General features: G+C 45.7%; 2 protein-coding genes across 3 annotated transcripts; both read left to right on the forward strand.

The window, feature by feature from the left end:
- Positions 1-18,208: 18,208 nt before the first annotated feature.
- cdc25b (cell division cycle 25B) lies at positions 18,209-28,537 on the forward strand. 2 transcript variants are annotated; one of them, XM_084309885.1, is made up of 15 exons: positions 18,209-18,713; positions 18,910-18,998; positions 19,233-19,284; positions 20,689-20,718; positions 20,908-20,944; positions 21,213-21,341; positions 21,608-21,727; positions 22,182-22,313; positions 22,979-23,056; positions 23,229-23,411; positions 25,306-25,398; positions 25,563-25,625; positions 25,746-25,844; positions 26,309-26,554; positions 26,898-28,537. In XM_084309885.1, the coding sequence occupies exons 1-15, from the start codon at positions 18,502-18,504 to the stop codon at positions 27,036-27,038; spliced, it is 1,704 nt and encodes a 567-aa protein (XP_084166011.1). In that variant the 5' UTR covers positions 18,209-18,501; the 3' UTR covers positions 27,039-28,537. The 2 variants fall into 2 exon arrangements, with proteins under 2 accessions (XP_084166011.1, XP_084166012.1); XM_084309886.1 differs by lacking the exon at positions 21,608-21,727.
- Positions 28,538-41,464: 12,927 nt separating this feature from the next.
- On the forward strand, positions 41,465-52,699 carry ap5s1 (adaptor related protein complex 5 subunit sigma 1). Its single transcript, XM_084310496.1, has 3 exons — positions 41,465-41,736; positions 43,008-43,299; positions 51,792-52,699. The coding sequence occupies exons 1-3, from the start codon at positions 41,549-41,551 to the stop codon at positions 51,918-51,920; spliced, it is 609 nt and encodes a 202-aa protein (XP_084166622.1). The 5' UTR covers positions 41,465-41,548; the 3' UTR covers positions 51,921-52,699.
- The last annotated feature ends 11,799 nt before the right edge of the window (positions 52,700-64,498 follow it).

The following is a 64,498-nucleotide window of genomic DNA, read 5'->3' on the forward strand; positions in this document are numbered from 1 at the left end:
CACACACACACACGCACACACACGCACACACACACACACACACACACACACACACCACACGTCCTTACTTGCACTGTCTCACACACCCCACATGCAAATACACTACAAAAAAGGTCACTTTAAAAACTATATAAACTGTATATTTGTATATTATTGTATATAGTACTCATTACCTTTATTTCTTAAGCTTAGCATTGTATTTTATTCTTATTACTTTTATGTTTTATCATGTCTATTTTATTTTATTATCTATTCTATTTTGTTATTTGTATTTTTGCACAATCAAGGCGGCGGGTCATCATGGCCACCTTGTCTCGTGTAAGTTATGTATGTGACAAATAAAACTCTTGAATCTTGAATCTGCCGTCTTTCCTCCTCCACTCCCCTGTCTTCTCTCTCTCTCTCTCTCCCCCACAGACCCCTTGGTCTACTGGGACCTTGTCTAATGAGAGGACTTTGTCAGGACTTGTCACCCTATCTTTAACCCCAGCCCCCCCACCCCTCACCCCACACACACACACACGCGCACACGTCCCGCTCTGGTCCCCTCGTTGTCTTTTGTCCGTCTTTCCCTCCAGAATTCTTGACCAGAGGCACGGGCCCTTCTCCCTGCTGTTGTTGTCCATCTGCTGGCTGGCCTCTCAGGAGCAGATGTTTCCTCGTTCCCTTTGAGTGGGGGGGACCCTCGTCTTGAGGGGGTGGGTTACACCCGGCTATATACACCCGGGCTATATAGAAGCCCTTTTTAAAGGGCTTGACCTGGTGGGGGTTGAGCGGTATGGGGTTGAGCTGCACTGTACCAACCAGTTCTCCTGGGGGGCTGGTACGGTGGCACAAGTAGAGTGAGTAGAATAAAGGCATAAAGACAGCGGAACAATAGGGGTCGGACTTTTGTGAGGTTGTTGTGCCGCTGTGTGGGGTGTATATCTGTGTGTGCGTGTGTGTGTGTGTGTGTGTGTGTGTGTGTGTGTGTGTGTGTGTGTGTGTGTGTGTGTGTGTGTGTGTGTGTGTGTGTGTGTGTATGTGTGTGTGTGTAATGATAAGCTCAAAGTGTCATGTCTTTGGATTATTATAACAATCTCCTTTGTTAATATTTTCTTAAGAAATTACATGTAATTAGGTGATTATATTTTCTTGATGGCCAAAAACAACAACAGAAGTCTGTATTATAGATCTAAATACTTAATACTGAAATAAAACACAGTATAAAACAGGATAGCCAGAGATCAACATTAGTAGAGTCAGTAGTAATTAGTAGATCACAATCATAATCTTTTACCCGGTTTAGTATCCATGACGATGACACAATGCAACACATCGGATCCACATGAAACACTTCAAGGTCCTTTTGAGAGAGATTTGCACAGCCTAAGCCTAATTCTTTGAATTAGAGTCTATCTCACTTTATCATAATTCCCCCAAATATTTTTGAAGCACTGTAATTTAAATCAAACAAAAGCCTAGCAAATGCTTCTTTGAATAGTACATATTTTAAGTGAAACTTAATTGAAAATACAAATCATGATGAGTTTTTTTTCTCCCCCTTTTTAATAAACATGAAACACAGCAGCAGCACATAATTAAACCAGTTAAACTCATACTGTATCTATTATGCAAGATACAACGTTAGATTGTGAAGGTCCCAGAATGCATGCCTTTCAGGGCTGAAAGCCTCAAACTCGGAGCTACAAATTATAGCTTGACAACACTACACTACACAAATGATGACACACGTTGAAAGCTATGTCCAATCCAATCCACTTTTTTTTTTATAAAGCACATTTAAAAGTTGACCAAAGTGTACTGTACAAGTTACACAACAAATATTTACACAGAGATGAAAAGCACACAATAAATCATATACAATATGTCACATAAAAAGGCAGGTCTCTCAAGCTGTGTCGAAACCAAAAGTGTGTTTTGAGGAGTAAACACCTGCAGAGTGGGGGCCTGCCTATCATGCAGAGGCAGCTCGTTCCAGAGCTTTGGGGCTGCCACTGAGAAAGCACGGTCCCCCCTAAGCTTCAGCCTGGACTTTAGGAACAGCCAAGAGGAGCTAATCAGAGGACCTGAGGGACCTTGAAGGAACGTAAGGTTCCAGCAGGTCTGAGAGGTAGACCAGTGCCAAGCCATTCAAACACTTAAAAGGAAAGAGCAAAATCTTAAAATCGATCCTAAAACGCACGGGAAGCCAGTGGAGGGAAGCCAGTACAAGGGAAATGTGCTCTCGCTTACGTGTACCAGTTAGCAGATGAGTAGCAGCAGTCTGGACTAACTGCAAGTGAGAGAGGGAGGCCTGACTGATGCCAACATACAAGGCATTACAATAATCAAGACGAGAGGTCATAAAAGCATGTATAACATTTTCAAAAACACTACGAGATAAACAAAAAATTATAATAATAACATTTAGCATTTTTGTCCATCACAGTCAATCATCACCCCTAGATTGGTGACAGTCGACTTCACAAAAAGTCCAAGGGGGCCCAAATCACCAGGAAGAGACACATGGTCCAAACACCATAACTTCGGCTTTACTGTCATTCAAATGTAAAAGGTTTAAGGCCAACCATGCTTTCACATCTTCAATAACAAAGGTTTTAAAGAGTTAGGATTATTTCTCTTCAACAGCAGGTAGATCTGACTGTCATCCGGGTAAAAGCTAAGAAATAAGTGTCATTTGTCATCAGGAATCAACCTTACATTTAAAAAAAATATTTAAACAAAGATAATCCTCTATTCTTAATTAGAAGTTTACCCTATATCGAGGTATTGACTTCAAACAGCAAATGAGTTGTTAATGTTCCTATTTAGCAAGCGCTGGAGCACGGCAGAATCGCATTGAGTTCCAGAGGGACTGTGAGACGTTTAGCTGAGCCCCTAATCCAAACTGAATAGCCGCATACATTTTCAGAGTGTTCCAGGACATTAGGTTGCAGAACAGATCGTTATACCCGCCACTGGGGGATGAGGTTCTGAAGAACTCTCTTTAGATACGATTTGTGATGCTAAGTGCCGAGTCACACGTTTGCTGGGGTGGGTTTGTAGACTGCCTCCTCTCTCCTCTCCAGTCGGTCGGCACAAAAAACAGTCGTTGGCGTTGAATAACGCCTGTGCTAATGAGCCCTTTTTGACAGTAGTGTCAATGTTAATAGCACAAGCTGCATTTACAGATAAGGCAAATGCAAATAATAATTAAGTGTCCCGTCGGTTTTCTCCTGCCCTGTACCACGAGGACTCCCCCCTCCTCCCCCCTTGGGAGAATTCATTAAAGAGAAGTCTGGGTCATAGGACTAACTAGGTCGACCTCTAGAGAGGATTGCGAGCGTTGACGCACAGCTTTCGGTCGGCATGTCTTGTCAGTGCAGGGAAGGATGTTGTGGAACAGTTTACCTATACCACCATTCGAGAACGTCTAACCTTTACTACTTTTAAACTCAAAGTAAAAAAAAAAAGGTTTCTAGAACACCAAACATGTGACCATATATAGGACCTTTATGGTCTTGGTCCTTTTAGCTTTGTAGCCATGTTTTTGTAAATTATTGCTCTTTTGTTTTAACATGTTTTTGTATTGCTCTGTTTTTGTATTTTATTTGTTTTATGTTTGGGGACTGAGGATGAAAATGTGCATCTCTTGCTAAATCCTGTGTATTTACAGCGCATTATATGTATTGTCCATTAATACAGTCCCTTCCAAAAAACAAATAAATGAAAAATGAAATGAGATGAGGTGAAAAGTGGTCCTCTGAGCAAGGCACCGGCACAGCCAGGGTTAGGTGGTTTGATTCCCACTGAGGCCACCCATACTGAAAAATGCATGTATATGCTTCTGTGGTTCTCCCACCTTTAGTACTACCGTAAGATGTCTCTAGAGATGCTGCCATTATTATAGAAGCAGGAGCCTGTAAGCGTGATCATGAAATAACAACGTTCACATGGTTCATAGTGAAATATGCTGATTTATTTGCTGATTTATATGCCGATTAATTTTGCACATAATCTCACACACGACCATAAACTCTAAACAGTTTTCATTTAGTTAATTTGGTTTGACAGTTATTGAGAGTAAATGATGTAAGGACCTCACATTTTGAGAACTGAACATTCTAAATTGGTTATGGCCGTTAAAAGTTGTAGAGTTCTAGATAGAAATCTGAGAACCCCCCCCCCCCCCCCCCTCCACAAATAAAAACATACAAGGGGTTAAAGGGGCACTTCACCAAAATGCTGACAAATCATACTGCATCTCACACACGTCCAAAAACTCAAAAACAGTTTGCACACATTCATTTAGTTTGACAGTTATTGAGAGTAAATGCGTTTGAATGTGGCCACCAGTGATGTCACCCGGGACATTGAATCCTTGTGTTGTGTTAATTACAGGTGCGACAGTGGCTCGGTAGGTAGAGCAGTCGTCTGTTTATCTGGAGGTTCCCGGTTCTATTCCCCCTCCTCCCGGGCAGCATGTCGAAGTGTCCTTGAGCAAGACACTTAACCCCTAACCTAACCCCTAACTGCTCCAGATGAGAAGGTTGGCACCTTGCATTGGTTGTCTCCGCTGTCTGTGTGTGAATGAATGGGTCAAATGTGAGGAACAAATTGTAAAGCGCTTTGGATAAAAGCACTATATAAATGCAGCCAATTATTGACCATTTACCATGAAAATATTTAGATGAGAAAATAGCAATACCTTAGGCTAGATCCACAAAGAATGGATTGCATGATGCTAATTGCACCCTTACTTACAATTCATTATGAATTGAAAATGGGGGACCTGCGCCTGCGCGGTGATTGATTGGATGAAAATGTTATTAACAGATTGCAGAATGGGTACAATACAGTACAGACAAATACACACAATTGTTAAGGGGATGCAGACCAGAGAAAGACTTTCGTCTTGTTTACATCAGGGTCCCCCATTTTCAATTCATAATGAATTGTAAGTAAGGGTGCAATTAGCACCGTGCAATCCATTCTTTGTGGATCTAGCCCCTTGTCTTATAGGGGCTGCTACCTTATCATTGAGCTGTAATTAACACATTACACATTTACATTAAGTCAATTAGCTGACACTTTTAGCCAAAGCGACTTACAAATTGTGAACATGTCGGCAGGGGGGGTACACCTCAGTGGCATTGTTCGTCAAATAGTGTCGAACTTGAGTGTTACTCTAGTAGTAGTATAGACATAATTAGCTGCATGATAGTATAAGTATAGTAGCATAGTAGTAAGCTACATAATAGTAAAATACATTCTTTATTTCTGATATTGTTTGAAGAGGTGTGTTTTTAGGCAACTGCAGAAAATTGTCCGGGTTTCAGCTGTCCTGCGGTGGGAGGTCCGTTCCACTATTGTGGAGCGAGGCCCGGAGAATAGCCTGCTGCTCTTTGATGACCCCCAGGAGCTCGGATAGGAGTGGGTCTGAGGCGGCCAGAAGATTCAATGTCCCCTCTGACATTACTGGTGGCCATATTCAAACTAATTTACTCTCGGTAACGGTCAAACCTCAAACGAATGTGTGCAAAACTGTTTCGAGAGAAAGACGTTTGTCTTGTTTCCATCAGGGTCCCCCATTTTCAATTCATATAGACATTTATGACATACATAACATACATGACATTTATGGCATAGGGACATATAGGTATTTAGTACTGATACATTTGTGACATAGGCGGTATTCAAATATACAGTACTGTTACCCCTAGATCCTGACAGAGTATATACATATGATGGGGAGGGGACTGTACATTAGGAGGGGGTGGGTGGGTGGTCTGAGGCGGCCAGAAGATTCAATGTCCCCTCTGACATTACTGGTGGCCATATTCAAACTAATTTACTCTCGGTAACGGTCAAACCTCAAACGAATGTGTGCAAAACTGTTTAGAGGTTTTGGATGTGTGTGACATTATGTGCAAAATAAATCAGCATTGTTTTTTTAGGTGAAGTTCCCCTTTTGTTTGTATGGCTACAAGAAGATGTAAGAACCAATATCCATGTTTCTCATGATTTGAGAAATGATTCAGTTATTCAAGTCTCTAACCTGATGTCTCAGTGTTTCATCCAGTCCGCCCAGTTCACCCAGAATGACTTCCCAGTGATCCAGGAATAAACTACCACTTTATATCTCAAATCCCCATTAGCTGACCTCTAATTTTAGTTAGTTAGCCAGTTAATAATATTTGTTCACATGTGTTGTTGTTATGGTTTGTAACCGACCCCAATCGCACAACACAAGACAGGTATGATGGTTTGCCAAGAAACAGATATTTATTGAGAACAGGGAAAAAGGGGCACTGTCCCTTTAAGGGAGAACACAAATACAGGAATATAACAAGAGGGGAAAAACTAGGTGCCTTTAAGAGGCGGGCAGGAAAAGGGAACACTAAGGGAAGGTTAATGAACGCTAGGGGAAACATTAAAGGAACGCTAGGGGAAGGTTAAAGGAACAGAGGAACTAGAGACTAGGAGATGTCGGGACAAGGAGAGCTAGGGAACAGGAGAACTGGGGACTAGGAGAACTAGGGACAAGGAACTAGGTGGAACTAGAAGGGGAGAACTTGGGACAGAGGGGACTGAGGCCCGCGGAGGCGGGCTGGGGACAGGGAAAAAAGAAAAAAGAAAAAAATACACAAAGAGCAAAGTACCAAAACAAATACAAAGAGAATACTATCTTTGGTGTGAACAAACACACAGTGGGAGATGTAACGTCCAAAATAATATCCAAGTGAAACAAACAGAGGCACAACGCTGGGTGAGTGACTGTCAGATTAAAAAGGTGGTAATTCTTCAGTGTTAGAAACACACGAAAACGGAGATGATCTAGACAGTCAAAACTCACCCAGAACGTATGCGTAATGGTGCAGGAACAGCAGCGGCGGCGAGGGTGCCGCCACCGGGTAGCCGACTGTCCGAGCCGAGGACAGAGTGGTGCTGGAACAGGCGGCGGTGGCGAGGGTGTCGCCACCGGGTAGCCGACTGTCCGAGCCGAGGACAGAGTGGTGCGCCACAACTTGGAGTGATAATATCCACGAGAGAACAAACAGAGGCATTACGCTGGGTGAGTGACTTAACAATCAAACTCACCCAGGAGGCACAACACTGGGTGAGTGACTTAACAATCAAAACTCACCCAGGAGGCAACACGCTGGATGAGTGACCTAACAATCAAAACTCACCCAGGCGTATGCGTAATGGTGCAGGAACAGCAGCGGCGGCGAGGGTGTCGCCACCGGGTAGCTGGCTGTCCGAGCCGAGGAAACAGAGTGGTGCGCCACTGCTTGAGTGCGCACCGGAACCGAGAGACGCATCGGGGTGCGTCTACGTGGAGGAGTGTGCCAAGCACGAAGGTCTGGAAGATGCGCTCCTGCGCGCTGGTCTGGAGAGCGTGCCAAGCTCGAAGGTCTAGGAGATGCGCGTCTGCGCGCTGGTCGGGAGAGCGTGCCAAGCTCGAAGGTCTAGGAGATGCGCGTCTGCGCGCTGGTCGGGAGAGCGTGCCAAGCTCGAGGGTCTGGAAGATGCGCGTCTGCGCTGGTCTGGAGAGCGTGCCAAGCTCGAAGGTCTGGTAGATGCGCGTCTGCGCGCTGAGGTCTGGAGAGCGTGCCAAGCTCGAAGGTCTGGTAGATGCGCGTCTGCGCGCTGAGGTCTGGAGAGCGTGCCAAGCTCGAGGGTCTGGAAGATGCGCGTTGCGCGCTGGTCTGGAGAGCGTGCCAAGCTCGAGGGTCTGGAAGATGCGCGTCTGCGCTGGTCTGGAGAGCGTGCCAAGCTCGAAGGTCTGGTAGATGCGCGTCTGCGCGCTGAGGTCTGGAGAGCGTCTGCGTTGGTCTGGATGTGCGTCAGGACGAACAGCTGCGCGGGGGTCTGCAGTGGAACGCTGGGGTGCCTCCCGTGGAAGTACAGGGAGCGCAGACCAGTCTCCCCCACAGGCAACGGCGACAGCTGGCGAAGGCTGGAGCAAACATCTCGACGCCGGAGAATGGAACAGCATAGGCAGCCAGAGGATCTCCCGAAAGAGTCTAGATGTTTAGAGAATATGACTCGGCAAGTATACAACACGACCCCACGCCGAAACGAGGGGAAGAGCCCTGGTATTTAAAGCCCACATGGGAACTAATTAGCCTGCCACCACAGGTGCGAGAGGTAATTGATAATAGTCCAGGTGTGGCCACTGAGAGTAAACGAGAGTAAAGAACGAGAGGGTGGGGGCTAGAGAGAGTGAGTGAGAAGGGAAAATAAACAGTATAGGCTTAAAGAAACAGAAAAGGTGGTGAGCAGCGGGCAAAACCTCACAGTTGTTTACAGTAGTTCCTCATTAGTTCCTAAGTTATCATTATTTATGCTCCTACATTTACATTTAGTCATTTAACTGACACTTTTATCCAAAGCGACTTATAAGTTCTGTACAACAACTTAGTTGGAAGGGAAGGGTACAACTCTAAGGGTAAGTAACATTGTTTGTTCGTCAAACAGTGTTGAACTTGAGTGCTACAGACTTGAGTGCATATTAGCATAGTAGGTAATATAGGCACGGTAGATTCCTTAGTAACAGAGTGCATAATAGTACAACACAGTACAAAGGTTAGTATTTTTTAAATGTTTCTTTTTTATTTCAGATATTGTTTGAAGAAGTGTGTTTTTAGTCGTTGACAGAAAATTGGGCTGGTTTCAGCTGTTCTCACTGTGGTGGTAAAATAAGTGTGTTCATTGTGGAGTGAAGACAGAGAATAGCCTGCTTCTCTTTTCTCAAAGTAAAGTGTTGCCAATTATTCAAACGTCAAGAATTACAATATTCTTTCTCACAGTTGTGTGGTTAAACTGAGTAATTCATCTCCTGGGCAGTCTCCCGAGCTTCTGGTCACTTTGCATTCATTCATCGTACAGGAGCCGCTGATGTAAGTTGCTATAGCAATGAGGAAAGATGAAAAAAGTAAAATGGCTGTTATAATCAACTGTGTCTGTGAACACAACACTGTGGTATGTATTGCAACGTGTTACATGGGATTTGATCAAACATTCAGCCTAAAGCCACCTTCTTCCCTGCTGAGCATCTGCCCTCCTCAGTTAATAGATAGTTAAAGGCAGAATCTGTAATGCCGTCAAACAGCGACCTCTAGGAAAAATAAATCTGCTTGGTACTGCACTTTGTTTCAAGTTTTTGTATTGGTCTGATGTGTGGGTTGGGGTTGAGTGGAGTTAGGGGAAGGGGTTCTATTGCTGGCCTGGAGGGCTGGAGGAATTCACACTGTTGTTACTGTATAGATAAGATAAGATGATCCTTTATTGATCCCCTTGGGGAAATTCTGGGTTTCAAAGCAGCATGGGGGGGGGGGGGGGGGGGGATACAGGGTGGGGGATGCATAGCTTCACAGTCCTATATACACTATATAGCTACACAGTATAGATACAAATACAATATAATATTAAAAAAAAAACACAACACAAGATAGTCCAGTAATGAGAGATTCCAGTGATATTAGTCTCTAGTGCAAAATACAAGATAGTCAGTACGGTGACGTGAGTCTCTAGTTCTCAAGTCCTGAGTTGTGACAGTGATAGTTCTGGCAGCAGATCCGGCCGCCCAAGCTCCTTGTTGTAGAGCCTGATGGCTACCGGTATAATGATATGATCATATGTGTTCTGAAGGATCAGATTAAACCGAATATATATATTTATTTATATATATATATTTAATTGTATTTGTATATCCCCTGATATCCCTTGTATATTCCTTGTACAATATGCATTGAATATCCCTTCTAGTCTACTGAACATCCCATAATAGTCTCCATTCTACCATTGGACGAGACCTTGGTGCCAGGTCGCCATACCCCTCAGACCAGGTTCAATCGTACCGCTCAACATGTATGGACAAGTCCTAGTTCCGCGTAGGAATATGTCTACCGCACCACTAATGGTACTATTTGTTCATAGTGCGTATATATACTGCGCTATTAAAGTAGAGCTTTCTTTTAGTCCAGTTCATTACCCTCCAACAGAGTGACAGACGCAAAAGCCTCCCCGCGAACCACGTGTGGGCAGTAAGGCCAATTCGGCCCAGTATCGGCATTGAGACATCGTGTATATTAATATTTGAATAGTCATATTTGGCACTATATCGTCGAGTTGGACGTATTCTATTAAGCTAATAATAGTCTATTCATATGTAGTGCCTCGTGCGGTAAGAGTTCTATAGTAATCAGCACCCCCATCGTTTCGGGCATCAGCTGGACGCTTATCCAGGGTGGTTGACCCCACGTGAAGCTGCACCCGAGGAGCTCCAGGCCAAAGAGCGAGTGGACCTGTATATTGGATTATTCTACCGACGACGGCTAGCCTTCCCCGGCTTGGATTATGCTTTGAGTACTTTGATTATTCTATGGATAAAGGCCAACACTGCGGTGTGTTGGAAATACCCCCCCCGGAGAGGACGACAGGTGAGAAGACGCTCTACACGACGAGGTCGCCTCACGTCTCTCCATCGTGGACCGGAGGACGCCGGCCACAGAGAGTCCAACTGCTTTCATCTGTGGATCGAGGATCGCTGGGCACCGGGTCGCACGACTGTGGGCTCTCCCAGGATACCCTCGGCCAGACGGGATACAGCCAGACTCTACCCCCCCCCTCCAGCTGTCCTACAAGCAGTCGGAACCTTCCCCTAGTGTATCCAGCTATATAATCATTCAAGTATCATTGCTATTGTTCCCTAAATATTCCAGGTTGTATATTTGCTTCCTGCGCAATCAGAGATTGGACATTCGATATTGATCTACCTACGAATACTCATTTGCCATAAAAGTGCATACTATTTCAAATCATAAATGTAATTAAGTGATCGTTGTACATACCTTTTGCTATGTATTATTAATAAACGCAGACTTTCGACTTGGTACATTTGTGTTGGATCCGTTTCATCAGGTGGGAGTGTTTATCATAATTATTTATACCTAGTACTGGGTGGCCAGAGTCTAAAGTACAAGAGGTAGTGGTAGTAAGTATCATATCTAACAATACAGTCAGGGAATTGTACCCCTCAGTTACAATATGAATATAACTTCTTCTAGTGTGAATCTCTCCTCTAGGCCAGCAATAACAACCCCTCCCCTAACCCCACTCAACTCCAACCTGCACATCAGACCAATACAAAAAAAACTGTAAACAACGTGCAATACCAATTGGGGCTCTTTTTGACGCTGCATTATAGATTCTACCATCCGTAAGGAGAATAATTGATAAACATTTGAATTAAAGGTTGTATGATAAAGACCATGCGGGAATCCCGTTGGTTGTCTCTGCTGCTACAGTAATGTGCCTCCTTCGTTTGAACTTCATTTATAGTATTTAGATAGTAGCCCATCCTGATACATATTTCCTTCCTTACAGGTTGAGCTATTGCTTTAACTACATGTGTCTGTAGTATGGGTGTAAAGGTACACGTATCCGTATCCGTACCGAACCGAACAAGTTTCAGTGTGTACCGTATACCGTACCGAACGGCTGTGTAGTGTACCGAACGAATACAATGGTATGTTAACCACTAACGACCGCCCACCGGGGGGTTGTTTTTTTCACAATCTAATAAATTATTATTATTATTATTATTATTTATTTTTTTACAAGTCGATTATTAATTTCACTATAGAATATTCGTTGACAGCCCTACAAGTACAATTAGTTACTGCACACTACATCACCCCTGAGTGGAACATGGAAAGCCAAACTTTCCCCCACTGTACCGAAAACCGTACCGAACCTTGACTTCCAAACCGAGGTACGTACCGTACCGTGGTTTTTGTGTACCGTTACACCCCTAGTCTGTAGGCAATAGGTAGGGTCAGGGTATTGAAAATGCGGGAATAGAGACACCAATCACTATCGTATCTTCTGGGATTGCCCGTCCGTTCTCCCTCTATGGACACAAGTACACAAGTACAAAACACTAGAAGTAGAAATACCTTTAAAAATTCAAAGTGAGGGGCGCCCCAGTGGCGAACCACATAACGCGCGGCACGGCCGACCCGGGTTCGATTCCCGGACCTGTCGTTATTCGCCGAATGTCTCACCCCACTCTGTCTCCCGTTCCTCCTCTCTCTCTCTCTCTCTACTGGACTGCCCAGTATAGCAAAAAGCAATAAACGCTAAAAAATAAATAATAATAAAAAAATTCAAAGTGATGTATTTGGGGGAAATATATTTTGATATAAAGGATAATGATGACAAGTATATATATATTTTTTAACATATTATGGGTGACAACCAAGAAGGCTCTCACGAGGTGGTGGATGAGCCAGGTTGTGTCCACGGAGGGAGAATGGATGGATGTGATGATCCATGATCCACAGAGGGAAAGGTTTGAGGAGAGGTGATCCATGAGATCTACGTGATGGAAAGGTTTGAGGAGAGGTGATGCATGAGATCTACGTGATGGAAAGGTTTGAGGAGAGGTGATCCATGAGATCTATCCATGAGATATCCAGCCGGTCACTGCGGTCATCCGATCAGGAGCTCCTGGTGGTGCCCAGGACCAGACTCAAAACAAAAGGGGGCCGAGCTTTTACGGTGACTGCCCCAAGGCTCTGGAACGCCCTCCCCCTAAACCTGAAAACCTCTCCCAGAGCTCGTTTTTAAAAGGCAGCTAAAAACTTACTTCTACAGGGAGGCTTTTTAAACACCTTTAGCCGTTTATTTCTGTTTATGTATTTTTTTTGTGTGTGCAAATTTGTATGTTTTATTCTTCTCTTCACATGTTTCTTCTTATTGTATTCTTACTGATGTTTTATAAAAATGCTGTAAATGCTGCCTGAGAAGGGCGCTATATAAATAAAGTTTTACTTACTTACTTACTTACTTACTTACTTACTTACTTACTTACTTACTTACTTACTTACTTACTTACTTACTTACTTACTTACTTACTTACTTACTTACTTACTTACTTACTTACTTACTTACTTACTTACTACTTACTTACTTACTTACTTACTTACTTACTTACTTACTTACTTACTTACTTACTTACTTACTTACTTACTTACTTACTTACTTACTTACTTACTTACTTACTTACTTACTTACTTACTTACTTACTTACTTACTTACTTACTTAGGTGATCCATGAGATCTACGTGATGGAAAGGTTTGAGGAGAGGTGATCCATGAGATCTACGTGATGGAAAGGTTTGAGGAGAGGTGATCCATGAGATCTACGCGATGGAAAGGTTTGAGGAGAGGTGATCCATGAGATCTACGTGATGGAAAAGTTTGAGGAGAGGTGATCCATGAGATCTACGTGATGGTGGAAAGGTTTGAGGAGAGGTGATCCATGAGATCTACTGATGGAAAGGTTTGAGGAGAGGTGACAACAGAAGGGAAAGGTGGAGGAGATGGCAGGAATTGGTGAGGCCAGAATTTGTGTGACTGTGTAAAAAATACGCAGATAAAAGAATAATGAAATGCTATGTTATTTTCATTTATTTTGTTTGTTCATTCTTCTTTTTTTTTCATGAGTTTTGTTTCTGTTCGTCTGCAAAATGTCAAAATAAAAATAGAATTACAAAAGATTTATAAATAATCCACGCAAAGCTCTTTGGTTTCACGTTGCCTTTTAGCTATACCTTGGTGGAAAAGTATTTTTTACTCAAGTACTGTAAAATGTTGAGCTAATTGTACTTTACTACTCATTTAAGGGAACTGTGTACTTTTACTCCACTACATTTCAAAGGAAATGTTTTTTTTAATCTGAAGCCATCAGTTACTATAGTTACTTTGAAGAAAAAGATTTTGTATAGAAAACATGGCAGAAATATATGAAGATGATATACTTTCACATTTGAAGCCTGTCAACTTCAAGATGACCTAATTAAAGCAGCATAACTGGACCACATACCAATTTAACCTAACCTATAGAGGTCAATGGATCGAGGATTGTATGCTCCCAAGCACTGGAATACACAAACGTCATGTAGAATGCATACGTTTACTTTAGATATTTAAGTACATTCAATAGCAAATAAAGTACTTCTCTACTTTTACTTAAGTAGAATTTTAATGGAGGTCTTTTACTTTTACCAGAGTACTCATTTATCTGGGTGTTTCTACTTTTACTCAAGTAAAGGAATTCTTCCACCACTGCCTGTACCATGAATACCGTTGGTATCGGTATTGAACATACATGGTCATATACCGGCCCCAGCAGTAGGCAATTTTGATACATGCAGTATGTCCTATCTGAGGAGGTGTGCTATACCCTTCTTTTCAATGTCTCTTTGGGTATTTGCAATTTGTGGGATGTATATTATGTCTCTGATGTCTTGGTACAGGTCACTCACTGACCTGGCTTTTCAACGTCTAGTAGGTGAGATGAATGTCAATGGTCTCAGAGAACTCACGATGCTCCGTCCCCTTTGTGTGTGTCTGTATGTGTGTGTTTTAGCTCATTTGTGTCTGTGTGTGAGAGCGATAGGGGCTGTTGCAACCTACAGTGGGGGCATGCCAGTTTGGTGGGACAGGGGGGGGGGGGGGGGGGTGTCGGGAAGGGTATTCGGGGCGAGTCTGTTTTGGTCCCCTTTTGTCTCGCTCCTTTTCAGATGTGGGGTGGGGATAGCCGTCAACAGGGAAGTTCATTAAGCCTCATCAGCATTTTGTGATGCAGCTGTTTTTACTGGCCAGTGATCATATCACAGCGGCCTTTCACCATCCAAGCATCACTTCCCCCTGTCGATAAAGACAATCCATTTGGCCATTACTCTTAAAATATTAAATATATATATATATATTAAAAAAAATTAAAGGTTTGCCTATTGTTGGATGTCTGGCTGAAGTACTCTATTTCGACATTCTAGGAATTATTAACATGACGTGAAGGCTTCAGAATTCTGCCTTTCTAGCACATTAGTTGAACATGGTGTGTTGAAGTTGACAGCGCTGGAAATGTTGCTGCCGTATATATATGTTGTAAAATAAAAACATATCTATCTATCACACCTGAAACAGTCTGCCAACACGGCTCAGGGAGTATCAAAGATAAATTTAATTTAAATCGAACTTAAAATCATGGTTGAGAGATGGTCAAGTGTGCAACCATTTTAACTGAGGGGTTGTGATGTATTGTAAACGTATTTTAATGTATTTATTTTAATGTATTTTAGTGTATTGTAACCTATACTGATTCCTACTGTGTTTTAATTATTGTACTATGTCTTAATTATTGTAGTGCTCATGTCACCTGTCATCCATCCATCCATCCATCCATCCATCCATCCATCCATCCATCCATCCATCCATCCATCCATCCATCCATCCATCCATCCATCCATCCATCCATCCACATACAAGGAATCAAATTTGGTCGTTTTTGGTGTGACATTGACAGACAGACAATTACGGTAGAATAAAAAAAATAGAAAGGTGGAATAAAATAAAATGGAATATAAACTAAATAAAAATAGGAGCCCAATATAATAGAATATAATTATAAAATGTTAATTAAAATAGGCCAGGGCTGTACAACTGTGCACGATGTGATACACAGATTATAAAAATAACAATACAGTGGGAGCATTTCCCATAATGTTGGCGTGTTCCTTTAACCCATCCTCACTATTTATAGGAGCAGTGGGCAGCCACAGTCTGGCGCCTCATAGGATGGAACCAACTCCAGTTCCAATGGCAGGAGTATGCATGTCTTTCATGGTAGAAAGGTACCAAGAGACAGGGCTGAGAGAGGGTAGGATGATTCCAGGACGCTGGAATTCACCGTTGAACCTCCACCCCCTTTTTCTTTAACATCTAATCAAGGTTTTTATGAATGTATACCCACCTTTGTATTTGGTACAAGGGATAAGCACACCATACCCTGTGTACTGGTAAAAGACACGATAGGTGTAACCACAACTAGTCATGCATATCGACATTACGGACACAGAAAACCTTACTCTGCACCTCGAATTGATCAGACAAACAATGGCCAGAGGGAAACCTGAGAATCACACGCATCGCAAACCCCCGGGCACAGCTCCCCTGCCTAATTCACTACACAAACAATGGCCTGAGGAAACCCTGTGAGAATCCCACGCTCGCAAACCCCCAGGCATGGCTCCCTATACCTCAGTATTTCAGGTATAGGAACTCCCTGGTTTTGGAAGATGAACAGCATCAGCCAGACGAATCTCGCGTGATTACACAATGGCTACCGGTCTGGCTGAACGAGTTGTGGGCCGGTATTGTTCTGTTGGTCATTCCATGGAGAAGTATCATTGTGACCGAGACCTAAACTGTTCCTATAGATTAGATTAGTTGATTAATCATTTGTTAGGTTGTTCTACCATGTTTTGTATACATTATTTCTTGAAATGTATAATAAACACATCTGCTGTGAGAGGTCCTTCCGTGTGATTACATGTAGGAAACACAATGATGTGTTTAGTCGATTACATCAACTAACCTTAGATAAGTGACTATGACTACTATAGTCGACTGAGACAGTACATTAGTTGAGGGCAGCCCTAAATGTTACATGACTTTACAAACATGACTGTCGTTCCACACAGCTTATAAACGGCCCTTACAAGCCAAATAACAAGGACTGCCATTTTGCCAAACATGGCAAGATGGAGTCTGCAGGCTACAATGGAGCTACAACAGTTAGTCGCCAGCCATGGCTAGTTCCATCATGCTTGAGGCCTTACTGGGTCAAACTAAATTTCTATTCTCAGCACCGATCGTATTATCTCAATAATTTAAACATCTCAACTTCAGTTAAAGCTGCAATAGGCAACATCGGAAAAATTTGCAAGAGTGAGTTTTCCTGCCCAGTAAAAATGGAGCAAGCTCTGCATCACTTTTCAAGCCCATGCACGCACAACCAAGGTTTCCCACAGACTCACAGAGGCACCAGCAGCTTGAAGCTTAATAAAAATAAAGTGGACAGGTGGACCTCTGTTTGATACCTGTGGTGATTTCCCTTTCACCTTCATACCACCAATTATAACAACATAATTAGGAGTGGCTGTATTTTTTAAGAAGACAGCAAAATGTTCAGAACATTCATTGTAAGATTGAGCTTCTTGACCCCTATACGCTATTTGTGACTGAGGGAGAGAGAAAAAGAAGGAAGGGACAGGCTAAATTAAGAAAGAGATGATATACTGTATATATACATATAGATAGAAAGATAAGCAGTATGTTCTTCCCTTGCTTCACCCCACGACAGTGGTAAATACTGAACTTTTGTGCTTCTGCCATTCTTTGGGAGAGCTAATTGAGTTTGGTTGCCATGATGGCACACAAAGGACATTCCAGTTGTGTTTTGTGGGGGTTGGCAAAGATGCAGGATGTGAGAGAATATAGGACTATGGTTTTTATCTACACAATTCGTATGTGTTTTTGTCTTGTTTGATACTGGTGGTAAAAACATTGCTGTGAATTTATTTCGTGTAGCTATCATTGGATATACCTGGGATGATTTCTTTATGGGAGAGAGTACAAGACATTTTGCAATTTGAAACAGTATCGCTAAGTAAGTTGTATGTGCATATATCTGCATCTGTAAAATGAACTGGATATATATCAAACTTTCCCATGGATGAGTTAATCAATTATAGAGTGTCTCCTGTGTGTGGATATGGTGTGTTTGTCTATCTGGGTCTTTCAATATGTCATGATGTGCTCTGTCCTTGTGTCCATGACTGTATTGTGACCTGTATCCCTATCGTATGTCTATGTGCTTTTGTTGTGTTTTTATTCTAATGTTATTTATCTTGATTTTATTCAGTTTTTAATGCTAACCCTTTTTCACACAGGATTTTTGCCTGTACCTTCTGGCAGGGGGACTGCCAATGGAAATGAGCCTTTTTTGGCAAAAAAAATTGGTGCATTTACATCTGTAAAATGTTTTATTAATGTACGCTGTCCCCCCTTGATCAAATAAAGTAAACCTAACCTAACCTGGATATTATTGTTATTAAAAAAAAAACAGAGAACAAAGACTGGGGAGAAAAGTTGAAAATCGTATCATCGCATTGTCCTTCCTTATCCGGTGCGTCATATCCGGTGCGAGAACTAGAGAGAAGAAAGACAGGGCACTCTGATTGGACGGCTAGATAATGCTAGATGTAACAACGGCGCCCATTGGCCCACAGATTGCCGCTCCCGGGCTCCTGCTTTGAACATAAATACAACCCGCTGCCTGACTCTCCTCCCAGAACCGAGGAGCTGTCAGAGAGACACTACGCTGTTGTTTCACAGCTCTCTGACAGAATACATGAAGAACTTGGGCAAGACTGAATATAGATTTGTAGTGCACGCAGAAATTCAGTATAATCGGATTGTATTTATTTTTCTAGCTTAGCAGTTCACTGGTTAGCATAGCATCCTGTGTGTTTACGCTTGAAGTTTGGAACCACGAACTGAATTTGCACATCCCGCGCCGACTTCAAAGAAGTGCATCCCGTCGCTACGCAACAATAACAATCTGCAGGATTTAAACGACTACATTTTTTGGTTGTAAACATGGAAATGGAACACGCTTTTATCCACACCAGTCCTGTCGGCAGAGGGTTTTTCGGTAGGCCCGATGCGATCACCCCCTCCTCGTTCTCGCTGCCCGGCCTGGACACAAAGAACTCTCACTGCAAGACCCTGTTCTCCCCCGAGCGCCCCGTCCTGCTGTCTCCCGTCACCAACCTGGCCCTGAACATGGACAACCTGGCTGTTCTCGGAGGGTAAGGATTCGTCTTGTTTTGTATTTTTTATCTCTGCTAGCTATGCTATGCTACATGTATCTGTTTAGCTCGTCTGCTGATTCTCAATTGGACTGACATCAACCAAACTCTGACCAGTTCTTCTTGTGCAACTTGATGATGGGATGCAATTATTATTATGTTTGCTCATGTTTTTGTGTCTTTTATTTTATTATAGGCAATGTGATATAACACCCACAAGGAAAAGACGCATGCCCGCCCTGCTAAAGATTCCCTCCTTTGCATCAGACGCTTCATCTGACGCTGGTAAGCATAGCAGTCACAAATGGAGAATGAATGGTCTATTGTCTGCGAATTGATGTCACAAGAAATTGTATGTTTTGCTCTACTTGGGAGGTTTGCCATCCCAAGATTTGATTTCTTAGTTTCTCCACTTTCTGTATGTAATGGTTGTGTGGTGCCATGTGTGTTTCTGCTACTGTCAACCCATCAGCTACGAGTAATATTGATCTGTGTGTTAATGATGATCTCTTCATTCAGGCCTTGGCATGGATTCCCCCGGTTATATGGATCCCATGGACATGGATGAGACGTAAGTTCCCCTGTCTTGTCTTCCTTGTCTCCTTGTCTCAATCTGCTTCCTTACTGCCCCCCCCCCCCTCCGCTTGGGTCCAGTCAAGCCAAACTCTATTCTCATCAACTGGGTTATTATGGGATTATTACTGTGGTGGTTCTGCCGTTGGGCTTTAAGCTGAGTGCTTCCTTCATTTTTATTAAGCAGATTAGCCGTTGAGCTGCATAAGCTTAACTTTCTTCATTAGCCGAGACCAGCATCCCTATATGTCCGTTGGTCGGTCCACAACAAATGGCAGTCGCAGCTATTGTGAATTTGTGCTTGTTTTTTGGATATCATATAGTCATGCTGATCTTTTGCAGAATGGCATAATTCCATCGGCTGTTTGATTAGTTTATATTATTTTGTGTTTCACCCTTGGATAGTAGCTCCAAGCAATTTAATTCCCTCAGCTATCTGCATGATGACTTGTTTCGGTTTTGCTAGGTCCTAAATGGTAGTCAAAAGTGAAACTTGGGATTGTGTTTCACATTGTCACTTTATCTTGCCCTAGTCTTGTTTGTATAATATCTAGGGCAGCCTTATCTTGGGTGGCCTCTGCCCATCTAGGCTGAGGCTCACTGAGCCTAATCTACAACCCAGACATCTGCCAACGCCTGATGACCCGAGGTTCCTTTGCTGCCGCATTTGGTCCTCGGAAGACCCCATTCACCTCCTTACAGCTGTTGGGTTGCTATGGAGTTTTTAGTGTGTGGGGGGGGGGGGGGGGCCCGGGGGTAGTTACCCCCCTGGCACACTCCTCTATGCCCTGTTATTTCAATGGGAGGGCAGTGGGGGTGGAGGAGCAGACTGGAATTCTATATCGCGAGCTATATAATGGGGGCGCCCCCCTTTGCTGTACTAAAGCAAAAGCCTCCCCCTTCTCCAGTCTCCATTGAATTGAGACACACTCCCCTCGACAAACAAAGGGCTCTTGCAGAATAGGGGATGGCAACGTTGGTTCCAGCAGGCATATGGCAGATTAGCTGATCTCTGTACCCCCCCCCACCTCCTGCCCCCCATACGTTATGCTGAGCCCTTCACCAGTTTAGCATACAGGTGGATATTGCTGCAGTGCAGACCACCTCTTGGGTTTTTTTGTTCACCCCCTCTTCCCCTCAGCCAACAGTTCCCATTGCCCTTCCAATAGACCCGGGTCCTTTGTCTCTGTCGTTTTATGCTTTGTGTGGCACGTCGGCTCGGGACCGACGAGCTGTGGCTGCCTTCCAGCCTCCTTGGCCAACAGGCTTTATTGAAAAGACTGTTTGCTGTGGTTACTTGTATGTACTTGAAATCTTTGGCTGCATTTCAACCCCTTTTTCTTCCCCTGTCCTTTTTAACCATGTCACTAATGACTTCTCTTTTTTGGTTCTCTTATTGCAGTTTCGAAAAGGCCCACATCCCAGTCAACGAGTGAGTTGCTATTCCATATTGCGCTCCAATATAATCATTAACTGGCTTGTTGATTTTGTTATCAGTTGGCACCTTTCTTTATTGAAATTACATTGCCGTCTATAGAGTAATTTACTCAAAAGTAAATGAGACTCTCACGTATTGATCTTTTGCTGACTGGTATCTTCCCCTCCTCTCTCCGACTTGTAGGAGTAAGATGCCCATCCGGAGAAGAAACTCTCTTCCGGTGAGTTCACAGACATCGCTGCATTATAGCAAGTTAATTATTTCTTACAGCGGGTGTAATTAAACGACATATCCGATGTTCACAATACTACCAGATGTTGCCCCGTTTGGGACCGTGTCACAGAGTTTCTCTTTAGCACCCTGATAATGGGGGGGGGGGGGGGGGGGGGGCGGCGGCATGTCTTGAATGACTAATTGGATGCTGAATTGGTTGTAAACCTGCAGTGTGAACCAGCCTCCTCTGAGCAGCCCTTGTGTTCTCTTTTCAGCTCCAGCTCCTGGGCTTCAGTCCAGCTCTGAAGGGGAAGGACCCGGACCCTCATCGCTACGGCATATTTGGCAGACGGCCTTCGCAGGGAGCCATCTCCAGACATGGCAACAAAGAGAACATGCCCGAGGTCAGCATTGTTGTGGCTCTGTTGTAGTAATGGATCAAATACATTCCGACGCGCTCAACCTCTCCGTGTCGACAGTGGGGGTGCAAAAAGGGTTTTTTGAGTAAAAATGGGTATATTAAAAAAAAAAGGTGTCAACAGTAGTGCGCGGTACTAGACAGCGCTTTGTAAACACAGCCATTTTTACACCCGGTGCATGCCCTCCAGGTAAATGGTGGTAGTGCTTTACGCCAACCTTTAACCTCAGTTTGGTTGTTTCTCACCTGCAGGAGGGCTTTGAGTTCAAGAAACCGACCATGCCCGTGTCTCGTTTCCGCATGCGTTCCTTCAACCACGGACAGGTCAAGGAGGCCTTCGCCCGGCGCCCCAACTCTGCACCGGCCCTCATGGTACGTGTGGGCTGTTTGTTTTTCCACCGGCCAGTCTCGTACCATTTTGTCTTTACTCCATCCAAATTGCTATACATTACTACGGAGTGCCTACATTTTTTTTTTGTGTGGGAATTGTACCCCTTAACCCTGGCCTCTAAAGCTACATGTGATTTATAGTGGCAGGACATAATATAGTATAGTTTTGCATAGAACTAACCCGGTTCCACAACAGACTGCAAACGAGGGCCAAGGTGCTCTGAAAGGGTGGACAAACGCTAATGCGTTTGAAATAATTAATTGAAAAGAGGAAGACAAAGGATGTTCCTCGGCATCTGTGTAAATATTTGTAGACTCGTTGGCGTTTTGTCAGTTTAGTTTTTTTAAGAGTGCAATAGCAGTCATTGTTTCCTGCTGTGCTAATTCACAGATCCATTGTCGGGTAAATTCTAACCCCCCCCCCCTCTTCCCTTAGCTCTCTCCACCCCCCTCCCTACGGCTGGACTCTGACGACCTGAGTCCCATGTTCCTGAGGCCCTCGTCCCTCACCTGCTCCCCGAACGACGATGACGACGGCTTCCTGGACGCGTTGGACGACAATACCGAGGTGAGTCTCGCAGGCTCCCGGTTCATCTGTAGTGGTTCAAGCCACTACATTGGTGAATTAATGTCCCATGCATTAAACTGCCTGTACAAAGGGCCACAAAAACTCCAATTATACAGCTGACCCAAGTGTCTGCTGTAAAGTGCAATTGGACCAATGCTGATGTATCGGCGCGTCACTAGTAGGGGTGGGAATCACCAGAGGCCCCACAATACAATATTATCACCATACCATAGAGTCGCAATATTGTACTGTCCCCATATTTTGCTTTATTACCTTTTTTTTCGATTGCAAAATGATGTCTCCTATGGAAAAATTCTGCAATAAAAATGTATATTGATCTAATACGACTTTCAGTCTGTTCTGGTAATGGGGTTATCAAGCAAAAGGTCAGCAGAAGAGATTAGATTACATATGTTCTCTTTTAGTTTAGGAAATCTATTTGAACTTTTCCCGTCTTGATATTACAGTGGGCAACCAGCCACAAATAAATCTGTGGGAAACGAGTGTACAGAAATGAAACTCTGGCTCCGAAACCACTTAGTATTCTCGCTATTCATTATTCAACAGTACATTTTCGGATGAGACCCGGTACACGCTATAGTCCTTCCTTCTCGCCGCGAAAATGTACGTGTTGCCCGACTAACCTCCCATCGCCTCTCTTACAGGACGACTCCGACATGCCCATGGGGATGGCCAGCTTGCTCACCGCCCCGCTGGTGACCGACCACGCGGAAGACGACTCGGTAAGGCTCGGCACGGCGAACCTCTTCGTTATCGTACAGATACTTTGACTGCTGTAGCTTTAGACCGTGTGTTTGAGCTGCCTATTAAAGTACTCAAAGGAAGCTCTCGGCACATCAATCCATTTTCAGGCCTCGATGCAATCCGACTAAACTGATCCTTTCCTTCCGACAGCCCTCCCCCATTCACTGTCGGCCGCGGGGGCTGTTCCGCTCCCCCTCCACGCCCTGTTCGATGGTCCGGGGCGCGATGAAGCGTCCCGACTGCCCCAGGGACGAGGTCACGCCCATGAGGGTGAAGAGACGACGCAGCCTGGCGGGAACACAAGTGGAGCAGGACACCATGTCGCCACGCTCGGTCAGTACAGGTGCCCGGCTCCCAGACTCACGGGAGATTGGTTAACTAGCATTCGCTCTTTGTCTTTTTTTTTTTGTTTTTTTTAGGCTCCAATCTTATGGAACATGGCTTATTTATTAAAATGGCTCGAATGCGTTTGAAAAATCGATAAACTGTGCAGCACAGACTATTATCAAGATGGTTCACTTCTTTTTTAAGTGTTGCTGCTATAACTGTACTATGCCCTGCTTTAAACCATGATTGCTGTGGTTGTAAAATACTAGGACTAGCACCCAGGAAGGCCTGTAACTGAAACGACTGTTAAAAGCTCAGCACATAGCTGCTTCATGTAAAATTTAATGCATTTTCGGCTGCATATTATAGCTTAGTGTGACTCAGTTTCTGGTCTGTAGTTTCCTGTTTTTGTGTTCCGCTACATCTGCTGTCTCTTCCTGTCTTTCTGTATCATTAAAGGGGTACTATACCAGCCACATTTTAAGACTTGCAATATGTTATTTCCATGGCCTAGGAAACATCGATATTTGTGAACATGGAGCCACTCTCCCAAAACCAGAGTAAGAATAGAACTTGTAATGTTGCTTCATGACAATGAATGGGAGACTTTACTTTGTCGAGCCACCAAGTAAGATAAGATAAGATAAGATAAGATGGATAAGATATTTCTTTATTGATCCCCTTGGGATAATGTATAGCTATGAGGTCATTGTCGCAAAATAATTGACCGACACATGGAGTTTAAAATACCGAGGCGCAGCGCCGAGGTGTTTTAAACGTCAGTGAAGGTCAATTATTTTGCGACAATGATCGAGTATAGCTATACATTATCCCGCTTATTACATGGCTAACTTATATATATATATATATATATTTTATATATATATAACAAATATACCTAATTCATTGTACACCATCGACAAGACGAGATCAAATGCAAACGCAGTTGTTCTGTGGCTCTGTCAGCCCAAATAAAGTGATTATTATTATCGGCAGTCGGCAGGTCTGTGGTCTGATTGCACTGATTGAGTGCAGCTGTGCATATGCTGAGCAGCACTGATACAGTGTTGTAGTGGGCTTGATTGCGAACAGCTGCGCGCAGAGGTCCGTTATGTAAGGGATAATGTATAGCTACGAGGTCATTGTCGCAAAAGAATTGACCGACACGTAGTTTAAAATACAGAGCCGCCTCGGCGAGGTGTTTTAAACGTCAGTGAAGGTCAATTATTTTGCGATGATGACCGAGTAAAGCTATACATTATCCCGCTTATTACATGGCTAACTTACTAATAATATACCTAATTCATTTGACAAATCGCAGTTCTGTGGCTCTGTCAGCCCAAATAAAGTAATTATTATTATCGCGGGCAGCCTCTGTTCTGGCTCCGCTGTAATCGTCACACACACTCCGCTGTCGGTGCAGCCGCGGCAGGTGTGTCTGATTTGCTGCACTGATGTGGGCTTGATTGCGAACAGCTGCGCACATCGGTCATTATTGTGTAATAATGACCGCTGTCGGGGGGCTATTGACCAATCACAAGCAAGCATTTCAACTAATGTGAAAACGCCATGTAATAACGTGTGATAACGGACCTCTGACGCGCTATTGACAATCGCAAGCAAGCATTTCGGCGATTGTGAAAACGCCATGTAATAACATGAGCTTAATTTTATGGTGACGTTTTCAGTACTGAAAATGTCAGTCATCCTTACCATTTGTCTATGGAACAACTCCAGAATATATACTTGATGCGATCTGGTTTTTAGCGAATCTTTTTTTTAGAGTTGCTAATTTTTACTTAATATTTGTCTTGGACCAGAGAAGTGGCACGTGAATGCTTAAAATAGAGTAGTTCCCCCTTTTAATCCGCTAACTTAAACTTTGTATTTACTCCCTCAGATCCAGAGGTCCAAGTCCTTCTGTCAGAAGGAGATTGAGAAGATCCTGGACAGGGAAGACAGCGCCATGGAGCTGATAGGAGATTTCACCAAGGTACGGTCCAACTTGTTGCTCATCATGTCTACATTAATTACAGAAAATGACTCCGTCCAACTTTTAATTGTTTTAAATTTAATAGAATCTCGTATGCTGATCTATCCCAATTAGATGACATAAATTGGGACTGTAAATCTAATTTGTTCCTCTTTTTGCTTCAGCCTTTTGTGCTTCCCACCGTGGAGGACAAACATCAGGACCTCAAGTACATCACGCCTGAGATAGTGAGTCTTATCCTGCCAACGTTACCGTTCATTTAATAACTCAGCAAAGCCTTCTGCTCATTGATTGTTGTGGCCGCTCAGAGAATTAGAAATCTGACATGTGCTGTACTTGACCCTCAGATGGTGGCTGCTCTCAACGGCCAGTTCAACCAGATGGTGGACAAGATCATCATCGTGGACAGTCGATACCCCTACGAGTTTGACGGAGGACACATAAAGGTGAGTGGTCCACTAGTGATTTAACTTATGAGTGTTCCACTAGTGAGTACCCATGTTCACTCCTGGGAGCTCTTTTGAAACAAGACTTAATTCTTTTATTTTAAGTGGGGTAATGGCTCTTCTTGGTCTGTTTATTCTATCGTAGAGGAATGCTTAACATGTACAAAACGGACCCTGTGGCTGGTTACCTTACCGATCACCAGATTTTTATAAAAAATAATATATTATATTGAGGCTTGGCTGGCGCTAGTTTCAGGGGACCTGCCACTGTTGTCAAATATGTAATTTGATCCAACCGAGTGTCTGTAGTGTTCAGTAGAAACTGCAAAGTAAACTCTAGCCAACTGCAGGGTGGGATGTGTGTTAGAAATAACATTTAGCTAAAATAATCTTTACACGGTCCACTGAAGAAGGAAAAGGGAGTGGCTGTGTATTGTGTTTAATGGTGTCTTTTCCTCCATCAGGGAGCTCTGAACCTGCACCAGGAGGACCAAGTTGAGGACTACCTCCTCACGACCCCCATCGTTCCCTCCTGCCCGGACAAGCGTGTCCTCATCGTCTTCCACTGCGAGTTCTCCTCGGAGCGCGGCCCCCGCATGTGTCGCTTCGTCCGGGAGAAAGACCGCTCCATGAACGACTACCCCAGACTCCACTACCCCGAGCTCTACATCCTCAAGGGCGGATACAAAGAATTCTTTCCCTATTTCAAGGTAAGGAGAACTTAAAAAGGCCCCCTCCCTCTTTTCACGATCCGCTCAAATCTACCGGGAGCTTGGTGCATCTGGGGCGACGGCTTGTATGGAACGTGCAGGAATAAAAATTGCCGCAAAAGTCCAGCCGCTAGTTCAGTGTTGCAATGTTGTATTTTTTGTTTTTGCTAGTATGGTCATGAATTTGGTATGCATTTTTTCTCTGAGGTGGTATTTTTTTTCGTGTTGAAACCAGCAGATACCCCGGCTAGCTAACTTGTTATGTTGCATAGTTTGCAGATGACATGTGCTTATATTTGGATGTCCGCCTGACTCTTTTCTCGCCCCTCCCTCCCCGGTGCAGTCGCAGTGTGAACCCCAGGACTACAGACCCATGCACCACGAGGACTACAAGGAGGACCTGAGGAAGTTCCGCCTCAGGAGTCGCACGTGGGCCGGGGAGCGCAGCAAGAGAGACCTCTACAGTCGCCTAAAGAAGCTTTAAAAGACTGCCCGCCACTGCCTCTTACACCTCACACTGCCACCCCCCCCCCTAAGAGACCTACCGGTAGTACAGCTGCCTCAGGACCCCCGAGGCTTTGTCTCCCACCACTCACCCCCCCCCCCCCCCCCCCCTGCCGTCCGGAGGACGTGTCTTCTTCTGGATGCGCCGAGAATAAGTTTCACATAAGTCTTACCAAGTTTCCCCCTCCAGATGTCTCGACTGCCATGCTCTGAGCCCAAAGGAAGATATTTATGCAAAAATAATTGAGGGCAACGGTATGTGGAGAGCTGAACCTTAACCTGTGCTTGATGCAAAAAATTGTGTTTTACCCTGTGTCGTGAACCCTGCCATTTTAAAGCTGCCGTGGGCAACTTCTGAGAAATTGGCAACAGTGAGTATAATACGTGCCCAGCTGGAAGCCCATGCACACGAGGCTTCTCCAGACTCCCAGAGGCACCCGTGGCTTTAAGCCTAATAAATAAATTAACTAAATTAAAATTAATTAAAAGAAATTATTCCCAAGGAACACCGCTTGACGGGTCAAAAATGATCTCATTGGTCGTTAAAGTCGGGCTGAATCCAACAAACGCTCCCAAGAGGCGTAGCTAGGTCACATTCTTTGAATGGTTGTTGAAGGTGGTTCTGTGCGAGGCCTGTGTTACGCGTGAATGGGCTTCAAAGGTGACTCAAGAGCTTGCCCTATTTCCGCCTGGCAGCTAAACTCTCTTGCCCTATTTCTGCCAGACAGGTAAACTCGTTTGTTACTACTACGCTTGTTCTCCGAAGTTGCCTACTGCTGGCTGTGTACTCTGTGAACTGAGATGTGAAGATTTTTTTTAAAACCACTTGGACCTACAGTCTGTTTTGACTTTGTCTATATAACTGGAGTCATTGCCAGATTGCAGCAAGGCGAGCCCAATCACCACCACTGCTGAGTCTGAAGTCCTCACTGGATACTGTTTTTTGTATGTCATGTTCACCCTTTTTTTTTTAATTTAAGCGCTTAATTTAAATCCCTAATGCCGTTTTGTTTTCTACTTTTTTATATTGGGTTCTTGTGTTGATCGTGTTGTTAACCCCGTGTTTTAAAAGTTGAGTTTTTTTTTTTTGAAAGCATTTCACTCTCTCACCACTGCCTGTATTATGTGCCATCGTTCATTTGGTTTTTTAAACGTGTTGGTTTTGATACAGGCCTTTGTTTTCTTTAGAGACTAGAACCCGGTCAGTTAAAATAGGCTTTGTTTTTTTTAAGCCTCGACCGAAACAAAAGCGGACACTTCCTGTTAACTTTGCAGAGATTTTCAAATGCTGCAGGTCAGCAAGCTGTGAGGAATTTGCTTGTAAAAACGCCCCTGGTTACGCTTTTGAATCACCTAATTATTTTAAAGGGAGAAATGACTTCCTTCTGTGCAGAGCCACGTTGTGTCTGATGTGCGGTGGTATGAATTTTGGTACTGGCTCATGGGGGAGTTTGTGAAATAATAAAGATCTCATGTGCATTTCAACCCTTGTTCTAACTTTTCTTGAGTAGTAAAGTTCTCAACTGTGTTCTTTAACACTTTCACTGCCGCACTACCAAAACGGTTAACCCTTTCACTGTGACGATTCACAGAAGGTTAACCCTTTCACTGCCACACAACAGCCGGTTACCCCGGTTGTGTGATAGTAAAAGGGTTAACCTTCTGTCGTGTGGCAGTGAGAGGGTTATGCCCTGTGGATTTATCCTCGTGATAAATGGGCCTAAAACATGTCCACACGGTAAACGAGACCATCTGACTGCCCCTTTAAAATCGCACACAGTGCTGCTAGTGTTTTTCAAATCCTCCCGCTGCAGCCCGACCTTGCCGTTCCCAGCTCCTCGCACGCATGCGTCTACACAGCCCACTGCATTCCTTTCCACAGAGGGAGCGGCCTTGTGGGGGGGGTGGGGGCTGGGGGGGAGCGTGAGACCGTCAAGTTTACCCTCCTCACGTGTCTCGGAGTTGGTCAACGTGTGCGTGCTGGTAGCCGGGGAGGGGAAAAAGGTCCCACATGCTCTGGAAACGTGAGGGATCCTGAGTGCTAAAAGTTTTTTCAAAAGTCCCGCCCCTCTGGCAGCCTGCCCAGAACATTCAAATCATGCAGAGGTTTCCTCTAGGCTAAGGCTAGTGGCTGTAGAGCGGGGGTAGGTGGGGCCTAACAAAAATAATGGTTGGTTTCAGGTTGGTTGTCAGTTTGGCCATGGGTAGGTAGGGAATTTTTTTTTTTTTTTTTTTTTTTATTCTTTCCCACGGCGACTATGGATAGGGAATTTCTTTATTTAATTAACCCTTTCACTGCCACACGACAGAAGGTTAGCCCTTTACTATCACACAACCGACGGCGATGCTCCATCATTAGCATCATTAGCTCCGCGGATGCGGAGCTAATGATGCTAATGATGGAGCATCGCCGTCGGTTGTGTGATAGTAAAGGGCTAACCTTCTGTATTGTCACAGTGAAAGGGTTAACCGGCTGTCGTGTGGCAGTGAAAGGGTTAAAATGTTCACAACAACATGGATGCATGTACTCTGCCAGCATGTTTAATATCCATAATACTAAATGTTTGACTAAGATTTCTATGAAACTTTATTCTAAAAAAAAAAAAAAAAACATTTTTTTTTTTTTTTAATATATAATTTTTTTTTAAAACTCATAAAATATATTGGGTCGCACCTAAATCGGCAGGGTCGGTCGGCAACCTGAAACCAACCATTATTTTTGTTAGGCCCAGTGGCTGTAGAGCGGGGGTAGGTGGGTTCTTTTTTTGCCTTCCTCCGAGGCCTAAATGCAAGCTTACAGGCAACAGTTTCTAGTTGAAAGGTATCATTAGGTGTCTTGCATGCTAAACTATCTGTTACAAAGGCCAAACGTCCCGGGAAAATGGCGGTGTAATTAATACTCCACTACTGTGGAAACTGGTTTTACTAGTAGTCATAGGGTGACTAAATGTTACACAAATGCGGTTTCCTTAAGAGTCATGATCTCTGGGATTTAGAATGGATTAATCTAAACTTGTGTAGATTCATCTGTATATTCTGAGTGCGTCGGATTAACTAAAAACGTGGCTCTCTCGTGTACCGTGTCATGCATGGTTTGGGTTTACTTACACGAGAGAGGCCAAGTTTTAGAATTGAGAGGTTTATTTGTCACATGCATACAGTGAAATGCGGGTGGTCATGCCCGCATTGATTGTGCAAAATACAATAATAAAATAGGCATAGAAAAAATAAACATAGAAAAATAAACTCAAGATATGCATGTTAAAAAAAAGAAAGACACTCCTGAGAAACGTTCCTATACACACTACCATACAATTTACAATTTTAACTCTTAATGTATCTAAACTATACTATTAGTACCTCCTTCCTTTAAAGTGACTTTCTATTTTTTTAAGTGACCACTTGCAGTCGCGCAAGTGTATAGAGGAATCATCTCTCCTCTTCTGGTACCGGCCCCATTACCCGGGCTCTATTTTGATGTAAAATTCAATCGTTTGCAAAGTTGAAGTGGGACAACTTTTGGCCAGATTTTGATATTAGATTCAAATGTATTGTCATTATACAGCACAAGTAGTACAACGAAAGAAGTTTGGCATCCAGAGTGCAAATGAAACAGTAGTGCAATAGTAATGTACAGGTGATTAAACTGGGTATAAACTATATAAATTTGTTATACTGAGTAGTGCGATGTATGTACAGAGTTGTATTAATATGTACAGTGATACAGTTATGAAGACACTATGGTAGTAAGTCATACCGGCCAGCAGCGTAACAGTAAGATATGTAAAAAGGATTATATGCTCGTATGTACAGATAGATGTGGATATATATATATACACACGGTAAGAGTATTATTGTACATTTGGGGATTTAAGCGGTGGAAAGACTGCAATCATAACCAATCATCTGGAAACACTTATTTTCATGCAGAATCAGCCGAACAACTGAGGAGTAAATGTTTTTAAAACGAAAGAAGAGCCACCAGAGGAAAGTGGGTGGGATGAGAACTAGCCCTTAGCCTGAGGGGAAGGTTGGGATGTAGACCCTAACTGTGCTGTTGTGTACCTGGGGGGTAGGATGGGGTGGGGGGGTAGGATGGGGTGGATACTTGCTCCTGGTCTCCATGGCTTCCTTCTGTTTGGTCTGATCTTGTGCACAGTGACCAGGGGTGTAAAGTACTTGAGTAATTGTACTTTGTTACAATACTTAAGTACTGTTTTTGGGGATTTGTACTTTACTCGAGTATTATTAAGTTTGTATACTTGTACTTTTACTCAATTACATTAGAGAAAAAAAACATACTTTTTACTCCTTACATTTAAAATGCAGACCTACAATCAATGGAAAATTAACCCGCCCATACCCATGCTGATTGGTCCTTGTGCAGGACTAGAAAGCGGGGATCTTTGATTAAACACCTGCTATCAGAAGAATAGACAGTCAGAAAAAAAGTTTTTACTTTTACTTTTTAATACTTAAGTACATTTAAAAGTAGAAACTTTTTTACTTTTTGAGACGGTACCCATACTTTCACTTAAGTATAATTTCTGCATACTTTTTACACCCCTGACGGTGAGGCAGCAACACATACAATAAATAATTTGAGTTCAAGTGTGGCAGCTTGGAATGGGTGGGTACAGTAGTTGTTTGGGGGGGGGGGGGGGGTTGTGGTATATATACCAGTATATATACATAATGTATGTATGCATAGGTGTATTGTTTTTGTTCATGTTTTTGTTTGCTGTGAAAAAAAGAGTATCCTATTAGGTGTATAAGGTATAAGCTAGTTGTTGTAGCCAGGAGTTACGAGGAGGTTCATTGCCGCTACATAGTCAACGATGGGTTGCCAAGTCTTGAGGAATTTCTCAACAGAACCTTGTAACGTCTTTTCCAGTCCAAGGTGCCACATGACATCTCTGATCAACATAACGGTGGGATGCTGTCTCAGGTTCTCTCATTTGTCCCACATTATCAGAGACAATTAAATAAATACAGAGATCCAGAAATGTTATAATATTGGACACAACCAGAATATGTGGCCCAAGGAGGCAGGGAAGACCCCACAGTAAAAAAGTAAAAAGAATAAAGGCCAAACACTATACAAAATATACAATATACAAAACTAAAGTACAAAATGCAAAAACTTGGTAGAGATATAGTGCAAATCTTTTAGTAATAAATAGATAAAATATGGTGTAGTATTAAAAAGTGGCTAAAGTGAGTGTGTGCAATGAACATAGAATGGATGGGTTAGTGTAGAATAGCATTGAGCATCCTGATGGCCTGGGGATAGAAGCTCCTTGTGAGTCTCTGTACTGGCCATGAGACTCCAGTAGCGCTTGCCTGACCGCAGCAGTGCAAAGAGGCAGTTGTTTGGGTGACTATAGAGTCTTTGACTATTCTCTATAGTCAAAATATTCACTATAGCCATGGCCCTACAACGCCTGGTGTAAATGTCCTGGAGAGTGGGAAGCCCACCTCATATAGATGCAGTGTGCGCACCCTTCTGTGCCTCTATCCATCACTCCTCCGTTAAACCAATGCCCAAACCCTCCTTCCCAGGCGACTTTCACTGTATACCCGTCTTAAAGCGGACCAGTACTTCAGTAGACCTCTCTGCTGAAAACACAGACCAGATGTGTGTGGTGGTGTTTTTCACTGTATACCGTGGCTCGGGAGGTAGAGCAGTCGTCGGGTAATCCGGAGGTTCCCGGTTTGATTCCCGCTCCTCCCAGGCAGTGTGTCGAAGTGTCCTTGAGCAAGACACTTAACCCCTAATTGCTCCTGATGAGCAGGTTGGCACCTTGCATCGTCACCTCAGTTGTCGGTGTGTGAATGTGAGTTAATGGGTAAGATGTGAGGAACCAATTGTAAAGCGCTTTGGAGAAAAGCGCTATATAAATGCAGCCATTTACCCATCTTAAAACGGACCAGTACTCGAGTAGACCAGTACTTCAGTAGACCACTCTGCTGAAAACACAGACCAGATGTGTGCGTGGTGTTTTTCACTGTATACCCGTCTTAAAGCGGACCAGTACTTCAGTAGACCAGTAGACCGCTCTGCTGAAAACACAGACCAGATGTGTGCGGTGGTGTTTTTCACTGTATACCCGTCTTAAAGCGGACCAGTACTTCAGTAGACCAGTAGATCGCTCTGCTGAAAACACAGACCAGATGTGTGCGGTGGTGTTTTTCACTGTATACCCGTCTTAAAGCGGACCAGTACTTCAGTAGACCACTCTGCTGAAAACACAGACCAGATGTGTGCGGTGGTGTTTTTCACTGTATACCCGTCTTAAAGCGGACCAGTACTTCAGTAGACCAGTAGACCGCTCTGCTGAAAACACAGACCAGAGATGTGTGTGGTGGTGTTTTTCCTCCCATGTGGTCTTCACATGTACTCGTCAACGGGGGGCTGGTTCCTTCACATCATGTAGCAACCTTTGTCTGGGGGAACGCTTGACTGACTGATTTCTGAGGTTCGGTGTCCGGAGGGGGCGGGAGACCCTCGCACCTTTTGCTGAGGCATTCGTTGAGGCAACACTTCCAGGGGCTTCCTCTCCCTTTGACGCTCTCCCTGTCTTAATAAAACCGGGAAACACATTATGTGTATATGCAGGCTATATAATGCATCATTAGCAGGCGTTTTAGGTCTAAATGGGTTAAAATGCAGATGGTTCAGTTTAACCCCTGAAAAAATTAAAGTCTTGAAAACCAATCAATGATAAACCATATAACTCTGTTTTTATGTTTCCAAAGGAACAATATTTTCAAACTGTATTATCTAAGTAAGTTAGAACGTTGTGTTCATTCATAGTTAAAGACAGTAGAGGTTGAATACTTTATTATCTAAAGACGGCAAGTTAGAGCGTTGTGTTCATTCATGGTTAAAAACAATGGAGGTTGAGTACTTTATTATCTAAAGACGGTAAGTTAGAGCGTTTTTTTCATTCATAAACAGTAGAGGTTTAATACTTTATTATCTAAAGATGGTAAGTTAGAACGTTGTGTTCATTCAGTTAAAAACAGCAGAGGTCAAGTACATCCTTGTGACATAGCACATCCACACTCCAAGCGATTTGGATCGAGGTTACGACTGCACGGGCCATCCAAAATATAACAAAATCGACTTAAAATTATGGTTCTTCGGTGCAAGGGTTTGACCCTGCCGAGTGAGAGTGGACGACGGGTTCTGTACCACAATGCAATTCCTACCACCTCACCCTCCCGTTGTTGACACCCCCACCCCGGGTTCCAGCAGCTGGGCTGAGAGCGGATCAAAGAGGCCTCACATGAAAGCCACAGGACGGGTGTCAACTCTGGCTCTCTCTGCTTGCTGTGACCTTGTTGACACTGACAGTAACAAGTGACAAGGCCTAGTTTCTGGACTGCCCTCTCGCAGCGAGTTGTTACACACGCAGGGCTGGTAAAACAAGAAGGCAGGGAGATGTTGCAGGTTTCCTCTGTCGCTGTGGGGGTTTTGGTTTGTTGTAAAGCATTCAAGTGCAAAATGCTACCAGGGGATGTTTTTGCTGTTGTTTACGTAAGATAAGATATTCCTTTATTGATCCCCTTGGGGGGGAAATTGGGGCGTCATAGCAGCATGGGGGAGGGGAGGTACAGGTATGGACAGGGTAATAGTAGAAATAAATAAATATAGGCAATACAATTTGATCTGAATATAAAAATATGAGAAAAAATAAATAATGTAAACATAATTTACTTTGAATACAAAGATATGAGAACAAATAAACAGTGTAAACAAAGATGCAGATGAGGGTCTGTATGCCCTATATGGGTTATATTATACGTTACAATAAATATAAGCAATAAAGAATTTTAATCTGAATATATTCTATGAATGAGGGTAGAAGTAAACAGTATACACAAGGTGCAGTAAACACAAGGTACCCTAACTGGCATGATATACGTGACATACGTTATAGTCCGTGCAGGTTGAACAGCGCTTCAGGTTTTTATCTCGGACACACAACTCCCACGTGTTTCCTGTGGAGATTCTTGGTTTTCTTGCCTTTTCAAAAAGTGAACAGGCACCTCACTCTCCATTGCAAAGCAATGTTCAGTCAAAAACAATGTTGATTTATTTTGCACATCTCACACGCGTCCAAAAACTGTTTTGCACACATTAATTTAGTTTGAGAGTTATTGAGAGTAAATGAGTTTGAATGTGGCCACCAGTGATGTCATCGGGGATATTTAATCCTTGTGAGTTGTGTTGTGTTAATTACAGCTGAAATTATATAGATGAGAAAATAGTGATACCTAGGGACTGCTACCTTATTATTACATTGAGCTGTAGTTAACACGACACAAGGATTCAATGTCCCCTATGATCGCTGGTGGCTACAATCAAATTCATTGACTCTCAAACTAAATGAATGTTTGTAAAACTGTTTCATTTTTTGGATTTAGGCCTATGCGAGATTATGTACAAAATAAATCAGCATTGTTTTTGGTGAAGTGCCCCATTATTAATGGATAGCTGGAGTATGCTGCACTTTTCTATTCCATCTATAGTTTTTTTTTTATGTTTGCACATCTGCTCCTGTTAGATCTCTCTTCTTATTCTTTTTTTTAAATTTCATACTTTTCTGCCCCCCAAACATTACATACTGTTCTTTTTGGTCCTGACCACATCCGTGATGCGGATGTGAATGGCCATTATGATTTCACCATGGGCCTATATCCATAGATATCTATAGTGTTCTATATATATCTATGCCTATATCTATGGGCCCATGAGTTTCATTACCCCCTTTAAAAACGACAGCGATAACAACACGTGTTATGTGTGACGCCCTGCTGCCCTACTTTCTTCGGCGCGCGCGATTGGCTGCTTCTCTCCCGCCACATCCTGTTGTTGTTACTTACCAATCAGCTGCTGCTTTTCTTTCTCTCGAGAGCAGGGAGCACGTGAGCCACGGGCCGAGAAGCACGAACCTGTTCGAACTTCCCGCGGTGGAAGATTCCAGCGCATACATGGGGCGGGACTTTCTCTACCACGCCCCCTGAACATGACGCAGGTTTCATTCTGACAAACCTGTCTCTTCTCAAAAGCTCCCTTTGTTGCTATGGTCGTGTTACCACTTACGTAGGCGTGCAACATAGAATACAGGCTGTATTATACTTGTAGCTCTGCTCAGATTCAGTGTGAAGCTTCTTAATAAATGAATAAAGTCAAGACATGTAGCTTTCTGCAACACCAGACTTTAGGATCATTTCACTTTCAAAAGCAGTCTACTCAAAAATGTAAGAAGATAAGATATTCCTTTAACTTTATTGATCCCCCTGGGGAAATTCTGGCATCATATAGCAGCATGGGGGAGGAGACTAGGTACAGGTATGAGCAGGGTATTAGTAGAAATACAAAAAATATAGGTGATAAAAATCAAATATTTCCTTGTTTATATGCTAATGATCAAGCATCTGTCCTCATCTATATGATAATAGATTGAATAGGAGAACCTTTTCATGGCCGTGTTTTTTTTTCTTTCAATATATGAATTTTGAGGAAAATCCATCGCCTTCTGAACTTATTGAATAGAAAGCGTGGAATGCATAATAATAATCTCAGCGCTGAGTGGACCCTGTGCATTGCTTGCTCCTGCCTCGAATGCTTCACGATAAACCGTGTTATTGAAAACACCGTAAGCCTCGCTGATAACAGAGATTTTGGTCTCAAGAGGAAGACGAGATAGCAGTCCAAGACACTCCTCTTATCAAACAGATACAAATACTTTTATTAACTGGCTCATAGCTTCTTCATAATAGAAGCATGCAAGCATCATGGGCCTGGTCTACAAGATACACTATACGACTAAGGTACCCATGTACATGTCAAAATACTTCCCAAAGGTCAGTGAATACCACAACCACTACACCAGAGGAAGCTCAACAAATCATGTTAAACCCAGATTCGGTTCAAACAAGGGACTAAATACGTTTCGCAATTATGCCACATCAATGTGGAACGCCCTACCTAAAGCTGTAAAGGAATGTGAATCCATACCCACATTCAAAACCGCTCTTAAAGAGCACCTACGGGAGGCTGCAATTCGAAACTGGCCACTGTAAATGCCCAAAACCCCCACCACCTCCTAATAGACAGTCCCCTCCCCATCATATGTATATACTCTGTCAGGATCTAGGGGTAACTACTGTATATTTGAATACCGTTTATGTCACAAATGTATCAGTACTAAATACCTATATGTCCCTATGCCATAAATGTCATGTATGTTGTGTATGTCATAAATGTCTATATGAATTGACAATGGGGGACCCTGATGGAAACAAGACAAACGTCTTTCTCAGGTCTGCATCCCCTTAACAATTGTGTGTATTGAGCCGTACTGTATTGTACCCATTCTGCAATCTGTTAAATAAAGTTTTCATTCATTCATTCATTCATTCATTCATTCATTCAACAATTATAAAAACCCAACATGTTTCGGCCAGAGCTGGCCTACAGCAGAGTGTGAATACTGCCTTGACTGCTTTAGAAATCAGAAATCAGAAATGTCTTTATTACCAAGTAAACTTGCACATACAAGGAATTTGAATTTTTTGTTCGGTGCATCAATTAACAGACAATTAAAGTAGAATAAAATAAAATGGAATATATAAACTAAATTAGAATAAAAATACAATACAATAGAATATAGGACAGGGCTGTACAATTGTGCAGGATGTAGTAGAATATATACACTAAAGTAGAATAGAAATACAGTGGAATAGAATATGTAACAACAGGGCTGTGCAATAGTGCAGTATTGTGCAAAAGATATGAACAGTGTCATGTTCAGATGCTCACAGTTTTGAGTATAATAATATGCAAATATATAATTTACAATAAGCTCTTGTATTATTGGCAATTTGTTTGATTAGCACTTTGATATTAATGAAGTGGAATGTCTGCTGTATCTGACCGTACAGGTATAGACAGACGGGATGGGGCCCACTAGGCAGATCAGGCACTGAGCTTAGGGCCCCGTCTTCCTTAATATGGCCCCCGAGTCAGTCAGGAAATCAAAGGGCCCCTCAAAACATTAATCATAATGTCAAACATAATTACAACCGAACGGAAAAATGTCCAAATGGTGGTTGTACCCATGGTGCTGAGATCTATATGTATAATGAGAGCGAGAGAGAGAGAGAGGATGATGACAGGCAGAGGTCAAGGGTCAGAATCAAACCCAGGACATAGCAACCACATCGCATCATGTGCTTTATGCTCGAACGTGAAAGTGCACGGGACCAATGCTTTGCTGATGCTTCGCCGAGGGTAGCGCCGCTACTATCGCTAGAGCCGAAGGTCGACGTGCAGCTGGCAAGAAATATAACTGCACGTCGGGCGACGTCAACAACATGTAGGTATGACGGTTGGAGAAAGGACAGCCCACACAGAAGTACATCATTTAGCTGACGCTAAAGTCAGCAGGAGGGGTACATCTCTGGCAGCTAAGGTGTCAGTGGTGTTGTTTGTCAAATAGTGTTGAGCTTGAGTGTTACACTCTGAGTGATTGATTGATTGATTGAAAACTTTATTAACAGATTGCAGAATGGGTACAACACATGTACGGCTCAATACAAACAATTGTTAAGGGGATGCAGACCAGAAAAAGTTGGACATTTACGGTGGCCAGTTTCTAATTGCAGCCACCCGTAGGTGCTCTTCGAGAGCGGTTTTGAAGGAGGCTAGGGATTCTCATTATTATTTTACGGCTGTGGGTAGTAGGGCGTTCCACATTTTTGTGGCATGATTGTGAAACGTGTTTAGTCCCTTGTTTGAGCCGAATCTGGGTTGAACATGATTTGTGGAACTCCCTCTGGTGTTGTGGTCGTGGAATTCACTGAAGTATTTCGACATGTACATGGGTATCTTAGCGGTGTAGTGTATCTTGTAGACCAGGCCCATTGCAAGTTGCTGTACTCTGTCTGCTACTCTAAGCCATCCTAGGTAGTCAAAATGGGCAGGGGTAAGGTGGGTTTTAGGAGTAAGGTCAAGCCGTAGTCTGACCAGTTTGTTTTGAGATGTTTGTAATCTTGTTTTTAGGGCCTTTGGGGTGCTTTGGTACCATGAGGTGCAAGCATAGTCGTAGTACCCTTGAATGAGTGCTCCTGTTAGAGTCTTCAGGGTATTCTTGTTTACCAGAGAGGAGATCTGGTACAAGAATCTTGTTTGTGCATAGTAGTATAGACATGATGGGTAATAGCATAGTAGTAGGGCACATACTAGTATTTTTTGAAGAGGTGTGTTTTTGGTCAACAGCGGAAAATTGGTCTGGTTTCAGCTGTCCTGACTGTGATGGTTTCAGCTGTCCTGACTGACTGGTGGGAAGTTCATTCCACCATTGTGGAGTGAGGACCGAGAATAGCCTGCTTCACTTTGCTGACCCCCCAGGACCTCGGATAGGAGCGGGTCTGAGGCGGGTCTGAGGCGGTCAAGTCAAGAGTTTTATTTGTCACGGCATACAAGTATACAATGAAATGCGGGTGCCCGCAACGATGTGCAATACAGTAGTAACAACATATAATAGAATCCAATAAAACAATATTGTGCAATAAACAAGTAACATAGTAGGGCATATCGGTATTTGTACATAGTTATTTACAGAGCATGAAGGACATGCTAGGTCCTGTGGTATTGCAATACACTGTTAGCTACGGATGGGGCACTGGGTCTTTCTGTACATTGCTATTTTATACAATCTCTACTATACTATACCTTGGTATCAGAACGCCTTATGAGCTCTTTACAAAATACCGTAGCGGCGACTTCCACAACACACACCGTGTGCTCCGTTTAGACGTTATTTACCGTTATTGTCAGATGTTATTGTAGCCTCTGCGGTCTTGGGCCGGCCCAGACATAATGATGCGGCGAATCAAAACAAAAAGGAAGAAGGATGTTTTCCCTCTCTTCCTCTGTAACTCGTCTCGTCGGGGGAGACGGCTCCGGGCCCCTGTGAGCTAGAAGCAGCGTGGCCAGTAGCAGCTGTTGTAGTACAGCTGTCTCTGTTTGTCTGGAGAGGCCCCTCTCTCTGCACACCGCTGTTGCATCAGCGCCTGGCGGGGGGCTCCTCCACAACCCCCCCCCCCCCCCTCTCTCTCAGCTCAGTACTCCTCATTTATCAATATCAACTAAATGTGTAGACGGTTGCGAGATGATAAAATACTTGTAAGACAAAACATGCAGGCCAACTGCTCCCAAGGACCACGCTATAATCTAATCTTGAGTGGAAATGATGTTTGAGTGTATTTATCTTAAAAGCGCTCTCAAATTTGCATCTATTTTGGCTGATAAATGAGGCCTGTTGTTGACAGTACTTCCTCTCTCTTGCTCTCTCGCTCGCCCCGATAGTGCCCCCGCCTCTGCCTTCCTCCCTCGCCGTCGTTCAGTGTGCGAATGATTCCAAGTAATAACAGTACATTCGATTTATTCATGAATGCGCAGAATTCAAAAGTCACTTTACATTATGATTAAGGGGACAAGCAACAGACAAGCTTAGCAGACAGACACACAGGGTGGGAGGAAGACAGTGGGGAAGAGATAGAGGCGGACACCCCCCTCAACTCACACCCCTGCAGTGTCTCTCGTTGATAGCACTTATCTCTCTTTTATAGTAGTCTCTCTACTCTTCCCTCTATCTGTCGTTGATATATTACCCCCACTCCACTCATAGATTGTACTTCTCTCTTGCTTCACTCTCCCTACCTCTTCTCCTCTCCCTTTTAAGACACAGTTTCGCTCTCTAATCCCCTCTCTCTCCCGCCCCTGGTCACTGTCTCAGCGAGATAATGGCACATGTCGCTCAGCTGTTGTAGCAAAGCCAGCACTGTTGCAACAGTTGAGTCATGAAATCCACACCCAATGCTTCCCCCCCAAATCACGATGAACCCTTTCACTGCCACACGACAGAATTGGTTAACCCTTTACTATCATCACACAACCGACGGTCACCGGCTGTCGTGTGGCAGTGAAAGGGTTAACCTTCTGTGCATTGTTGTCGCAGTGAAAGGGTTAACCGTTTTGGTAGTGCGGCAGTGAAAGGGTTAACGTGTGCTCTAAGCACAGAACGCCCACTGCAGAATAACAAATTTGTTTGTGTCTGTTTGTTTATCTATTTATCTGTTTGTTTGTTTTTCATCAACGTTCAGCAGTCAGTTCAGTTGTGGAAAGTGAAACATTCATAATCATTCATATATTGCCGAATAATAAACAACTTCATTTTTCTTTATGTATAGCCACGCCTTTGTTTTTTTTAGAAAATATATCTGCCCGCTTAATTCATTAACATAAGCGCCATCTAGTGTTCACAAAGCGCAAATACTGGAGAGTAAAAAAAAAACGGTCACCTGACCAACGCGGAAGTATTGGCGAACAACAAGCAATGGAGTGGTCTTCTTAGTTAGTTATTTTGTATTTTGTCAACACATCCGCGTCGCTTCTTGAATAGAAAAACAAACATGGTGCATTGTTTTCTGATCCACACCATTTGCCCTGTCAGCGCGTTGTCAAATGGAGAGAGTCGGGTGCTCTACTCCCGTGTGTTTGGACCAGATGAGAGCACACTGCTGACCACACAGCACGGAGGGCAGCTCGGTCCAGAAGAGAGGCGACTTCTGCAGAGAGAGAAGCTACTAGTGGTGGCGAGGTGAGGCGGGGACAACTGACCACCCAACTAACGGGCGGGTTTTGATTGATTGAACATTTTATTAACAGATTGCAGAATGGGTACAGTACAGCACAGCTCAATACACACAATTGTTAAGGGGATGCAGACCAGATAAATACTTTCGTCTTGTTTACATCAGGGTCCCCCATTTTCAATTCATCATAACATGACATACATGACATACAGAAGATAGTCAGTACTGTTACATCTATACATTTATGACATACCAGATTTACAAATACAGTAGGCTACTGTTTGTGATACAAAAATAGTCTAAAAAAGGGAGTATACATTTGAGGGGGAAGAAACTGTACATTGGAGGAGGGGGGGGGGGGGGGGGTGGGTGGGTAGGTGGGGGGCCTGGGTAATACCAACCTGACAATAATCAGCGATGAAAGTCGCTTGTCATATGTTGTTGAATGATGCGTCTTTGCTGAACAAGATAGGTAAGCCATTAGATAATATGTCACCAGTTGGGTGAGGTTGTCCTCCTTCGACGACTGATCTCAAGTCATCTGCAAATTCCCTGCCAATGGTTAAAGGGGCAGTTCACCCAAAATAAAACAACAACATATTTACCCCCTTATATCTATCCAGTTTGTTTTGGAGATATCTGCTGTCACTCTAATACAATGGAGCTGAATTGCACTCTACTCATGGCACTCAAAGCATGCGACGCAAAAGCAATGTCCCTTTCCATAAGTTATGACCTGGTTATTCAAGATAATAGAGAGACCTTGTTGTGAGTAGTTTCATGTAGGAACTATTATCTACAATAGTTCCTACATGAAATTGCTCACAACAAGGTCTGTCTATTTCTTTTATGCTTTCAGCACCACAAGCCATTCACCTCCATTATATTGGACTGCCTGCAGATATCTCTACGAGTCTACGGCATATATCTCCAAAACTAAGCGAATCACACTGAAATTATTGGATAGATAGCACTCCGGATATAAAGGGGGGGAACTGGCCCTTTAAAGGGGAAGCTTATCTCTAGTCAGTGCTCAAGGGTTGCTTCCCTGGCTGTGTCAATATGTACACTGGCACTAAATTACTGTAACTTCAACCTCCCTGCAACCAAGCAGGTGCAGCCCTGACAGGTGGCTGTCAATATTATAGGAACCATTTAATATTAGTTGACAACACAACATCCTCCTCCCTCTGCGTCCTCCTCCTCCGAGGCAGGTGCAGAGTGTACGGTAAACTAGCTACGAGGTAACCCTGACACAACATCCCCCCCCTCTCAGGCAGGTGCGGAGTGCCGTGGGCCTGTGCCGGGAGGCGGCGGGCAGGGTGGTGGTGGAGACCGTGTTGGGAGAGGAGGTGGTGGCCCTCCAGGAGGCCGACAGCGGGGTCCAGAGGCTGAGGGCCGGAGACCCCTTCTCCGGGGAGAGGAGCGCGCTGTGGCTGGGCGTCCAGAGCCTGGGCTTCACTCTGGTCTGTGAGCCCCACGAGAACCTGCTGCTGGCTGAGGGGACCCTGCGGAACCTGACCCGACACTGCCTGGAGCACCTCCGCATGCTGGGGCCCGGGAGCGAGGTAATGGTGTCATCGTGGGGCTGGGCTGGGGAGTAGGTTAATGGTGTGTTATCGTGGGGCAGGGCTGGGGAGTAGGTTAATGGTGTTATCGTGGGGCAGGGCTGGGGAGTAGGTTAATGGTGTTATCGTGGGGCTGGGCTGGGGAGTAGGTTAATGGTGTTATCGTGGGGCGGGGCTGGGGAGTAGGTTAATGGTGTTATCGTGGGGCAGGGCTGGGGAGTAGGTTAATGGTGTTATCGTGGGGCTGGGCTGGGGAGTAGGTTAATGGTGTTATCGTGGGGCAGGGCTGGGGAGTAGGTTAATGGTGTTATCGTGGGGCGGGGCTGGGGAGTAGGTTAATGGTGTTATCGTGGGGCGGGGCTGGGGAGTAGGTTAATGGTGTTATCGTGGGGCTGGGCTGTGGAGTAGGTTAATGGTGTTCTCGTGGGGCAGGGCTGGGGAGCGAGGTAATGGTGTTATCGTGGGGTGGGGCTGGGGAGTAGGTTAATGGTGTTATCGTGGGGCGGGGCTGGGGAGTAGGTTAATGGTGTTATCGTGGGGCTGGGCTGTGGAGTAGGTTAATGGTGTGTTATCGTGGGGCTGGGCTGTGGAGTAGGTTAATGGTGTTATCGTGGGGCGGGGCTGGGGAGTAGGTTAATGGTGTCATCGTGGGGCTGGGCTGGGGAGTAGGTTAATGGTGTTATCGTGGGGCTGGGCTGGGGAGTAGGTTAATGGTGTCATCGTGGGGCAGGGCTGGGGAGTAGGTTAATGGTGTTATCGTGGGGCTGGGCTGGGGAGTAGGTTAATGGTGTCATCGTGGGGCAGGGCTGGGGAGTAGGTTAATGGTGTTATCGTGGGGCAGGGCTGGGGAGTAGGTTAATGGTGTTATCGTGGGGCAGGGCTGGGGAGTAGGTTAATGGTGTTATCGTGGGGCGGGGCTGGGGAGTAGGTTAATGGTGTCATCGTGGGGCTGGGCTGTGGAGTAGGTTAATGGTGTTATCGTGGGGCGGGGCTGGGGAGTAGGTTAATGGTGTCATCGTGGGGCTGGGCTGGGGAGTAGGTTAATGGTGTTATTGTGGGGCTGGGCTGGGGAGTAGGTTAATGGTGTCATCGTGGGGCAGGGCTGGGGAGTAGGTTAATGGTGTTATCGTGGGGCAGGGCTGGGGAGTAGGTTAATGGTGTTATCGTGGGGCAGGGCTGCGGAGTAGGTTAATGGTGTTATCGTGGGGCAGGGCTGGGGAGTAGGTTAATGGTGTTATCGTGGGGCAGGGCTGGGGAGTAGGTTAATGGTGTTATCGTGGGGCAGGGCTGGGGAGTAGGTTAATGGTGTTATCGTGGGGCAGGGCTGGGGAGTAGGTTAATGGTGTTATCGTGGGGCAGGGCTGGGGAGTAGGTTAATGGTGTTATCGTGGGGCTGGGCTGGGGAGTAGGTTAATGGTGTTATCGTGGGGCTGGGCTGGGGAGTAGGTTAATGGTGTTATCGTGGGGCTGGGCTGGGGAGTAGGTTAATGGTGTTATCGTGGGGCGGGGCTGGGGAGGAGGTTAATGGTGTTATCGTGGGGCAGGGCTGGGGAGTAGGTTAATGGTGTTATCGTGGGGCGGGGCTGGGGAGTAGGTTAATGGTGTTATCGTGGGGCGGGGCTGGGGAGTAGGTTAATGGTGTTATCGTGGGGCAGGGCTGGGGAGTAGGTTAATGGTGTTATCGTGGGGCTGGGCTGGGGAGTAGGTTAATGGTGTTATCGTGGGGCAGGGCTGCGGAGTAGGTTAATGGTGTTATCGTGGGGCAGGGCTGGGGAGTAGGTTAATGGTGTTATCGTGGGGCTGGGCTGGGGAGTAGGTTAATGGTGTTATCGTGGGGCAGGGCTGCGGAGTAGGTTAATGGTGTTATCGTGGGGCAGGGCTGGGGAGTAGGTTAATGGTGTTATCGTGGGGCTGGGCTGGGGAGTAGGTTAATGGTGTTATCGTGGGGCGGGGCTGGAGAGTAGGTTAATGGTGTTATCGTGGGGCGGGGCTGGGGAGTAGGTTAATGGTGTTATCGTGGGGCAGGGCTGGGGAGTAGGTTAATGGTGTTATCGTGGGGTAGGGCTGGGGAGTAGGTTAATGGTGTTATCGTGGGGCGGGGCTGGGGAGTAGGTTAATGGTGTCATCGTGGGGCTGGGCTGGGGAGTAGGTTAATGGTGTTATCGTGGGGCGGGGCTGGGGAGTAGGTTAATGGTGTTATCGTGGGGCGGGGCTGGGGAGTAGGTTAATGGTGTTATCGTGGGGCTGGGCTGGGGAGTAGGTTAATGGTGTTATCGTGGGGCGGGGCTGGGGAGTAGGTTAATGGTGTTATCGTGGGGCGGGGCTGGGGAGTAGGTTAATGGTGTTATCGTGGGGCGGGGCTGGCGAGTAGGTTAATGGTGTCATCGTGGGGCTGGGCTGTGGAGTAGGTTAATGGTGTTATCGTGGGGCGGGGCTGGGGAGTAGGTTAATGGTGTCATCGTGGGGCTGGGCTGGGGAGTAGGTTAATGGTGTTATCGTGGGGCGGGGCTGTGGAGTAGGTTAATGGTGTTATCGTGGGGCAGGGCTGGGGAGTAGGTTAATGGTGTTATCGTGGGGCAGGGCTGGGGAGTAGGTTAATGGTGTTATCGTGGGGCGGGGCTGGGGAGTAGGTTAATGGTGTTATCGTGGGGCGGGGCTGCGGAGTAGGTTAATGGTGTTATCGTGGGGCGGGGCTGGGGAGTAGGTTAATGGTGTTATCGTGGGGCAGGGCTGGGGAGTAGGTTAATGGTGTCATCGTGGGGCAGGGCTGGGGAGTAGGTTAATGGTGTCATCGTGGGGCAGGGCTGGGGAGTAGGTTAATGGTGTTATCGTGGGGCAGGGCTGGGGAGTAGGTTAATGGTGTCATCGTGGGGCAGGGCTGGGGAGTAGGTTAATGGTGTTATCGTGGGGCGGGGCTGGGGAGTAGGTTAATGGTGTTCTCGTGGGGCAGGGCTGGGGAGTAGGTTAATGGTGTTATCGTGGGGCAGGGCTGGGGAGTAGGTTAATGGTGTTATCGTGGGGCGGGGCTGGGGAGTAGGTTAATGGTGTTATCGTGGGGCGGGGCTGGGGAGTAGGTTAATGGTGTTATCGTGGGGCAGGGCTGGGGAGTAGGTTAATGGTGTTATCGTGGGGCGGGGCTGGGGAGTAGGTTAATGGTGTTATCGCGGGGCAGGGCTGGGGAGTAGGTTAATGGTGTTATCGTGGGGCTGGGCTGGGGAGTAGGTTAATGGTGTTATCGTGGGGCAGGGCTGGGGAGTAGGTTAATGGTGTTATCGTGGGGCTGGGCTGGGGAGTAGGTTAATGGGGTTATCGTGGGGCAGGGCTGGGGAGTAGGTTAATGGTGTTATCGTGGGGCTGGGCTGGGGAGTAGGTTAATGGTGTTATCGTGGGGCGGGGCTGGGGAGTAGGTTAATGGGGTTATCGTGGGGCAGGGCTGGGGAGTAGGTTAATGGTGTTATCGCGGGGCGGGGCTGGGGAGTAGGTTAATGGTGTTATCGCGGGGCGGGGCTGGGGAGTAGGTTAATGGTGTTATCGTGGGGCAGGGCTGGGGAGTAGGTTAATGGGGTTATCGTGAGGCAGGGCTGGGGAGTAGGTTAATGGTGTTATCGTGGGGCGGGGCTGGGGAGTAGGTTAATGGTGTTATCGTGGGGCTGGGCTGGGGAGCGAGGTAATGGTGTTATCGTGGGGCTGGGGAGTAGGTTAATGGTGTTATCGTGGGGCTGGGGCTGGGGAGTAGGTTAATGGTGTTATCGTGGGGCAGGGCTGGGGAGCGAGGTAATGGTGTTATCGTGGGGCAGGGCTGGGGAGTAGGTTAATGGTGTTATCGTGGGGCGGGGCTGGGGAGCGAGGTAATGGTGTTATCGTGAGGCGGGGCTGGGGAGTAGGTTAATGGTGTTATCGTGAGGCGGGGCTGGGGAGCGAGGTAATGGTGTTATCGTGAGGCGGGGCTGGGGAGTAGGTTAATGGTGTTATCGTGAGGCGGGGCTGGGGAGTAGGTTAATGGTGTTATCGTGAGGCGGGGCTGGGGAGTAGGTTAATGGTGTTCTCGTGGGGCGGGGCTGGGGAGTAGGTTAATGGTGTTATCGTGAGGCGGGGCTGGGGAGCGAGGTAATGGTGTTATCGTGAGGCGGGCTGGGGAGTAGGTTAATGGTGTTATCGTGAGGCGGGGCTGGGGAGTAGGTTAATGGTGTTATCGTGGGGCGGGGCTGGGGAGCGAGGTAATGGTGTTATCGTGGGGCAGGGCTGGGGAGTAGGTTAATGGTGTTATCGTGGGGCTGGGCTGGGGAGCGAGGTAATGGTGTTATCGTGGGGCAGGGCTGGGGAGTAGGTTAATGGTGTTATCGTGGGGCAGGGCTGGGGAGTAGGTTAATGGTGTGTTATCGTGGGGCAGGGCTGGGGAGTAGGTTAATGGTGTTATCGTGGGGCTGGGCTGGGGAGTAGGTTAATGGTGTTATCGTGGGGCTGGGCTGGGGAGTAGGTTAATGGTGTTATCGTGGGGCAGGGCTGGGGAGTAGGTTAATGGTGTTATCGTGGGGCGGGGCTGGGGAGTAGGTTAATGGTGTTATCGTGGGGCGGGGCTGGGGAGTAGGTTAATGGTGTTATCGTGGGGCGGGGCTGGGGAGTAGGTTAATGGTGTTATCGTGGGGCAGGGCTGGGGAGTAGGGTAATGGTGTTATCGTGGGGCAGGGCTGGGGAGTAGGTTAATGGTGTTATCGTGGGGCGGGGCTGGGGAGTAGGTTAATGGTGTTATCGTGGGGCAGGGCTGGGGAGCGAGGTAATGGTGTTATCGTGGGGCTGGGCTGGGGAGCGAGGTAATGGTGTTATCGTGGGGCGGGGCTGGGGAGTAGGTTAATGGTGTTATCGTGGGGCTGGGCTGGGGAGCGAGGTAATGGTGTTATCGTGGGGCGGGGCTGGGGAGCGAGGTAATGGTGTTATCGTGGGGCGGGGCTGGTCGGCAGTAGCTTTGTGATTCATAGCTGTTAGGAAGCGTAGATTAGCACAAGGCATTTGCACCGACCAGAGTGCAAATGTAACAGTAAAGTGCAATAGTAATTTATACAATGTACAGGTGATTAAACTGGGTATATAAATGAGTACTACTGAGTGTAGTGCTAATCAGATGTATGCACAGAGTCGTACTATCATACAGTGATAAAGACAATATGGTACGAGTCATACTGGCTAGCAGTGTAACTAGTAAGAGTAGGTAAGGGATAAGATATTCCTTTATTGATCCCCTTGGGGAAATTCTGGTGTCATAGCAGCATGAGGAAGGGGGGAGGGGAGGTACAGGTATGGGCAGGGTAATAGTAGAAAGACATAAATAGGCAATACAATTTAATCTGAATATAAAATATCAGACAAATAAACAGTGTAAACAAAGGTGCAGATGGGGGTCTGTATGCCCTATTGGTCATAATTTAAGTTACAATAAATACAGCAATAATAATAAATAATTTGTTTTAGAAGTAAACGGTACAGGTGAGGGTCTGTACCCTATCGGGCATAGTCTGTGCAGGTTTTCGTGGTTAAGAGTCAGACACACCTAGTGGTCAGGACAGGAGTCCTAATGGTTCTCAAGTTTTGCAGCCATGAATTCTCCAGCTGCTGGCAGCAGTCCATGCCCCCTGGTTGTGGAGCCTGATGGAGTGACCAAGGCGGTTAGTGGAGTGTTGGAGGGGGGGGGGGGGGGGGGTGTATGAGTCTGTGGCTGAACGTGCTCCTCATCTTAACTAGCTCCTCATAGAGAGGGTGGAAGTTGTTCTCCAGGATAGCAGCCAGCTTCCTTCTCATCCCCCTCTCTGCCACCACCTCTAGTCTGACCCAGCTCGACTCCCACCACGGAGCGAGCCTTCCTCACCAGCTTGTTCAGTTTGTTGGTGTCCCTTGAGTTGATGTAGGAGAGGACAGTATCGTCACAGGGAGCCACTACTGTGGGGGATGACACAGGAACATTATGACCTTGTGACAGGGCGGGCCTTATGAACTGAAATCCATATCACGGTATATTATCACACTTAACCTCGGTAACGATAAATTAAACGATAATACATTTTTAAATGCCCGCACACAAACGGCACATTCTCCATCGTCTGTTGACCCCCTCTGTCAACACGTTTGCAATGTTAGTCTGTCAACATGTTTGTCTGTCAACATGTTTGTTTGTAATGTTAGTCTGTCAACGTGTGATTTGGTTGTTGTACATTCAGTTGAATTAAAGGGGCATAAAATTAAACAGCCTCTGCGCTGGAGGAACGCATTTACCCCACATTCCGATACGGCCAAAATTAAGTCTGTAAGAGATTCATAATTTTGGTATCAATACATCTTCGGTCCAGCCATAGCATGGAGTCATTTTTACTGTTGGCGGTTTTACTATAAAATAAATAAATAAATATATATTTACCCAGGGAACGTTGACTCAGCACATAATGCTCTTTTTCAGCAACGCCCTGCTTGGAGCGGCGGGGTAGTGTAGAGAGGTCTAAACACTCGTTTCAATTCCCAGCAGCGGTACCTGGCTTTGTCAGTCATCCCTACGAACACAATTGGCAGTGTTGGCGTGTCTGAAGCCGGTGGGGTATGAGTCCTGGTCGTTGTAAACTGCGACTCCTAGCGTAGCGGTCGGTCGGCCCCTGGGGATCTGGGGGAAATAGCGTGAACCTCCGCTGTCCCAGTAAAACTCCTCACTGTCGGGTGAAAAGAAGCGCCTGGGGACTCGTATCGGAGGAGGCATGCGGAAGTCCACACCTTCCCCAAACTGACAGTAGGGCAACGTGATGGCCAGGAGGGAGTTGGCATAACGTCTAAATTGGGGGATAGGAGAAAAGGGCAAAATGAAAAAAAGGTAGCGATGCTCTGCTTCACGCTCGCACAGTTCCACACATTTACACCTGGGAGCTGTCAAGTACAGTCAGCTTTTTACTGTTTTTTGTTACACCGAGGTGCTCCACCGGAGCAGTTGAGGGTTCTGTGTCCTATATATCAGTGTCCAAACTGCAAGTTTTAGCACCATAACCTGAGTAGAACTAGCCTGAAACTAGATCAGAAAATGGAGAAGAAGGCCGAGCTGAAACCAAATTGATCTCTCCAAGCCCCACTGCTACAAGACTGTTGGGGAAGAAGACTTGTGTAACATGTAGGGCTGCTCCATATTTGTTGGATAAACACATTTCCCCGTCAACTTCATCTTGTAGACAAATACTCTGCTTCCGGTTTTCATTCATCCATTCATCTTTTGGGGAGAGACTCTGTCGACAGTCTGGATGAAAGCGTGTTGCACGGACACAGATGTCCCAGGAGACTTCTGAAACAAAACTTTGTGTGTTTTCCAAAAAGTTTTCCAAATTTTATTTACAAACAGTAAAAGGGTCCATTAATTGGCCCTGATTTGGTCGTAGTGGACAACGATTTTGTGAGTCGATAAGTCATCTTCTATGCTTTTTCCCTATATTGAATGAGTCATTTCCTGAACAAGTGAGTGCCCTTTAAGGTCTTTTTTGAATGATGACAGGGTGGGGGGCGTCTTTGATGTGGTTTGGAAGTGAGCTCCACGGAGAGGGGGCGGTGTCTGAAAAGTCACCCCTAGTCCTGAAAGGTCTCTCAGGTCCTCTGACTAGGGGAGTTCCTAGGTGTTTCCTAGGTGTTTCCGAAGCACTTTGTTACTTGAAAGGTATAAATAAAGATTACTTACATTATATTGGTCTAAAATCAGGGGAAATCAATTCCAAAGGCACTAATGGTTGTTACTTTCATACTCTTGAGTCATGTGAGATGTAATAATGCCACTCGAAATCTGTAAGAAAGCAAACTGCGCCCCCTGTCTCTCTAATATAGATGTACTGCAGAAGTGGAATCTCATGTCTTACACCGGTTCCTGACAGGCAGCGAGCGAGCGAACTGGAGACGAAATTGCGCGCGACACTGTCCTGATATGACGCGGCGCTTGTCCGAGTGTGTGTGTTTACCTGGAAGCACAGGGGCAAGGCAGCCTGCGATTCTCGACCAATAAAAAGTGTTTAGGGGCGGGACTCGGCCGCGTAATCGCTCAACTAGAGACACAGCGAGCGAATATTTGAGGGGGGAGCGACATCGCCGCTCAGTTCGCTGTCGCTCGCGGCAGGTCAGGATAGTCTGATTGAAACGAATACATTTTTTATCATTTTCGCAATCACGCTCGCTCGCGTCGCTCCCTGTCAGGAACCGGTGTTACAGTATCAGTATGAATTGCACCTATTTCACTTTCACATCACATCACCACGTAAACACAAACGGCTGTGTGTTCCGAGTAGTGAATGGTCTTCTTTTAAGAAGAAATATAACCTGTTTTCAACTATGGGTAAAGAGACTGAAAAAAAAAGAAACTCTGCAACTCCAATCTTGACCACACGTCATCCAATGTCGAGCACCCGAGTAAGTGCGTAAAAAAAAAAAAAAAAAACTATGCAGCCGAAGTGAAATACGGTTGAAATAATACGCCTGTGTCTCTGCAGGTGCTGCTGAAGAGCGACCGCGTGGACGTGCTGCTCAGCCGCCTGCTGCCTCACGGACAGCTGCTGTTCCTCAACCACCGCTTCGCCCAGAGTCTGGAGAAGGAGGTGGCCGCCTACATGGCCAAGTAGAGGCCCGAGACGTGCACCACCCTGCCTGAGACCGTGTAGGACGTTAAGAAGAACTCCTTCTCTTTGGCTCTACATGGCCAAGTGAGGCCCGAGACGTGCACCGCCCTGCCTGAGACCGTGTAGGACGTTAAGAAGAACTCCCTCTCTTTGGCTCTACATGGCCAAGTAGAGGCCCGAGACGTGCACCGCCCTGCCTGAGACCGTGTAGGACGTTAAGAAGAACTCCCTCTCTTTGGCTCTACATGGCCAAGTAGAGGCCCGAGACGTGCACCGCCCTGCCTGAGACCGTGTAGGACGTTAAGAAGAACTCCCTCTCTTTGGCTCTACATGGCCAAGTAGAGGCCTGAGACGTGCACCGCCCTGCCTGAGACCGTGTAGGACGTTAAGAAGAACTCCTTCTCTTTGGCTCTACATGGCCAAGTAGAGGCCTGAGACATGCACCGCCCTGCCTGAGACCGTGTAGGACATTAAGAAGTCCCTCGTTGGCTCTACATGGCCAAGTAGAGGCCCGAGACATGCACCGCCCTGCCTGAGACCGTGTAGGACGTTAAGAAGAACTCCCTCTTTGGCTCTACATGGCCAAGTAGAGGCCTGAGACGTGCACCGCCCTGCCTGAGACCATGTAGGACGTTAAGAAGTTCCTTAACCCAATTAGTCACTGCGAAGAACGTGGAAAGAAGAATCATTGGAATTGACCGATATGTCGACGTAGCAGAGGGGGGAGGTGGGTTGGATTCACACCTCTAGAGTCAAAATACTGCTGTGTACAGTAGGGATGGCCATCGATTTTCAAATGTTTGAATAGTTATATAATATATTATTAAAAAAATACTATTTATACAAAAAGAAAAGATTATGTGAATATTGTTTTGTCTCAAAAAATATATTTTCCTTGTTTTTTTTACCAGCACCTACACTGTGTAATGTATTGAGACTAAGGGGACCCTATTAACTGTTACACCACTGTGCCCAGCATGCTGGCTACAGCTCGCTAGCTAGCCAGGTACATAACAGAAAAGAACGATGTTTTGTACGTTCGCCATGTTGTTTCACTAAGTTCACACATATCAAGACGACAGTGAACTCGCAAATATCTAGCTGTTAGCAATGACAGCAGCCAGCCAGCTCGCTTGTTTGATTATCTCACGTTAGCTATTAAGTAAAAACAAAACCATAATGTTAACGTGGGGTGCTCATCCCTAGTGTACAGGGATCTAATTCATTGGAACCTGTCAGGGTGAGATGGCGTGACTTTTGTTTTACACGGGTTCTCTGGGGTGGGTTCTTTAGATGAAATTAAATACACCAAACGCAGAGTGCTGCTAATGTGTCATTGCACAGTGTCACCTTGGGAAATCTATTTCTGGTGCGTCCGTCTGATATTGCGGTGGACAGCCCCAAATTAAACTTTGTATGGGAAACGCTGCCCTTTCTTGTGCAAAGACTCAGAGGCTGAGCTGTAGTCCCCCGATAGCTAGGGCTGAACGGGAGCATGTCTATGTTCCCCGGGTCCTATTTTCCCTGGTAGTGATAGATAGTCAGACCACCAGCCCTGATTCCAAACTCTAACCTTAACCAACTTCGAAAGAGGGCCTAAGCATAACCAGTTAGAAACAAGGCGGACATTAATAATTAATAAAATAATAAAAATTAATACATTTTTCAATCAATCAATCAATCGGGGAACATAGGACCCGGGGAACATAGGGATGACCCCGGGCTGAACAACTAATCGAAAATTGGCCTAGTATCCAAATCGCAGGACGCTGCTTTTGTATCTGATGTGGTGTGTTAAAAGAACACGGCAACATTTTGGGAAATTAGCTTACTGTCTTCTCCAGAGAGAGACGAGAAGATAGATACCAGTTTCCTCTCTGTGCGCTCCGTAGAAAGCCATCTGGCTGCTCGTTAGCCTAGCTCAGCACAATGAATGAAATGTTGGCGTGTTCCTTTAAATAATTAAATTAAGTATTAAGTGGTGTTGCAGAGAACACAAGACATTCATACCCAGACATGCCTAATACGATAAGATAAGATATTCCTTTTTTGATCCCCTTGGGGATATTCAGGTGTCATGGCAGCACGGGGGAGGGGAGGTACAGGTATGGACAGGGTAATTGTAGAAGACATAAATATAGGCAATACAATTATAGTAAAGATAAAAGTAAGCAGTGTAAACAATATAATTAACTCTGAATATAATTATGAGAAAGTAAACAGTGTAATCAAAGGTACAGATGAGGGTCTGTATGCCCGATCAGTTATATTATACATTACAATAAATATGGTCAATAATACATAGAATCTGAATATACTATGAGTAGTAAAGTATAGATTTGGTGGTAAGAGTCAGACACACTTGTAGTTCTCGAGTTCTGCTGCCGTTAGTTCTCCAGCTGCTTGGAACTGTTCACTGGATTAAACAGTCATATTTATTTAGTTGATTTCCTGATCATTTGCACTGGTGGTAGCTATTGTGTGACCTTGGTAACGATCCATACTTCATGCTGATCCAAATTGGATCACAGTGATTTCCTCTCCTGCTGCTCTTCCTCCTGGGTCCCGGTTCCCCACGGCAACATCCTCTCCTGCTCTTCCCCGCGGCAACGTCCTCTCCTGCTGCTCTTCCTCCTGGGTCCCGGTTCCCCACGGCAACATCCTCTCCTGCTCTTCCCCGCGGCAACGTCCTCTCCTGCTGCTCTTCCTCCTGGGTTTTGGTTCCCCATGACGATGTCCTCTCAAATCAAATCAAATCAAATCAAATGTATTTGTAAAGCCCGCAAACACACGTTAATGTCCCCATGGGCTGGACAAGTCTTCTTTTAAACGGGTCAAGAAGAAACATCACAATAAATCAAAAACAAAAAACCCATCAGGAAATCCACAACAACACTCCCAGACGTACCCCAGCTGAGCGAAGGTGAGGAAAAACTAAACTAAACTAAACTAAACTAAAAACTTAGCCATAGGAGAAAAGCACCACAGGCAATGTGGAGGAAAGAAACCTTAGAAGGGCCGTTCCTGCTCCTCCCCACGGTGACGTCCTCTCCTCTCCTCCCCACGGTGACGTCCTCTCCTCTCCACGGTGACGTCCTCTCCTCTCCTCCCCACGGTGACGTCCTCTCCTCTCCTCCCCACGGTGACGTCCTCTCCTCTCCTCTCCTCCCCACGGTGACGTCCTCTCCTCCCCACGGTGACGTCCTCTCCTCTCCTCCCCACGGTGACGTCCTCTCCTCTCCTCCCCACGGTGACGTCCTCTCCTCTCCTCCCCACGGTGACGTCCTCTCCTCTCCTCCCCACGGTGACGTCCTCTCCTCCCCACGGTGACGTCCTCTCCTCTCCTCTCCTCCCCACGGTGACGTCCTCTCCTCTCCTCCCCACGGTGACGTCCTCTCCTCTCCTCCCCACGGTGACGTCCTCTCCTCTCCTCCCCACGGTGACGTCCTCTCCTCTCCTCTCCTCCCCACGGTGACGTCCTCTCCTCCCCACGGTGACGTCCTCTCCTCTCCTCCCCACGGTGACGTCCTCTCCTGCTCCTCCACATGGTGACGTCCTCTCCTGCTCCTCCCCACGGTGACGTCCTCTCCTGCTCCTCCCCACGGTGACGTCCTCTCCTCTCCTCCCCACGGTGACGTCCTCTCCTCTCCTCTCCTCCCCACCACGGTGACGTCCTCTCCTGCTTCTCCCCACGGTGACGTCCTCTCCTCTCCTGCTTCTCCCCACGGTGACGTCCTCTCCTGCTTCTCCCCACGGTGACGTCCTCTCCTCTCCTCCCCACGGTGACGTCCTCTCCTCTCCTCCCCACGGTGACGTCCTCTCCTCTCCTCTCCTCCCCACGGTGACGTCCTCTCCTCTCCTCCCCACGGTGACGTCCTCTCCTCCCCACGGTGACGTCCTCTCCTCTCCTCCCCACGGTGACGTCCTCTCCTCCCCACGGTGACGTCCTCTCCTCTCCTCCCCACGGTGACGTCCTCTCCTCCCCACGGTGACGTCCTCTCCTCTCCTCCCCACGGTGACGTCCTCTCCTCTCCTCCCCACAGTGACGTCCTCTCCTCTCCTCCCCACGGTGACGTCCTCTCCTCCCCACGGTGACGTCCTCTCCTCTCCTCCCCACGGTGACGTCCTCTCCTCTCCTCCCCACGGTGACGTCCTCTCCTCTCCTCCCCACGGTGACGTCCTCTCCTCTCCTCCCCACGGTGACGTCCTCTCCTCTCTTCCCCACGGTGACGTCCTCTCCTCTCCTCTCCACGGTGACGTCCTCTCCTGCTCCTCCCCACGGTGACGTCCTCTCCTGCTCCTCCACACGGCGATGTCCTCTCCTGCTCTCCTGGGTTCATGAGGGTCATAAATGAGACTAGCACCGTGAGCCCAGGAGAGGGTGCTGTTGTTCCTCTAGTTTACCCACGCCGAGTGAAGGACAGTGTGGAGGAGAGGCGCCGCTCTCAGCAACATGGGCTGGAATACAAGAGAGATGAACTGAAACACAATATAGGTGACTGAATAGTTTAAAGATCCCCTCCACTAAAAAAAACTCCCCTTGGAGGCTCGACTTTGACTATACAGATCTTAGTTTCGTTTTTTTTGGGGCAGAACCAGAGCGCCATTTTCACAAAATGAATGGAGGGGGGGGGTGTCTTTTCTGTAATAACTCATAATCTGAGCCGCCTGTGTCACGCAACTAATCCTGGGAACCTATTGGCCACACTGTCGTCCAGGAAGTGCTAGCTGCTAATGTGAAACTCAGATTACAAGTTGATTGTGTAGCTAAATCAAATCAAATGTATTTGCAAGGCCCGACAACACACGCTAACTCATTCACGGCCAGCCGTTTTATCCATCCTTGTACTCAATGGGCCACCGCTTTAAAAGATAGGGATTTTCACTGTGCGTTGCGGTGTTTGCAGGGCTATATCTATATTCTATATTATAGCTATGGAGACAATACTATGGCTCATTTGACAGTAACTATCCCTCTTCCAACATGTGAAAAAGAATACATTTTTTCATGTATACGTTCGTATAAGTGCGTGGATGAAGCGATTTACTTGGCTTGGTCTAAATTCTCTGCCCGGACGACATTAGATGTGACACACAGTGTGAAATAAGGTTTCAAAGGGTGGGCGATACTGCCACCTAGCAGGATTTGGCCGGTATTGCACTCTCAGGGTCTCAGAATCAGTTCCAATGGTAACACAGAGGTCCGTGAGCCTGTAATGAATAAAAAAATCGAATAAAAGAAAAAACTTCCAAAAGCCGACTTTACTCGGGCATGGCGCTGAATGAGTTAATGTCCCCATGGGCCGGACACGTCTTCTTTAAACAAGTCAAGAAGAAACATCACAATAAATCAAGAACAAAACAAAAACACCATAAAGTAAAAAAAAAAAGCTAAATAAATCAAATAAATAAATGCAACACTCCCAGACATACCCCACGCGAAGGTATGGAAAAACTCACTAAAACCTAGCAATAGGAAAAAAGGCACCACAGGCAATGTGGAGGAGAGAAATCTTAGAAGGGCCCTTCTTAGATGTCGGTGAGTAGTGTTGCAAACTAAGAAGGACCCCCTCGAAAACGAGATAGCATATCTCAAGGGGCTTATCCTTCTAATACATTTCAAATTTGTCGTCTTTGGTGAACCGATTAGGTGGATAAAGAGAGAGTCAACCAGTTTGGGGGAAGACGTGAGGGGGCGGGGCTTCATAGATCATTGCGTTCTCAATGACAGCAACGGTATCGAGATGCTGCTAAGCCATTTTCAGTGGTTCCATTTTTGGTGGAAAAACCATAACAAACAAATTGTCATTCAATATACAAAACGTGTCAAAAATACGTGTGGAGGGGATCTTTAAATGACCGGAATGGACCACTTGCCAAAGGATAATCATAACGATGCAGCTGAAAGCGAAGGGAGACGGGCTCTCTTCTGAGGAAGTGGGCATAATGAGATACTAATGACTAATTTTCTACATTTAAAATGTATAATTATAATAATGTTGACTCCTATGCCATGCCAGTGACGACTTTCCTAAATGCATCGTTCCCATACTGAGACGCCATTAAAACACCATTTATTTGCATTATACATTAGTAGAAAATAGGACAAAAAAAAATGCCTTTTTATTCGGCCTAAAAAGATAACTCTGCTCAGCAGAAAATGCAGTGTCAAGGTTGGAGAGGCTGTTTCTTCCATTAGGGGGCAGTAGTGTGTCATCAGGCTGACGGAGAGCTCACCCCACATCACTGGTAATAAGGTGGACGGCAAATACCAGAGAAGGAATTCTCCCAAACTAGGAAAACAATGATCGCTGCCGCTTTGTAACGGTCTTCTTTTAAATGAGCTAAGATACATCAAACAAAACATGTTTGTTGAGATTGTTTTCATATGCATGAACCCCTTATGTAATTACATCTAATTAGTCACGCACACACATCGGAATTTGATCTACAAACAGCTGGAGTGGATATATTAAATGTACAACGATGTGTGTGTGTTTGCATGCATCCATGGATGGATGTGTGTGTTTTTTTTGTATTTATATCCTTACGAGGACAAAATGTCCTCACGTGAGTTAGAAAGATGCCTAAATGATGAAGTCTATAGAGTTAAATGTATTTAGGAGTTATGTTTATTGGAATTAATGTAAGTTCACAGAATGTCCTCAAAAGCATAGTAGTAATGTGTGTGTACTTTTAAAACTATACTTGTGAGAACCAACTCTTGACAAACTGCCTTTAACACATTGAGTGCCATGCCCCTTCCGGGAAGTGACCTGGCCGCGTCTATTTGTTTCCTAACGCATTTATGCTTCCGTGTTCGCGTTTTGCGCTCTGATTGGCCACTGATGTTTCTGGTCGCACCAATCGTGTGACGCCTGTTTCTACACCGGTTAAGCTTAGGCACTCTTTCGAAGTTGGTTAAGGTTAGAGTTTGTCTTAGAGCAGGGCGATAGAACACCAGCCCTGATTCCAAACTCTAACCTTAACCAACTTCGAAAGAGTCGCCTAAGCTTAACCAGTGATAAACTAGGCGTTAGGTAGTTTGCTGCTGGTCGAGGGTGGAAATGGGCGCGTCACGCGATTGGGCGCATATGTCACATGACCAGAAACGTCAGTGGCCAATCAGATCGCACAAGAAACGGCAGTGGCCAATCAGATCGCACCAGAAACGGCAGTGGCCAATCAGATTAGCAAAACGCGAACGCGGAAGCATAAATACGTTAGGAAACGAATAGACGCGACCTGGCCTTGCCATCCATTAACCCCATGTAAATGTAGTTGTACTTTGTAGAGCTAAACCTATATTTTATAGTATAGCTATGGGTCTAATAATGCTGTCGAGTCTCATTGAGCTGCTTCTGGTCAACGTGCAAAAAACTGATTCTTTTTTCATCCGTACATTTCCGTTTTATACCGTTTTGAATATGAACATAGTCCGGCCGCTTCTGAGCAATTCCAGGGGAAATACACAAACAGCGTTTTTGTGTAATTCAATAAACACGTCATTTTTCGCCTGATTATCGGATCTTCCTGAAATCAACGCTAGATCATCACTATTATCCTTCGTCGTGCACGCATGCAATGTGATTTAGACCGGCGCGCAACCCAACGGCACACAGTCATACACATACAACACAGATAGCTTCAATAGCTGTAGAAATAAATATCAGATCAACGCAAGCTTTCATATAATGGTGTCCTTACCTGGGCTCTCATTTATCAACAATGCTTAGAAAGTGTTCTATCTTTGTTCTTAAGCACAGAATTCAGAATGTGTGTACGCACAGAAAAATCGGGATTTATCACACGTGCTTACACAGGTTCTATGCACACTCCGTGTTGATAAATACCATTTGTTCTACGCTCCGCGCTCGTGCACGATTTTAAGTATTTGCATATAGTGCACCCCATAGTATTCCGATAACCCTATATATAAACCATGCTGCATTCATTCGGAAAGAAAGACCTATTCCAAATGCTATATTTATAGGGTTTGACAATAATTACACTACTGTCGCTATTTTACAATGAACTATAATGAATTACGGGCCATACAGCAGAACATGCCAGTGTTGAAACTAATGCACGGAAGCTTATTTCCGCGTTTGCAATATTCATATTCTACCACCGGGCGCCAGGTACGCACGGTCGGAGCTGTGCGTAAATATACGCACAATCTCAAGCACACGTTCAAATTGATAAGTCCCACACTTTGCTTAGAAATGATCGTACGCACGGGTTACGCACATATCTGTGCGTACGCACCATTGATAAATGAGGGCCCAGGTCTCTAAAGTAATGCAAAAAAAAGAATCCAATAATCTCATCGCCATTCCAGTTATCCACAACGATCCTGTCCCCGACGTTGTTGGGCATTGCACTTCAACGGGCGGGCGGGGTCAGTAGTCCAAACCATCCCTACAAGCGTGTGTTTTGCCAGAGTGTTTAGGACCCGCCCCCAGCTCGGTAGAGAAAATAAACTAACCCGTTTCTAACGGGGTGCAATAATGCCGGAAGGCGTTAGAGGGCGGTATAAGACCGTCTGCCAGCTCAGACACACTCAGAACAGTATGCACAAGGTGCCCCGCTGAATTATGAATGGCGATAGATAATAAAAGAAATACCGTGACAGAAACGTAGATCTACGTTTCCGGCACTCACCGATCGGGCGACAGAAACGTAGATCTACGGGAACGGCAATCAAAGTGTTATGTGTGAGGACATTTTGGGCCGATCTTCACACACTCGCTCATTATTAGGCTAAGGGTTAAGGTTAGGGTTGAGCATAAATAACGGTTCTGACACCATCACTCCTGCGTTGTGTTTAACCCCGAGGGAGTTTCGAACCCGTGGTCTGCCGCACCACGGGCGACAGCACAGACCACTATACCAAGAGGTGAATCCACTTCTGTGTGTCTATGTGTCTTTTAAGGGAGAGTGAGTTTAACTCGCAGTACCTCTACTCGCCACAGTCACTTCACAACACTTGGGGCGGGATCCACTAAGAATGGATTGTGCGGTGGAAATTGCGGGATCATCCCTATGTTCCCCGGGTCCTATGTTCCCCGGGTTCTATGTTCCCCGCTTTGATTGATTAATAGATTAAACATTTTATAAATTTTTATTATTTTATTAATTATTAATGTCCGCCTTGTTTCGAACGGTTAAGCTTAGGCCCTCGTTCGAACTGGTTAAGGTTAGAGTTTGGAATCAGGGCTGGTGGTCTAAAATGTTCAATCTATCAAAGCGGGGAACATAGAACCCGGGGAACATAGACATGCTCCCGAAATTGCACCCTTAACTGCGTGGGGTTTGCGCGCAGTATCTGCTCCGTCTTTGCGAGCTATCCACAAAGGACATTGCGCGGATGAGATACCAGCGCAGGCACGCCCATTATGTGTCGAGTTTTCCCCCTGATCTGCTCCAGCACAGTTGGCTCCCGGAGCAGTCTGCACCTGACAGCGCTGAGAGAGAGAGAGCTCGGAGGACGTTCACTTGTTTAAACAAACTGTATAAACACAATAATACTGTTGATTAAAGTTGGGACGTGGCCCCTTTCAAAGTGGAGCATGTTGCGGTTTGCTGTTGGTGTGAATGCAATCAAACTTTATATAGTACCTAATCTAGGAAGCGCAGGGTTTTTGGAAGTGAGTGTGAATGAGAGAGTGTGCAAGCATGTGTGTGTGTGTGCGAGCGAGCGACTGCGGGAGTGTGTGCGCGAGCGTGAGAGAGAGCGTGTGTGTGTGTGTGCGCGAGCGTGAGAGCGTGTGTGTGTGTGTGTGTGCGCGAGCGTGAGAGAGAGCGTGTGTGTGTGTGTGCGCGAGCGTGAGAGCGTGTGTGTGTGTGTGTGTGTGCGCGAGCGTGAGAGAGAGAGTGTGTGTGTGCGAGCAAGCGACTGAGAGAGAGTGTGTGTGCGCGAGTGTGTGAGAGAGCGCACGTGTGTGTGTGTGTGTGCGAGCGAGCATGAGAGAGCGAGTGTGTGAGAGAGTGTGTGTGTGTGTGAGCGGGATTTTCCCAAAAAATTCATAGACATTTCTCATTTGCATAGAAAGGGGACACGTTCTGCCCATATTACCTCATTTAAGCAAACTGAGTTTCAGATCTATATGCACCGGCTTTGCGTGGGAAAAAGCCGTGCAAACCCTTTGTGGATCCCGCCCTCTTGGAGTCCATCGTGACTGCGCCTCGCGGTACCATCTGTTACACATATACAGAGTAATCAAATAAAATAAAATGTATTTGTATAGCCCCCATGTGCTTTAGAAGTCAAGAAGAAACATCACAATAGATCCAGACCAAAAACCACCATAAAATCCATATATGCAACAGACTTTCCAGTATATGGGTAAGATCAGGGTAGGGGGGCTGGGGAATGAACGTTAAGTCAATGCAATGTCCTCACAAGTATAGTAAAAGCAAGTGTGCGTGCGCGTGTGTCCGTGACTCCGCTGTTTTTCCTCTGGCGGCTGCTCTCTTAGTCATGATCCTTCCCGTCTAGTTGACTGGACGAGAGGTGACATTGTCACAACCCATCTCACTCAGCCCTGCTCCCTGCTCTCCTACACCTGTCTGCTCACTCCCTCAACCCCCCCGAAGGTTAAACTCAAGATTCGCTCATTGGATTTGGGAGCCAGCCATTAAATACGACCACACCATGACTTTTAAAGATTTACCCTTCCCCCCCCCCCCCCCCCCCCCCACTGGATCATTAGACGTCTCTCCCAGACTATTTCTATACAGCTCATATATATATATATATATATATATATATATATATGGAGAGAGAGAGGGAGAGAGCGAGAGAGACAGGAGAAGGGAGAGAGGAGAGAGGGAGGGAGGGAGAGAGAGGAGAGGGAGAGACAGGAGAGAGAGAGAGAGGGAGGGAGAGAGACAGAGAGACAGAGGAGAGGGAGAGAGAGACAGGAGAGAGAGAGAGAGGGAGGGAGAGAGACAGAGAGACAGAGGAGAGAGGAGAGGGAGAGAGAGACAGGAGAGAGAGAGAGAGGGAGGGAGAGAGCGAGACAGAGGGGAGAGAGGGAGGGAGAGTGACAGGAGAGAGGGAGGGAGATACAGAGGGGAGAGAGAGAGACAGAGGAGAGGGAGAGAGAGACAGGAGAGAAAGAGAGAGCGAGAGCGAGAGAGACAGAGGAGAGGGAGAGAGAGACAGAAGAGAGAGAGAGAGAGGGAAGGAGAGAGCGAGACAGAGGGGAGAGAGGGAGGGAGAGTGACAGGAGAGAGGGAGGGAGATACAGAGGGGAGAGAGAGATACAGAGGGGAGAGAGAGAGACTCCCCCCCCCCAGCCCCACGATTCGATGTGAGTCCATTCGTCCCCCCCCCCCCCCCCCCCTCTCTCCCCTGTCTACCATGTGAAATACCTGCAACACACAGAGGCTTGCATTCATATACATTAGGTTTCTTCATTCTCCTCCATGCACGCCACGCTCTCGACTCTCATGTGGCTCCTGAGGGCAGAGCCAGGTGGAATTACTCTTGGATCCCGGGGCCTAAGCCAATAACAACATATAAACGCCACTCATATCCGGTGTCACTCACAACCGATGCAGTATGATTTGTGCGTTTTAACCGCCTCCGGGCACGCACATGTGTGTGTGTGTGTGTGCGTGTGCGCGTGTAGGAGGGAGATTATGCATTCGTTTTAAGCGTGTAGGTGTTTGGCCTTTTAAGCTGGAGTTAATGGCTTGAATGTGATAATGGTAATGTCCTCTTGTGGATTCGTTATCATAATGCTGAAAAGCATTAGGAGTACTTATTACCGTGAGCCTCTTAAAGGGGCACTTCACCCAAAACAATGCTGATTTATTCTGCACGTAATCTCACACACATCCCAAAAAACTCTAAACCATTTTGCACACATTCAGAGTTATCGAGAGTAAACGAGTTTGAATATGGCCACCGGTTGATGTCATCGGGGACACTGAACCCTTGTGTTGTGTTAATTGCAGCGCAATGAAATTATAGTGTAGTAGCAACACCTCGTCTTGGGACTGCTACCATATCATTTAATTGAGCTGTAATCAACACAACACAAGGAGTCACTGTCCCCGATGACATCAACCGGTGGCCATATTCAAACTCATTTACTCTCAATAACTGTCAACACGAAATTAATGTGTGCAGTTTAGAGTAGGGTAGAGTTTTTGGATGCGTGCGAGATGCAGTACGATTTGTCAGCATTGTTTTTTGACGAAGTGCCCCTTTAATCCTTTGTTTTTTGGGGTATTTTGTCAGATTTCTATCTAGGAATTCTAGAACTCCTACAGCTTTTAAAGGCCAGTAAACTATTTAGAGTGTTCACTTCTAAAAATGAGAGATCCTTACATCCGATTTTTTTTTAAAAGCTCCACCACAAGCCCCTCCCCCCTCCCCTCCCTCCTCCTTTCTTTCCAAACGCACAGGCCCCATCCCGTCTTGTGATTTGGAAAAGAGAGATGTTTCCTTTTAGCATCTCAAATCGTATTAGGGTTCCAATTTCAAGCCACTTATTTCACGGTTCTTTCCACCCGTGAAAAAATACATTCCCCCCCCCCCCCCCCCCAAAAAGAAAAAGAAATGCTTT

The sequence above is a fragment of the Notolepis coatsorum genome, assembly GCF_963971535.1.
Source record: "Notolepis coatsorum genome assembly, chromosome: 3".
Lineage (NCBI taxonomy): Eukaryota > Metazoa > Chordata > Actinopteri > Aulopiformes > Paralepididae > Notolepis > Notolepis coatsorum.

Coding starts and splice junctions, on each gene's coding strand:
- cdc25b (XM_084309885.1), top strand. CDS start 18,502: ATGGAAATGGAACACGCTTTTATCCACACCAGTCCTGTCGGCAGAGGG. Junction 19,285..20,688: donor CCCATGGACATGGATGAGAC/GTAAGTTCCCCT, acceptor CTCTTATTGCAG/TTTCGAAAAGGCCCACATCC. Junction 22,314..22,978: donor CGTTGGACGACAATACCGAG/GTGAGTCTCGCA, acceptor CCTCTCTTACAG/GACGACTCCGACATGCCCAT.
- ap5s1 (XM_084310496.1), top strand. CDS start 41,549: ATGGTGCATTGTTTTCTGATCCACACCATTTGCCCTGTCAGCGCGTTG. Junction 41,737..43,007: donor AAGCTACTAGTGGTGGCGAG/GTGAGGCGGGGA, acceptor CCCCCCTCTCAG/GCAGGTGCGGAGTGCCGTGG. Junction 43,300..51,791: donor TGCTGGGGCCCGGGAGCGAG/GTAATGGTGTCA, acceptor GTGTCTCTGCAG/GTGCTGCTGAAGAGCGACCG.